General features: G+C 46.8%; 1 protein-coding gene across 1 annotated transcript; it reads left to right on the forward strand.

Annotated features, from left to right (window-relative positions):
* The first annotated feature begins 13,334 nt into the window (after positions 1-13,334).
* Positions 13,335-57,929, forward strand: LOC126233554 (uncharacterized). The gene is made up of 2 exons (XM_049942871.1): positions 13,335-13,628; positions 57,444-57,929. The coding sequence occupies exons 1-2, from the start codon at positions 13,335-13,337 to the stop codon at positions 57,927-57,929; spliced, it is 780 nt and encodes a 259-aa protein (XP_049798828.1).
* Positions 57,930-72,089: the final 14,160 nt, after the last annotated feature.

The following is a 72,089-nucleotide window of genomic DNA, read 5'->3' on the forward strand; positions in this document are numbered from 1 at the left end:
GAATGCTTATGCTGATTTTTGGTTTAGATGTAATGTTAGGTTCTTCTACTTTTAGAAGAGGAGCTACGTTTTAAATGGATTGTATTGTGTAATTGTCGTAAGCGGCGCAAGATAGATGGTATATAATTAAAAGCAGGATATATGCTCTACTGCAAAGGAACAGAACAGGTAGGTAACTCACGTGTCAACTTCATAAACAGCGAGTGGGCGCGATATGCAGCGGTGTACATGGAGGGTGGACAGACCTAAGAAGCTTTTGGTGTGATTTCAGGTAATAATAAAATACCGTGACGGCGACATTTCGAAATTCGCCTGTACGGCATTGGAAAACAAGTTGCAGCACATGGATGTGTATAGCTGAATACTATAAAGCATAGAAACTGTGGAGTCACCGCCTGACACCACACTTGCTAGGTGGTAGCTTAAATCGGCCGCGGTCCATTAGTACATGTCGGACCCGCGTGTCGCCACTGTCAGGATCGCAGACCGAGCGCCACCACAAGGCAGGTCTCGAGAGACGTACTAGCATTCGGCCCAGTTGTACGGACGACATTGCTAGCGACTACACGTACGAAGCCTTTCTCTCATTTGCCGAAAGACAGTTAGAATAGCCTTCAGCTAAGTCCATGGCTACGACCTAGCAAGGCGCCATTTGTAACATTGCATGTATCTCAAGATAGTCTCACTTGTATCATCAAGATTGCTGTATACCAAAGGACGATATAAAAGTTAAGTGTTCTAGTAGCTACGTTCTTTTCTTTATCACATTCATTACGAATCCTGTTCCAGACTTCGCGCCAGTCGGCGTGTGTGTACGTGTGCCTATCGGCTACCCGTCACTGTGGACTGGCTGCCTTGTGAGTCCACTACAGAAACTTCTTAATTGGGATTCAGTCTAGCTGTGAACGGTGGTTGATCGACGGTCATTTCTACACGGACCAAAGACACAAATCTAAACGGTATCTGCAAAGTCTATCGGCTCGCATTCGAGACGGTCGTTGACTAATTGTCGTTTCTCCATGGACCGAAGACAGCCGGCACGGTAGCTCAGCGTGTTCGGTCGGAGAGCTGGCTGGTCTCTGTAATAAAAAAATGGAGTGAACGTCCGCTACGACCAAATGCAACGACAAGAAAGATACAACTGTAGACGATATTTGGTAAGACTATGGGCTACCAGTTGAGTGAAATCTCGGAACAAGGACACAATTGGTTTCCTTCTCAAGTTCGAACCAGGCACCATCGCAAATGAGAACATCGGCGAATGAACGTTAAACGCTAAACCTCCTTCATTTCTAAACGATGTTGCGTATTTGTTCTTGTCAGTGCCTTGTAACAAGCGCACACTACACTGTTGATTCAATCATTTACATTTCCACGCATTCCAGAATGAAAGTCTATTTCTAATAGTTTGTAGATCTCTGTCAGGAACTTCCCACAGCGATTACTGAGCGTCGTGCTTACCTGACTTTTCCGACTGACAACACTTTGCTAACGGTGCTTCTGTATGTACATCTAAATTGACAACCATGCTAGGCAAACCACTGTGACGTGCATGGCAGAAAATGGCCCCCATTGCACACGGCTCGAACAAAACCATGGAATCACAGCGAGAAATGCATGCTAGAACATAAATTCAAACGCTAGCAAAGCCTACAGGTTGCACTGTTGTATTTGACTGCGAGCGGCACCTGTGCAATGTCTTCAGCGCGTTACAAGTGTCACTCGTGGTCGAATAGTGGTCGTGAGAGCATAGTGTTGAAACTGTGTGAATTCAAAAGTGGGTGCCGGTATGGTGGGTGCTTCAGTAACCAATGTAGCCCAAGTGTTTGGTGTTTTAAGAGGCACTGTGTGGATGGCTTATCTCACATGCAGAGAAAACGGAAAAACATAATCCGCTAAGTCACAACGCCGACGAAAGTGTGTAGTGAGAGATCGTGACGGACGATTATTGAAGAGGACTGTTACGAAAAATGAGGGGACGACGGCTGCGAAAGTCGCTCCAGGACGGAATGTCGCACTCCCGAACACTGTCAGCACCAAAACAACAGGAAAGGAGCTCCATAAGCTGAGAATTTCAGGGTGGGCTGGAATACCAAGATCACTCGTCAGTGATGAAAATGCTCGCAACATGAAAACGCGGTGCCGAAGTCATCAAACCTGGACTATGGAGCAATGAAAGAACGTCGTTTTGTCGGAAGAGTCTTGGAAAAATAGGAAGATTAGAGTTTAACGTCCCGTCGACAACGCGATCCTTAGGGGCGGAGAACAATCTCGGATTACGAAAGTATGGAGAAGGAATTCAGCTGTGCCTTTTTCAAAGGAACCTGTGGTGTCACCGCCAGACACCACACTTGCTAGGTGGTAGCCTTTAAATCGGCCGCGGTCCGTTAGTATACATCGGACCCGCGTGTCGCCACTGTCAGTGATTGCAGACCGAGCGCCGCCACACGGCAGGTCTAGAGTGACGTCCTAGCACTCGCCCCAGTTGTACAGCCGACTTTGCTAGCGATGATATACTGACAAACTACGCTCTCATTTGCCGAGACGATAGTTAGCATAGCCTTCAGCTACGTCATTTGCTACGACCTAGCAAGGCGCCATTACCAGTTTATATTGAGATTATAATTCATGTATCAACAAGAGCGATGTTCTCCAGTTATGGATTAAAGTTAAGTATTCCAGCAACTACGTTCTTTTCTTACTAGACTCAACTACTTTACCTTGTTCCAGACCTCACGCCAGCCTGCGTGAGCTTAAACGCGTGCATTTCGGCCTCCTCTAACAACACGGTGTTGGCTCTTCTGCCTACACATCAGAACCATCCCGACATCTCCCTGGAACGATTTAGGAAAATCACGGAAAATCTAAATATGGATGGCTGGACGGATATTTGAAATGGATCTTGTTTCACACTGTTTCCAACTACTGGTCAAGTTTAAATCCCAAGGGTGAAATATAGCTGTGGTTTGGGGACGATTTGGGCATCGAGCTAATCCACGAGCTCAGTGATTACTCATCGAGGTCCAATAACTGCCAGTGATTCTGTGATCTTTTTTGCTGATCAAGGCCACCTCACGGTATAATGTTGGCACCCCAGTGGTGATGCTGTGTTTCAAGGTGACGGGACCCCTTTTCACCCAACCCACATCGTCCAGAACTCGTCCTGAGGGCACCTGGGTGAATTGTCACATCCCACCTGCTCACCACAGTCATCTCATCTCAATTTTATTGAGCCTTTTTGGAGTGAGAGGTGTGTAATTGCTATCCGCCTCCGTCGTCATTACCTGAACGTTTGACTGTTTTTCAGGAAAAATGATATAAGATTCCCTGAAAACCAGGTAGGACATGCATTTATCCTTTCCGAGACGACTGAAAGCTATTCTGAATGCCATCGGTTTATCCACACCAATTAGGCACGATAACGTGTTGTGTTTTTTGTTTTTCCATAAATTTATCCACCCCTTGTATCAGCTGTTAGAGCTTTTTCCAACATTTGCGTTCCATTCACATACTGAGCGCGGAGAGAATCATTGTTTGACCACCTCTGTGCGCGCTGTAATTAATCTTGTCTTCGCAATCCGTGAGGGAGCGATTCGTAGAAGACTTAGTAAGTTTCAGAAACTAGTATGAAGCTATTTATCTTGCAATGTGACTGATAACTTAATCAGTAGGCTTTCGCAGCACAGTCTACGTCTATCTTCAAGCGTCCGCCAGTTCACTTTATTCTGCATCTCCGCATCTCCGCCACACTCTCCCATGGATCAAACAAACCTATAACAATTCTTTTTTATACTATCAAAAACAGTCTTGATCACAAATTATTTATTCTGGTCACCTGTTTGATCACAACTGTGGTAAACTTCAGACCAGTGAGTAAAAACCTCCTTCTGGTGGTAAAACACTACTGATTTACCACCTGATTTACCACCAGAAGGAGATTCTTACTCATTGGTCTTAAGATGACCGCAGTTGTGGTCGAAACCGGTCACCAGAATAAATAATTTGTGACCAAGACCATTGTGATATTAAATATTTTTAACAACATTGACCACTGTTCACTCCCACAATGTATTCAAAAGTAATTACTATAACCATTCGTTTTTGTGTAAGTTCCGCGTCCCCAGTTAGTTTGGTGCGACTCCCACAAACTTGAACAGTATTCCAGGTGGATTGCATGAGTGTTTTCTTAGCCATTTTCTTTGTAGACTGATTTCATTTCGTTAGTATTCTATCAATGTACCGAACTCTGAAGCTATGTAATCGTTTCATTTCATATTCCTACAGACTGTTACACGCTGTGACTCAGCGGTATTACTACTTTGCAATTTTTGAAGACGAGCCTGAACATTTGTGCATCTTTTACTGAGAGAGTACTCATTATAAATAACATCACCGTCTGCGAAATGACTGAGATTATTATCAATTTCATTACATTTTAATTAATTAATTAATTAATTTCAGAAATTTTGTTTAAGAAAATTCTCTGCTTATTTATTTTGGGTATTTTTTGATGTGTCGGCAGCTGGGCCAACACCTTGTAGATAGAGGTGGCTTAAAAGGCACGCGAGACTAACGCAGACGGGCGTGAAGTACTGGAACAGGATACGTAATTAATGCTATGAAGAAAAGAACGGAGCTTCTCATATACTTATCTTTAATTTCTTCTTGTACATCTCTATGGTGAACACAAGTGAGACTCTAATTACAATCACTGTAAGGCTAATGGCGCCTTGCTAGTTCGTAGCCATTAGCTGAAGGCTATTCTGTCTCTCGGCTAATGAGAGAGAAAGGCTTCGTACGTCTAGTCGCTAGCTCTGTCGTCCGTACAACTGGGGTGAGTTCGAGTCAGTCTCTCGAGACCTGCCTTGTGGTGGCGCTAGGTTTGCGATCACACAGTGGCGACACGCGGGTCCGACATGTACTACAGGACCGCGGCCGATTTAAGCTACCACCTAACACGTGTGGTGTCTGGCTGTGACACCACATTTTTAGTTGAGATTTCCAGTGGTTTTATTTAGGTTTTAGCTTCAGTGTTTTAAAAGCTAAAGAATATAAATCTTTGGTTTTAAATACCAAAGGAGAGCTAGATTATGTCCCGTAGCGTCGATCTCGCTGGTACTCCTCGTCGGAACTGCTACACCTGAAATCTCTAAAATGTTTATTTCGCTACGAAGATCGTTCGGATTGATGTGTCTAACTTTTTATCAACGAAAAGTTTATTACTCCTGAGATACTCTCTCGCAGAATATTGACCGTGAAAAGATGCAGGCTCGCACTATCATTCCACACTGCACCTCCGATCGATCTACGTCGCGTGATAACTGAACAACGTTTGTCAAATCTTTTATAAATTGACAAATACACACTTTGAATGCGTATCATTTTCTTGAATTTCTTTATTGTGCCATCGACTAACTATACATTCACAATGGAGCTTAATAGCGTCGTACAACAACAGAAAAATCTCTCCAACATAAAACACGTCCGATCAACACGTCCGATCTCTGTAATCGCTTCACACAGAGTCCTCAAATATACATCTTTGGTTACATATTGCAGAGGGATGCGTCCGTAGCACGGAACGTCCAATTCTCGCAGGCAGTATACTACTCTCGGCTTTAATAATTCGCCGCACCTAATTAAAAGTTTAATCAATTCACCACAAATCAGATCCACCCCTTTACCATGAAGGAGATATTATAACAGATGATAAACAAAAAGCTAATATACACTCCTGGAAATGGAAAAAAGAACACATTGACACCGGTGTGTCAGACCCACCATACTTGCTACGGACACTGCGAGAGGGCTGTACAAGTAATGATCACACGCACAGCACAGCGGACACACCAGGAACCGCGGTGTTGGCCGTCGAATGGCGCTAGCTGCGCAGCATTTGTGCGCCGCCGCCGTCAGTGTCAGCCAGTTTGCCGTGGCATACGGAGCTCCATCGCAGTCTTTAACACTGGTAGCATGCCGCGACAGCGTGGACGTGAACCGTATGTGCAGTTGACGGACTTTGAGCGAGGGCGTATAGTGGGCATGCGGGAGGCCGGGTGGACGTACCACCGAATTGCTCAACACGTGGGGCGTGAGGTCTCCACAGTACATCGATGTTGTCGCCAGTGGTCGGCGGAAGGTGCACGTGCCCGTCGACCTGGGACGGGACCGCAGCGACGCACGGATGCACGCCAAGACCGTAGGATCCTACGCAGTGCCGTAGGGGACCGCACCGCCACTTCCCAGCAAATTAGGGACACTGTTGCTCCTGGGGTATCGGCGAGGACCATTCGCAACCGTCTCCATGAAGCTGGGCTACGGTCCCGCACACCGTTAGGCCGTCTTCCGCTCACGCCCCAACATCGTGCAGCCCGCCTCCAGTGGTGTCGCGACAGGCGTGAATGAAGGGACGAATGGAGACGTGTCGTCTTCAGCGATGAGAGTCGCTTCTGCCTTGGTGCCAATGATGGTCGTATGCGTGTTTGGCGCCGTGCAGGTGAGCGCCACAATCAGGACTGCATACGACCGAGGCACACAGGGCCAACACCCGGCATCATGGTGTGGGGAGCGATCTCCTACACTGGCCGTACACCACTGGTGATCGTCGAGGGGACACTGAATAGTGCACGGTACATCCAAACCGTCATCGAACCCATCGTTCTACCATTCCTAGACCGGCAAGGGAACTTGCTGTTCCAACAGGACAATGCACGTCCGCATGTATCCCGTGCCACCCAACGTGCTCTAGAAGGTGTAAGTCAACTACCCTGGCAGCAAGATCTCCGGATCTGTCCCCCATTGAGCATGTTTGGGACTGGATGAAGCGTCGTCTCACGCGGTCTGCACGTCCAGCACGAACGCTGGTCCAACTGAGGCGCCAGGTGAAAATGGCATGGCAAGCCGTTCCACAGGACTACATCCAGCATCTCTACGATCGTCTCCATGGGAGAATAGCAGCCTGCATTGCTGCGAAAGGTGGATATACACTGTACTAGTGCCGACATTGTGCATGCTCTGTTGCCTGTGTCTATGTTCCTGTGGTTCTGTCAGTGTGATCATGTGATGTATCTGACCCCAGGAATGTGTCAATAAAGTTTCCCCTTCCTGGGACAATGAATTCACGGTGTTCTTATTTCAATTTCCAGGAGTGTATTAAGAGAAGTTCTAGACGAAGTACACAGCTTCCCAACTGACCCAAAATTCGACTTAAGACACGAAAGGGAGATCACCCTCCAATTATATAAATTACAACAAAACCGTCATTATATCGACAGAAGCCGAAGCAGCGCTAACGGCGGAAATTACAGAGTCAGAAGTGGCGGAAGCAATCCTAAAAGGAAAAAACAGCGCTCCGGGAAAATATGGCATCAAAAGATTGGCCCCTAGAGAAAAGATAGTCACCAGTCTAAAGACCTTATACAATGCGACCTTGCAAATAGGCAATATTCAAGTACACTGGAAACAAGCGAAAATAGTAATGCTTCCCAAACCAGGGGAAACCACCCAATGACCTAACATCTTATCGGCTCATCACCCTACTTCCGATAATAGGAAAAGTTTTCGAGACAATAATCAAGAACAGATTAATCACCTTTGCGGATACAAACCACCTAATACCTGGCTGCCAATCAGGTTTCAGAAAGAATCACGCCACCATAGACCCAATAGTACAGCTATGTAGCGGCGTCACAAGAGGCCTAAACCTCCTGGACTGCGCCGCTGCCATATTTCTAGACACTGAAAGGGCGTTCGACAAAGTGTGGCACAATGGCCTATATTACAAGCTCCTAAAAATGGGAGTACCAGCGAAGATCACCACACTCTTGTCGAACACCCTCGAAAATCGCCCAGCCAAGGTCGTCGTCAACAATGCAGAATCAGACCCTTTTACGCCAAAAGCGGGAGTCCCTCAGGGAGCCATCATATCTCCCCTGCTATATACGTTGTACACGGCAGACATCCCACTACCCAACAAGTTGGTTGGTTCAAATGGCTCTGAGCACTATGGGACTTAACATCTTTGGTCATCAGTCCCCTAGAACTTAGAACTAATTAAACCTAACTAACCTAAGGACATCACACACATCCATGCCGGAGGCAGGATTGGAACCTGCGACCGTAGCGGTCTCGCGGTTCCAGACTGACCCAACAAGTGGAACGAGGGTCTGTACGCTGACGACACAGCGTACTGGTGCCATACACCAACAACACAAGATGCCAACAGACAAACCCAAGGCTACCTATCCCTCCTAGAAAGCTGGCTCAGCCAATGGAAAATCAAGCCTACCGCTACCAAGACAAAACTTATTCTGTTCAAACACAAACGAACCCGCACGCGCAAACAGAACCAAGAAGACTGCAGGTTACAACTATGGGGACAAACCATAAAAGCGAAAGACACGGCAAGATACCTGGGCATTACACTCGACAAATATATGTGATGGGAGGCACACTCAAGAGACATCACGATAAAAGCCAAAACAAGACTAAACCTACTCCGCCTACTCACAAGGGGAGGCCGCCAATTGTGAAATTTAGATTCGATTCATACTGCGCATAATAAAAGCTCATGGCCAGAGGTGTAATGTGGCAAAGCACCAAGATGCACTTCTCAGCCGTTGTCGAGAAAATCGTTGCGGTGAAATGCTCTTTACGAGTAACGGTATCTCTACAGCGTCGTGGCGCAACGGTAAGCTCTCCAATTGTACCGCCTCCATTTTTCCGTTTTTTTAACAGGGTGTACCAAAGCTCTACCGTCCGCACTGATTTTCGACGATGTTCTAAGTTGCGCTAGGGACCTCATCTACCTTCTTTCGAAGTTAGCAGGCAACTACGCTGTTATGCGGCGGCTCGTTTCGGCCCAATCAACATCTGTCCTTCAAGTGTAACGAGCGAGTAACGGAGTTTATATTTCATACCTGCCACAGCGAATTTGTGTTCGTGGGGTCTCTATTCTAATTCGAACGTTTGACTTACGCTATACGTATTCGTTTCGGAATATCGTTTCTACGTCTTCCGTTAACTATACGTGGTTAACATTATGAAGACAATTAATAACATTTGTGATATACAACTTTGTTTGCGGAAAACATAATGATGTTCGAAGTCGCCAGTTTTTCCACGACAAACGACTTTCAACAACTTATTATATGCATAATTGTTGCAACTGATTGCCGGGAATTATATATATATATATATATATATATATATATATATATATATATATATGAATTACAAAAAACAAATACTAAAAAAAAAAGGTTGCATGGCGCGAAATTCGATCCGGCAACTTTCGGATTACGAACCCGAGTGCTTACCGCTGCGCCACAACGCTGTAGAAAGTTAGTAATCGTAGAATTTCACCGCAACGGTTTCTTTTAACTGTCGATTTTCTCGACAACGGCTGAGAAGTGCATCTTGGTGCTTTGCCACATTACACCTCTGGCCATGAGCTTTTATTATGCACAGTATGAATCGAATCTGAATTTCACAATTGGCAGCCTCCCCTTGTCAGAGGCAGGACAAATTGAGCCAAAAGGTATACAATGATATACACCTACAAAGCTTTTGTCCGACCCATACTGGAATATGCCGCTCCGGTATGGAGGGCGAACAAAACAGTGACTCGGAGGATAATGGCAACAGAAAGGAAAATATTAAGGATAACAGGCCAGGTGAACCCCAGGACACGAAATGAAGTAGTATACAGGAACGCACAAGTGCACCCCCTAAGGAGAAGATGGCTAGAATTAACCGCTAAAATCGGCACCAACAGATTACGCAATAGAACAGCCACAACAGACATTCTACTAAGAAATTACACCGTACTGAGATACCCACGAACAAAATACCCCTATCCGCCAATAGTAATCAAAACAAGCATAAAGGCAATAGATGCGAATTCAGCAACAAACTTCACTGACGATGACGTACAACAGGACATGATAAAACATCTACAGGACCAAGAATCAGAAGAGGAGGACGACACATAAAACAAGAATGAAAATCACGACCACACACTAACAAGACAACAAAGAAGAGAAAACAACAAAACACAAGAAAGAGAAGCTTCAACAGATCCTTGATGAGGTTTTAGCGAGGTTTCCCTCAGCTCTCGGGAAAATTCCAGGATCTCTATACCCTCCCACGCGACAGAAAGCGATAACTTATGAGACGAGAGTCAGAACAAGATTAGGAAACCCAAACCACACTTCTCAAAATAAAAAGTGCCACCACAGCATACCTTAAGTTAATATAAGGCACCAAAGAGCAATACGCTCTCCATGTGCCCGCCTCACTCCCTCAGGGTGAGAAAAAAAAAAAACTCACCATTTACAATCCATTAGACAAAGTTGTCTGGGTTCCGTCACACATCCCTAGGACACACCTAATACTACTGCCACGTCTGACGATGACACTCCATTCAAGATCTGTTGCGCCCTCCCTACGAAGAACTCCCCGATCCAGGCACACCTTTCGGTCATGAGTATAAGTGTGTCAGGGCAGAGTTATCTCTTGTGACGACTCTGCGATGGAATATGCAGACTTGAAAGTCCCGGTAACCGTGTTCCTTTCTAAACCATCACATCCCTCCTTTAACTCCTCCGCAGAGTTCGTTAAGCCTGTGATCTTGCTATAGTCACCCAACTCATACAATCTGGAATATACACTGCCGGAAAAAATCGCTACACCGAGAAGAAGTTGTGAATGATACACGAAAGTTGGTAGGCGTATTTCCAGATCTGAAAAATGACTATTCAAATTTCATGCCAATAGGTTAAGAGTGGCCAGTAGCACCACTATGTCGATGCAAACCAGATTTGCTTTAAATACGTGCTGCAACGATCGTAGCATGAGTTATCTTGGAGATTGGACGTAGTGCGTCGATGTTAGTGAAGAATGCCTTTAAGACGATGCACACACTTTTATGAACAGCTCAATGAGTTTGAAAGAGGTCGTGTAATGGGGCTACGAAAAGCTGGATGTTCCTTACGTTATATTGCAAAAGACTTTGCACGAATGTAGCCACTGTGCATGACTGCTAGGTGTGGTGGTCACGGGAAAGTATGGACGCAAAAAGACCAGACTGCGGACGACCATATGGCCGTACCGAGAGCAACGACCGTTATTTCTGACGTATCGCTGTGGTCCATCCCCCTGCGTCTGCAACAGCATTTCAAACAGCAGTTGCTACCACAGTGAAACAACGGCCTGTTACAAATCGGTTACTTCAAAGACAGCTCCCAGCCAGACGCCCTGGCTGCTGCTACGATCGCAGGTTCGAATCCTGCCTCGGGCAAGAATGTGTGTAATGTCCTTAGGTTAGTTAGGTTTAAGTAGTTCTAAGTTCTAGGGGACTGATGACCTCAGCTGTTAACTCCCATAGTGCTCAGAGCCATTTGAACCAGATGCCCTGCAGTGGGCATTTCACTGACGGCAAACCACCGCCGTTTGCAAATTCAGATGTGTCAAGTTAGGTGTCATTGGAGGGCTGAGTGGAGGTTTGTTGTATGTTCTGATGAAACCTGGTCCTGCCTCCGTGCCAGTGGTGATCGTGTGTAGGTTGGAAAGAGACCAGGGTAGCGCCTGCAACCAACCTGTCTGCGTGTTAGACACACTGGACCTACACCTAAAGTTATTGTCGAGTGCGACTTCATATGACGCACCCTGATCCAAATCAGAACCTCATCACGCTGATTCGACCTGTTGTCCTGCCATTTATGACGATATCCCAGGGAGTGTTTCCCAAGAGCATAACGTTCGCCAACATACCGCTATTCAAAACCAACATGGTCTCCAGTCGAGCATGTATGGGGAATCATCGGATGACATCTCCAGTGTAATCCACGGCCAGCATTAACTATCCATGGACTGACCCACCAAGTGTAACAGCTTGGAACAGCGTCTCACGAACTGTCATCCGACACCTATAGAACAGAATGCATGCACGTTTGCATGCTTGCTTTCAACACTGTGGCGGTTATATCGGTCATTAAGGTACCAACATTTCAAATCTGCAATGACATTTCTCGCGCTTACCTTAACCAGCGTTCTTGAACCGTTACTCGTTTGAATATGTTACCTAGAAAAATATATTCCCGAAATTTTATCACTTTACATCGATTATTCTTGGTGTTGCATTTTCTTTCGTCAGCGTATATCATGAATTGAATTAGAGAAATTTCAATAGAGTATTCTTGGAAATATTTTGCTACGTTTTGTATACTGTAACACAAACAAGTTGTTGTGGACTGGCCAGACAGCCGATCCACTTTGACGGGAAGCCGAAAGGCACGAGTTTAAGCTCACGCAGGCTGGCGTGAGGTCTGGAACAAGGCCAAGGTATTTAGACTAGCAAAAAATGTACGTAGCTTCTGGAATACTTAACTTTAATCCATAATTGGTGAACATCGGTCTGACGGTACATGCATCACAAGATAAATAGCAAATGATAATGGCGCCTTGCTAGGTCGTAGCAAATGACGTAGCTGAAGGCTATGCTAACTATCGTCTCGGCTAATGAGAGCGTAATTTGTCAGTGAACCATCGCTAGCAAAGTCGGCTGTACAACTGGGGCGAGTGCTAGGACGTCTCTCTAGACCTGCCGTGTGGCGGCGCTCGGTCTGCAATCACTGATAGTGGCGACACGCGGGTCCGACGTATACTAGCGGACCGCGACCGATTTAAAGGCTATCACCTAGCAAGTGTGGTGTCTGGCGGTGACATCACACAAGTAGTTCAGAATTTTTCAATTGTTTCATTTTTTAATTCTCGTCTTAAAATATTGTCTTTAAGTTAGGTGTCGATGAAAGCTAGTTTGGTTCAAATGGTTCAAATGGCTCTGAGCACTATGGGACTCAACTGCTGAGGTCATTAGTCCCCTAGAACTTAGAACTAGTTAAACCTAACTAACCTAAGGACATCACAAACATCCATGCCCGAGGCAGGATTCGAACCTGCGACCGTAGCGGTCTTGCGGTTCCAGACTGCAGCGCCTTTAACCGCACGGCCACTTCGGTCGGCGGCTAGTTTGGTTATGTGAAGTTTCAAATGATTTGCCGAACGGAATAGACCACATAAAATATGGATGGTTTTTCACGCCTTGTTCTCGGTAGCCTTCTAATACAAAAAGAGATGTAACTGCCGTAGCGAAGCGGAGAGCAGGGCCAGGAAGCCAATCTCAGCTAAAGATAGAATCTCGGTGGCGGCGAGCAGTGAGGAGGAAACCGAAGCTGTTATCTCGGACCGGAGCGGAGAGCCGGCGTCTATCCGTCGTGACTGCGGCCGGCGATGGCACAGCTGTAGTAACGCCGGCGGTACAAGCCGGCTAACAGATGCGTGTCGTGACGTCATTTGTAACGAGAGGCTGCCGAGGCGCCGTGCCGTGCACAGCAGAGGGTTCCACGCGCGAGGTGCGCGGCATCTGCTCCCCGAGGGAAGATGAATTGCAGACAATGCGGCGTGATTTGGAAGACACGAACTGGAGAAAAATGGCGCCGCTATTCATGAGGCCAGAGGATCAGGAGCGAACACGGCGGCGGCCAGCGCGCTGGGTAGCCCCCACTGATCACACGCCGCCCTTGTCAGCCCCCACCTCCATCATCGACGTGGAGCTCAGCCGCGCCAAAGTGAACCCTTAAACACTTACTGTTAGCATGCGAGACTAAAGAAAAATCAAGACACGTGCACAGGATTTGTGGACAGGGAAAATGTTTTCGACAGTGTAACATACTGTAAGATGCTCGAAGTTCTGCGAAGAATAGGGGTAAGCTATAGGATGAGACGGGTGATACACAATATGAAAAAGAGCCAAGAGCGAATCATAAGAGTGGACGATGAAGAACGAGGTGCTCGGATTAAATGTGGTGTAAGACAGCGATGTAGTCTTTCGCCCCTACTGTTCAATCTGTACATCGAAGAAACAGTGATGCAAATAGAAGAAAGGTTTAGGAGTGGAATTACAATTCAAAGTGAAAGAATGTCAGGCATACGATTCGCTGATGACATTGCTATCCTGAGTGAAAGTGAAGAATAATTACAGGCTCAAAAAAATGGCTCTGAGCACTATGGGACTCAACTGCTGAGGTCATTAGTCCCCTAGAACTTAGAACTAGTTAAACCTAACCAACCTAAGGACATCACAAACATCCATGCCCGAGGCAGGATTCGAACCTGCGACCGTAGCGGTCTTGCGGTTCCAGACTGCAGCGCCTTTAACCGCCCGGCCACTTCGGCCGGCTAATAATTACAGGATATGCTGAATGGAAGGAACAGTTCAATGAATACAGAGTATGGATTGAGAGTAAATCGAAGAAAGACAAAAGTAATAAGAAGTAGCAGAAATGACAACAGCGAGAAAGTTAACATCAGGATTGATGGTCACGAAGTAGATGATGTGAATTCTACTACCTAGGCAGCAAAATGGTTCAAATGGCTCTGAGCACTATGCGACTTAACTTCTGAGGTTAGCAGTCGCCTAGAACTTAGAACTAACTAAACCTAACTAACATAAGGACATCAGGATTCGAACCTGCGACCCTAGCGGTCGCTCGGTTCCAGACTGTAGCGCCTTGAACCGCACGGTCACTCAGGCCGGCCCTAGGCAGCAAAATAACCAGTGACGGACAGAGCAAGGAGGACATCAAAAGCAGACTACCAATGGCAAAAAGGCAATTTCTGGTCAAGAGAAATCCACTAGTATCAAACATAGGCCTTAATCATACACTGAAGGCTTTCACGACGGGATGTTTCAGCTGCCGAGAATTCTTCCCTGTTGCATGGCCGTGGTCCGTGGAACTCTTCTATCCCTGACGTTTCGTCCAAAGCTACGTTGGACATCTTCGGAGGTGCACAGCCAGGAGCACCTCCGAAGATGTCCAACGAAGCTTTGGACGGGACGTCAGGGATAGAAGAGTTCCATGGACCACGGCCATACCACCCGGAAGAATTCTCGGTATAGGCCTTAATTTCAGGAAAAAATTAATGAGTTTGTACGTTTGGAGCACACCATTGTATGGCAGTGAAACACGGACTCTGGGAAAGCCGGAGTAAAAGAGAATCGAAGCATTTGAGATGTGGTGCTACAGACGAATGTAGGCTCATAAGGTACGGAATGAGGAGGTTCTGCGCAGAATCGGAGAGCAAAGGAATGTGTGGAGAAAAGTGAGAGGAATACGAAACAGGCTGTTAGGACCTCTGATAAAACATTTGGGACTAACTTCCACGGTACTAGACGGAGCTGTAGAGTGCCATAATTGTAGAGGAAGACAGAATCTGGAATACATGCAGCAAATAATTGAGGACGAAGGTTGCAAGTGAAACTCTGAAATGAAGAGATTGGAACAGGAGAAGGATTCGTGGCGGGCAGCATCAAACCAGTCAGCAGACCGACGACTCAAAAAAAAAAAATTAAAAAAACCACCCTACAGTATACAGGGCCGTAGAGGGCCATATGGGTTTTATGTGGAGTTTGACAGTGGCCTAAGAATATATTCTACAACATTCCCCCTCACAGTTAACGTGTGCTCCAAACCTTATCACCATTTCAAAGAGCATTTGTTGTCATATATTTCTTTATGCAGGGTGCCAGAAAAAAACTAAAAATTATTTGTGCATAAATTTCCTAATTTCAAAAATAATAATAAGCAGATTAAGGAGAGGCGGAAGGCAATTTCATTCCTGTTCTGCCAATGGTATTTCACCCTTTGAATAGGTACGCTTTTTAAAAGAACTGTTAAGTGTGAAACAATGAAATTTTCACTGAATGCATGTAACATATATGCCTGCATTTACAAGTAAAGTGAACAAAATACCTACTATGGATTTGAAGAATTTTGTTTTATTCTTTCAGTCATGAAATTTCACTTTTTTAATTCTTTAGTTATTATCAAACAGTTTCTCTTTGGTTGGTGGTCCTTGTTACCATCCTGAGTAAAAATTGACGAAATTTTATATTTGTAAACCATTTAGTTTAGTAATTAACAGTACGTGAAAGTCAAAAAATGTAATTTTGAGAAAAATCAATGTAACGTTTAGTATTGAAATTTTAGTATAGTTATTCCTGAGAATTACTGAGCATCATATAAAGTCTGCTGATCTTTTCTTCTCTTGGACCCTCTTCTTTTCTGTCTAACTTCTTTTGTGCATTTTAAATTAGCAATTTCTGCTTTGCGGATTCCCTCTCTTTACCTATTACCACTGTATTTTATGCCTAATACTTTCAAGACATCCAGTTGTCGTATTGTACTATCATTGAAGCATCATAAACACCAAATTTGAGGGTTGTAATCTGAACAAATACAGTTTTCGGTAGCCGGATCCTAACGACAGAATTCACACATTCATTTAAGTTTGGCGTTTTCACGTGAACACATTTCTTCAATAAGGTATCTCTACAAAGATCTCTAAATGTAGATTTAATTTCGATCATTACAGCTGCAGGAAAAAAATGTTCGTGTCATCTGTTGCACTCCTGTAGTTGCAGCAAGTGTCAGGATCATTCGGGCAAAGACGGTTCTGGAGATATCATTTGTGGAAAGCTTATCGAAAAAGAAAGCATATACATCTTTTTTCGTGTTTTCTAAATTCCCCACATTCATTCTTATGGCGAAGCCATAATAATTCTGTAATCTATCTAGTCAGGCGGCCTTTACCACTTATTGTCATACCCTCTTCCAGCATAATTTTTTTAAATTTTCTCTTCATAATCTTCTCATTCTGGACTCCATTCTCTTCTGGACATGCCCAACACATTCTAATTTACAAATAGAAGCGGGAAATAAGATACAAGGAATAAAAGAAGCCAGTGCAATATCTCTGCATGGTGTAAAAAAGAAGGAGTGGCACTTCAATGCCAGAACGCACAGTGTATTGGGAAAACCATCATAACTCACTAAAACAATGTCGTATACATATGAAACAAAAACTGTTTGACGCACGAAACAGCGGGAATTTCAAATACGCAAAAAATATATAATTCAGTTTCTTGAGCCCGTTTGCCTTCCATCTCCACTTAAACCGACACAAAAAATAAGCATTTCTGTTCTTTGGCTAGGACATTTTTCAGTTGTTTCGTATGTCGGTTGGAAATAGTTTTAGTATAAATAAAATCAGAAATAAATTTTAACTTTATTTTTTAAAGGCTTCCAGGTCACGTTAGTTCACAGTGATACAGTCATTGACGAACATTATTTCATGAGATCGTCTTTGCTCCGTCCGTCATTGGATTGCTTACTGCCTAGGTAGTAGAATTCCTTAACGGCTACGGCCAGTCACACACAAGTTTTCGTTAAATTTTCCAGAAGGCATCGCCCCTACCAACGCCTTAAGGAACTGCGGGAATGCCGTACGCCCGATTCAAAATTTCGAGGAACCAAGTCTGGTAAAAGCGCCGAAATTGCAATCCGCCACATTATCGGTTGAAAGAATTTGCGTCGGTGACTACACGGCGCCGGTCAGACTGCACCAGTCATTGTGAAATAGGTACTCCGTATCAGCGACCTCAGTAGTCATTAGACGTCGTGAGAAAGCAGAATGGGGCGCTCCGCGGAACTCACAGACTTCGAGCGTGATCAGGTGATTGGGTGTCACTTATGTCATACGTATGTAGTGAGGTTTCAACACTCCTAAACATCCCCAGGTCCACGATTTGATAGTGAAGTGGAAACGTGAAGGGACACGTAAAGCACAAAAGCGTACTAGCCGGCCTCGTCTGTTGACTGACAGAGACTGTCTACAGTTGACCAGGGTCGTAATGTGTAACAGGCAGACATGTGTCTAGACCATCACACAGGAATACCAAACTTCATACAGTGAGCCTTTCAGAGGTGGTGGTCCAGATTGCTGTACATACAGGTACCTCTAATATCCAGTAGCACGTTCTGTTGCATTGATGCATTACTGTATTCGTCGTGGCATACTATACACAAATTCTTCAAAGCACTTTTGGTCCAGATTGTCCCACTCCTCAACGGCGATTCGGCGTAGATCCCTCAGGGTGGTTGGTGGGTCACGTCCATAAACAGCCCTTTTCAATCTATCCCAGGCAAGTTCGATAGGGTTCATGTCTGGAGAACATGCTGGCCACTCTAGTCGAGCGATGTCGTTATCCTGAAGGAAGTCATTCACAAGACATGCACGATAGGGGACGCGAATTGTTGTCCATGAAGACGAATGTCTCGCCAATATGATGCCGATATGATTGCACTATCGGTCGGAGGTTGGCATTCACGTATCGTACAGCCGTTACCGCGGCTTCCATGACCACCAGCGGAGTACGTCGGCCAAACAAAATACAAACGTTCAAAAAATGTCCGACAAATGGCGCTTCATCTGATCAGAATAGCAATAATTAGCATAACAAAGTAAGACAAAGCGAAGATGATGTTCTTTACAGGAAATAATCAATATGTCCACCATCATTCCTCAACAATAGCTGTAGTCGAGGAATAGTGTCGTGATCAGCACTGTAAAGCATGTCCGGAGTTATGGTGAGGCATTGGCGTCGGATGTTATCTTTCAGCATCCCTAGAGATGTCGGTCGATCACGATACGCTTGCGACTTCAGGTAACCCCAAAGCCAATAATCGCGCGAACTGAGTGAGGTCTGGGGACCTGGGAGGCCAAGCATGACGAAAGTGGCGGCTGAGCACACGATCATCACCAAACGACGCGCGCAAGAGATCTTTCACGCGTCTGGCAATATGAGGTGTTTCTTTTTTTTTTGTTCTAATAAAACCCCATGTCATTCCAACCATGTGTGTCAGTTTTTACCTCTCTATCTACATTATTACGTGGTTTATTAAGTTTTCAAATTTATACTCACTTTTTGGTCACCAGGTACTTCCACAATAAGGAGACCACACCGTAACATTGGACAGAGGCGGAGGAGATATGGTAATCTGTGGGAATAGACGTGTGGTGGTTCGGAAAACATTCGAGAGAAATGGCATGTTTTTTTCAATTCAATAAACTTTATACTTGAGGTTATTTTATTTTCAAAAATGTTCAAATGTGTATGAAATCTTATGGGACTTAACTGCTAAGGTCATCACTCCCTAAGCTTACACACTACTTAACCTAAATTATCTTAAGGGCAAACACACACACCCATGCCCGAGGGAGGACTCGAACCTCCGCCGGGATCAGCCGCACAGTCCATGACTGCAGCGCTTGAGACCGCTCGGCTAATCCCGCGCGGCTATTTTATTTTATTTCGTACAGAACCAGTTTCGGCATTTCACTTCGCTATCTTCAGGCCCCATACGTTTTTTTTTTAATCAACGAGCTTATTGTATAGCGCCATAAAACTGGATATCGTTGTGCAACAATGATTGGGATTCACGAATGGCACTATATAATAAGCGCCTTGATTCGAAAAAAAAGCGTATGGGGCCTGAAGATGGCAAAATGAATTGCCGAAACTGGTTGTGTTCGAAAAAAAAATGGCATAAAGTATACGGCTTTTGGTAAAGTTTATTGAATTGAAAAGTACGTACCAACCCATGTCCCCTGGCCATAACGGATCGACAGAGATGGACTGGCATGTTGTTTCCAGCGAAAAGCCCACGGCTTAACAATAGATAAAGTAGTAGTTACCGGTATGAAACATCTTAATTTCGTATGTGGACACCGCGTAGAGAGAAAAAAGAGGACCATTAGAGGTTCCACGATGACCGATATGGCTTTAAGATGGATTGACTGGAATATTCTCGGGTGTGCCAGTCATACGAAATACGTTGATTTGCAGCATGCTGTTGCAGGAATCGACGGATGTGTTGCACCCTGTGCTCAGTCGCAACATACACTGCCTGATCAAAATCAGCCGGACAACAATTGATTTTATGACGGCTTGAACACTGCTGGAGACACATTCCATAAGGTGTCAGTATATCGGTGGAGAAATGGCAGTATGTTCTTCCTCAAGATCCGAAACTAGAGAAGGTACTGATGCTTGACGCTGAGTTCTGAAACGAAGCAGACTTTCTAACACGTCCAAAAGGCGTGCCATCGGGTTCAGATGGGGACTCTTGGAAGGCCAGTCCAGTTCTGGAACGTTGCTGTCCAGAAACTGTTGATACACTGACGCAGCTTTATGAAGGGGTGTGCCATCCTAGAGCAAACTAGACGCTCTAGCTCGTCCCAAAGGTGTTCCATTGGGTTGAGATCGGGACTCTGGGCAAGCAAATCGAGTTCAGGGATGTTGTTCACAAATCGTTGTCTCCCTGATGCTGATTCATGACGGGGTGTATTGTCGTGGAGATGCAAACTGTGATCGTCTTTCAACTGTTCGTTACTGTACGCAGTTACCTGCAAAATCAGTTCATATCCTTCCACCTCAGGTGTTTTGTTAAGCGCAGTACAAGGACGGAAAACACCCCATACCGTGACACCACCCCCTTCATACTTCACTGTTTGTACTAGAAGTGATGGCAGGTAACGTTTTCCAGGCAGTCACCAAACCAAACCCTCCCATCGGACTGTCACAGGGTATAGCGAGATTCATGCGTCCAAATCTCTCATTCTCAGTCATCCACTGCCCAGTGACTTCGCTTTTTACATAACCTGAAGCATAGTCTAGCATTTACTATAGAATTATGAGAAGCTGCTCGACCACTGACCCCATTCTTTTTAACTTCTTACTCGCAATCATTGTGTTAGCTGGACTGCTGGCAGCACTTTTGAACTCACGAGTGATTTCTTCCACTGACTTCATGCAACTTTTTTTTACAACAACCCTCCGTAATGATCGATGGTCCCTGTAAGCCAGTACACGAAGCCTGACTGGTTTAGTATAGCTGTGGTTGTTCTTTTGCGTTTCCACTTTACAGTCATACCACCAACAGTCGAATTGGGCACATTTAGAAAGGTTGAAATATGCCTGATGGACTTGTTATTCAGGTGATATCCACGTTGGAAGTCAACTGGTTCTGCTGTTAATGCTTCACTGCTGACAACACACTACTCCGTGTATCCTTTTCCAGCGGCGGACCTGCCTCTATTGACATCTAGCAGTCAATTCCTCATTCCTTAGTGGTATCTGGATACTTTTGATTACATAGTGTATTCTACAACTAAACAAGCATGTATTATCTGTTGTGTTTTTCTTGTCACATCACTGGTTGAACGATATTCTTTTTATTGCGCGTAAGACACCATCTGTAGTAACCTTCTCGACCGCTGTCAGTGGCTCTACTCTGAATAAATTTCTTAGAGCGTGACGACTTGTTTCAAGATCGTTACGTAGCCGCACTCTAATACACCACGGCGGATATTTCCTTATTAATGCGAGCAGTTCCAGTACTTCTTCTGAGATCTGTTTACCAGACTAAGACGCAAAAACGTAAAATCAGTTCCAGTATCTAGCTAGCTGGTTTTCAACCCTAGTTGGCTTTCAACCTCAACGATTAATGGCCAGGTAGCCACTTCGTCCTGGCAAGGAGAGGCAGTATATATTGCCTCGCATGTACTGTCAAAGAAATACGATCCCATGATTTATCAATTTCATAGATACAGCACGGCTACAATTGAATGTGAATATATTATCTGAGGATACGATACCTAGGAACATAACTTCGGCTTGCAGTGAAAACTATAACTTGCTTTACGTCCCTCGTTGGATTCACTTCTTAAATACTGGTACAGAGTTGCTGTTAAACTTACAAAGCTTTCGTCATATAATATTACCATAATTCTGTTAAATATCAATCCAACTCGGATATTTCGTACCTTATAACCTCATATCGCCGTAAAAACATAAATTTTAAAATTCCTTTATACCGCTACAGTGTGTTTGGATGTTTCTATTAAAGATGTGAGCTCACGAACTCACGCCTTGTTAACGCAGGACATAAGCTTGAGACTGAGCGTTCGGAATTTTCAGCAGCAAAAAATGAGAGTAAACTTTGTGGGGAAAATATAATCTTCTAAGTAGGTCAAACTTCAGTTTTCGTCAAGCTGACATTTATTAACACCAACGACAATAGGTTCCGCAGTTTCTATTACAACAGCAAACCCAAATGCGTAGTGTAGCCGTAAGTATCTATAGCTTCCAATTGGTCATCTCTACTCCTTAGAAACAGAAAACAAGGAACTAACATTAGGTTGTAAAACATGGTTCACCACAAGGAAAATTCCAAGCTGCAGGCTATACACCGTAATTCTGAAATAGTTTCCGTCACTTGTTAGAATAAACCTTAAAAATAGCTAACATGCCATCTTAATTCCTTAAGATTTCATTTCGCTTATGTTTCACGTATGACTACGTTTTACACTCATATTGTATGGGTGGCTGTTGTACCTAGAAGATAAGTTACATATTAACAGACGAAGATTTTTTGGTCTGTACTTCGGTGTAGTGACTGGTGACATGAAGGAATGCGCACTAGAACCGCCATAAACAGTTTCTCCCATTATTTGCAATTTTTGTTGTTGTTACAGTGAGGCTGTATTTTGTGTAGAATTTGTAAATCTTCCACTTTCTAAACATAAGTGCTTTACAATGAATTAATATTGTTGGGAATATATTGTTAATTCTTCACGTACAGAATTTTATGGTGAGTAAGTAACATGCTGCGTAATCTTAGAACTGTTGATATACACTCCTGGAAATTGAAATAAGAACACCGTGAATTCATTGTCCCAGGAAGGGGAAACTTTATTGACACATTCCTGGGGTCAGATACATCACATGATCACACTGACAGAACCACAGGCACATAGACACAGGCAACAGAGCATGCACAATGTCGGCACTAGTACAGTGTATATCCACCTTTCGCAGCAATGTAGGCTGCTATTCTCCCATGGAGACGATCGTAGAGATGCTGGATGTAGTCCTGTGGAACGGCTTGCCATGCCATTTCCACCTGGCGCCTCAGTTGGACCAGCGTTCGTGCTGGACGTGCAGACCGCGTGAGACGACGCTTCATCCAGTCCCAAACATGCTCAATGGGGGACAGATCCGGAGATCTGGCTGGCCAGGGTAGTTGACTTACACCTTCTGGAGCACGTTGGGTGGCACGGGATACATGCGGACGTGCATTGTCCTGTTGGAACAGCAAGTTCCCTTGCCGGTCTAGGAATGGTAGAACGATGGGTTCGATGACGGTTTCGATGTACCGTGCACTATTCAGTGTCCCCTCGACGATCACCAGTGGTGTACGGCCAGTGTAGGAGATCGCTCCCCACACCATGATGCCGGGTGTTGGCCCTGTGTGCCTCGGTCGTATGCAGTCCTAATTGTGGCGCTCACCTGCACGGCGCCAAACACGTATACGACCATCATTGGCACCAAGGCAGAAGCGACTCTCATCGCTGAAGACGACACGTCTCCATTCGTCCCTCCATTCACGCCTGTCGCGACACCACTGGAGGCGGGCTGCACGATGTTGGGGCGTGAGCGGAAGACGGCCTAACGGTGTGCGGGACCGTAGCCCAGCTTCATGGAGACGGTTGCGAATGGTCCTCGCCGATACCCCAGGAGCAACAGTGTCCCTAATTTGCTGGGAAGTGGCGGTGCGGTCCCCTACGGCAGTGCGTAGGATCCTACGGTCTTGGCGTGCATCCGTGCGTCGCTGCGGTCCGGTCCCAGGTCGACGGGCACGTGCACCTTCCGCCGACCACTCGCGACAACATCGATGTACTGTGGAGACCTCACGCCCCACGTGTTGAGCAATTCGGCGGTACGTCCACCCGGCCTCCCGCATGCCCACTATACGCCCTCGCTCAAAGTCCGTCAACTGCACATACGGTTCACGTCCACGCTGTCGCGGCATGCTACCAGTGTTAAAGACTGCGATGGAGCTCCGTATGCCACGGCAAACTGGCTGACACTGACGGCGGCGGTGCACAAATGCTGCGCAGCTAGCGCCATTCGACGGCCAACACCTCGGTTCCTGGTGTGTCCGCTGTGCCGTGCGTGTGATCATTGCTTGTACAGCACTCTCGCAGTGTCCGGAGCAAGTATGGTGGGTCTGACACACCGGTGTCAATGTGTTCTTTTTTCCATTTCCAGGAGTGTAACAGGTGGACCGTTGAGCCATACTTCGTTGGTCACGCAACATCGTGAACCTCGATTTGTACCATAGAGCATTTGATACTGGCAAATAAATTGAGTTTCTTGAATATTTTACCAATTTTACCTCTCTTCAAAATGGAAGTTCGTATTAATTTCTATTGTATTATCTTCTGTTTCAAAATGTACTTAAATGGAAACTGGTTTTTGACAATATATGTACTTCATTTTATTCCAGTTACCGGTAACCGGTGTGTATCAGAGAAATAATGTAACATATAGACAATTAAGTACAGTATTGACAAGATTTTCTCGATAGACATGCATTTAAATTTTAGTAGAATGTTTGTTCCTAAGCCTATGACCGTGTTCTACCTTGAAACATTTTTTCACATTTGGAAAAATCTTAACTTTCCGTAGTAAATTTTGTAATTTTGGAAACGACTGTAGCATCTAAAAAGTGAATACCACCACTTAAAAATATAATAAGAAAATATGTTTAATTTCGAATAAAGAAGTATATATTCGCTAGAGACGAATGTGTGAAATGTGCACTAAGCTAGAACTGCCTACACACCTAATACTTGCGTTTGGGATTTTTACCGCAGTATAGAAAAAGCTATCCAATACAAGGAAATGAAAAAAAGCGGCTATACTATTCCCAAGACTTTTGTGTGTCTCCTATACGGTTATTGAGACGTTGGCAACCCAGTTCTAAGCAAAGAAGGGAAGGCAGAAAGGTGGAAGGAGTATATAGAGGGTTTATACAAGGGCGATGTACTTGAAGACAGTATTATGGAAATGGAAGAGGATGTAGATGAAGATGAAATAGGAGATAAGATACTGCGTGAAGAGTTTGACAGAGCACTGAAAGACCTGAGTCGAAACAAGGCCCCGGGAGTAGACAACATTCCATTAGAACTACTGATGGCCTTGGGAGAGCCAGTCATGACAAAACTCTACCATCTGGTGAGCAAGATGTATGAGACAGGCGAAATACCCACAGATTTCAAGAAGAATATAATAATTCCAATACCAAAGAAAGCAGGTGTTGACAGATGTGAAAATTACCGAACTATCAGTTTAATAAGTCACAGCTGCAAAATACTAACGCGAATTCTTTACAGACGAATGGAAAAACTGGTAGAAGCGGACCTCGGGGAAGATCAGTTTGGATTCCGTAGAAATGTTGGAACACGTGAGGCAATACTAACCGTACGACTTATCTTAGAAGAAAGATTAACAAAAGGCAAACCTACGTTTCTAGCATTTGTAGACTTAGAGAAAGCTTTTGACAACGTTAACTGGGATACTCTCTTTCAAATTCTGAAGGTGGCAGGGGTAAAATACAGGGAGCGAAAGGCTATTTACAATTTGTACAGAAACCAGATGGCAGTTATAAGAATCGAGGGGCATGAAAGGAAAGCAGTGGTTGGGAAAGGAGTGAGACAGGGTTGTAGCCTCTCCCCGATGTTATTCAATCTGTATATTGAGCAAGCAGTAAAGGAAACAAAAGAAAAATTCGGAGTAGGTATTAAAATTCATGGAGAAGAAGTAAAAACTTTGAGGTTCGCCGATGACATTGTAATTCTGTCAGAGACAGCAAAGGACTTGGAAGAGCAGTTGAACGGAATGGACAGTGTCTTGAAAGGAGGATATAAGATGAACATCAACAAAAGCAAAACGAGGATAATGGAATGTAGTCAAATTAAATCGGGTGATGCTGAGGGGATTAGATTAGGAAATGAGACACATAAAGTAGTAAAGGAGTTTTGCTATTTAGGGAGTAAAATAACTGATGATGGTCGAAGTAGAGAGGATATAAAATGTAGACTGGCAATGGCAAGGAAATCGTGTCTGAAGAAGAGAAATTTGTTAACATCGAGTATATATTTAAGTGTCAGGAAGTCGTTTCTGAAAGTATTTGTATGGAGTGTAGCCATGTATGGAAGTGAAACATGGACGGTAAATAGTTTGGACAAGAAGAGAATAGAAGCTTTCGAAATGTGGTGCTACAGAAGAATGCTGAAGATAAGGTGGGTAGATCACGTAACTAATGAGGAGGTATTTAATAGGATTGGGGAGAAGTTTGTGGCACAACTTGACTAGAAGAAGGGATCGGTTGGTAGGACATGTTTTGAGGCATCAAGGGATCACAAATTTAGCATTGGAGGCCAGCGTGTAGGGTAAAAATCGTAGAGGGAGACCAAGAGATGAATACACTAAGCAGATTCAGAAGGATGTAGGTTGCAGTAGGTACTGGGAGATGAAGAAGCTTGCACAGGATATAGCATGGAGAGCTGCATCAAACCAGTCTCAGGACTGAAGACCACAACAACAACAACTATACGGTTATTGTGTTGTTTCATTTTTTGTCTTATACAATGTTTCCCTAAATGCAAGTAAAAGAATAAGAAAATCCGTTTTGTGGATTGATTTATGTCATAGTGTTCGTGAGTTTCAAACCACTCTATGCAAATAGAAACAACGATACGTCAAGAATTTAACACCACGACAATATGCAGCAATTTTAATCACAAATTTGTTCAAGTTAAATTACTTCAGGCCTTTGCTACGTGATATAATCGTCGGTGAATTGTAAACACTTGAAAATTTTATTACTGCTCACAATCAAAATTCTCTTGCAGGGTATCTGCTGATTTAAATCAGTCAAACTCTTCTCCTTACTGCATCTCTTCTTTCAGGAGAAAACCTATGAAGTTTGCCTCCCTTCTGAGCTTGGAAAGCAACAGCCGAAAGAACAGAACTATGGCACTATTGACACAAAACTGTTGTATGTTACACAAGCGTCCAATATGCGGAAAACACTATGTGACTCGATTTCAGCCTGTCACGAACTGAAAAAGGCTGCGAGCGTACGATTGGCCTTACTTTCCATACACACAGATTGTCCTACTGAGCATGCTTCGGACCAGCTGAAACTTGCACATCAACTTCAATGACACACTGAATGAGTTCTGAAAGGCTGCTGTCGAAGAGCAGAGCAGATGAAGCAGCGATATCTCGACCACTTTGTGACTGCAATCCAAGGAGAACCAACCCCTGCGGGTCTGGTGATTAGAATAAGCCGAAGGTATTTCTGCCTGTCGTAAGAGACGACTAAAAGGAGTCTACAACCTTTCGGTTTAATACGTTATGGTCCTCTTTCCGGGTTTAACTTCCATCTCTCGAAATTTTCCGAAACGGTGCATCAGATATCCATATTGCAATTAGATCTTCTACACCTCTTATTGTCATGTCTCTGTCACTCCACCCGAAATTCATCTACACTCCTGGAAATGGAAAAAAGAACACATTGACACCGGTGTGTCAGACCCACCATACTTGCTCCGGACACTGCGAGAGGGCTGTACAAGCAATGATCACACGCACGGCACAGCGGACACACCAGGAACCGCGGTGTTGGCCGTCGAATGGCGCTAGCTGCGCAGCATTTGTGCACCGCCGCCGTCAGTGTCAGCCAGTTTGCCGTGGCATATGGAGCTCCATCGCAGTCTTTAACACTGGTAGCATGCCGCGACAGCGTGGACGTGAACCGTATGTGCAGTTGACGGACTTTGAGCGAGGGCGTATAGTGGGCATGCGGGAGGCCGGGTGGACGTACCGCCGAACTGCTCAACACGTGGGGCGTGAGGTCTCCACAGTACATCGATGTTGTCGCCAGTGGGCGGCGGAAGGTGCACGTGCCCGTCGACCTGGGACCGGACCGCAGCGACGCACGGATGCACGCCAAGACCGTAGGATCCTACGCAGTGCCGTAAGGGACCGCACCGCCACTTCCCAGCAAATTAGGGACACTGTTGCTCCTGGGGTATCGGCGAGGACCATTCGCAACCGTCTCCATGAAGCTGGGCTACGGTCCCGCACACCGTTAGGCCGTCTTCCGCTCACGCCCCAACATCGTGCAGCCCGCCTCCAGTGGTGTCGCGACAGGCGTGAATGGAGGGACGAATGGAGACGTGTCGTCTTCAGCGATGAGAGTCGCTTCTGCCTTGGTGCCAATGATGGTCGTATACGTGTTTGGCGCCGTGCAGGTGAGCGCCACAATCAGGACTGCATACGACCGAGGCACACAGGGCCAACACCCGGCATCATGGTGTGGGGAGCGATCTCCTACACTGGCCGTACACCACTGGTGATCGTCGAGGGGACACTGAATAGTGCACGGTACATCCAAACCGTCATCGAACCCATCGTTCTACCATTCCTAGACCGGCAAGGGAACTTGCTGTTCCAACAGGACAATGCACGTCCGCATGTATCCCGTGCCACCCAACGTGCTCTAGAAGGTGTAAGTCAACTACCCTGGCCAGCAAGATCTCCGGATCTGTCCCCCATTGAGCATGTTTGGGACTGGATGAAGCGTCGTCTCACGCGGTCTGCACGTCCAGCACGAACGCTGGTCCAACTGAGGCGCCGGGTGGAAATGGCATGGCAAGCTGTTCCACAGGACTACATCCAGCATATCTACGATCGTCTCCATGGGAGAATAGCAGCCTGCATTGCTGCGAAAGGTGGATATACACTGTATTAGTGCAGACATTGTGCATGCTCTGTTGCCTGTGTCTATGTGCCTGTGGTTCTGTCAGTGTGATCATGTGATGTATCTGACCCCAGGAATGTGTCAATAAAGTTTCCCCTTCCTGGGACAATGAATTCACGGTGTTCTTATTTCAATTTCCAGGAGTGTACAGAGGCCAGGACACCTTCCGGGGTACGTCATCTTCTTTCTTCGTCCATTGTCGCCTTTCGCCCCCATGATAATACTGGATTTCCCTGCACTCAATATCCAGCACTGTAGCCAGTCCGTCGTGGAGTGGTCGTCATGTACCTCCTTGGTTGTAGCCCCCTGATTACACAGGGATTGCGCTACTGATGTCTGAGCTGCAACATCCCCACGTTTGCCGAGAAGCCCATGGTCTTGGGGTATCGGGAATCCCGGCAACGGCCAGGCACCAGGTGGCCTTTGCTGTGGCTGGGTGCCCCTGAACAAAGTGGATGGTATCAGGGCGGATGACCTGCAATGAAGAGGACAGTCCTCTTTTGCTGGGGACTGAATGGCCCCAGCAATCTCTAAGAAAGGCAAGGTTGAATTCAGTGCTACAGAGTATGACCCTAAATCGTTCCCCTCCCTAGCTACACCATGGGAGGAACGAAGGGCTTCAGAAAGAAGAGAGGTATTTTGGCCTTGTTATTTAGCGTGCAGCAGAACTGATGGGTACTCCTTTCTGGCTACAAAGCCTCTACTTTTTAGTTGAACACCTGGAGGATAAGTCTGGGGAAGCGACAGCACTATCAAAACTGTGCAGTGGGTCAGTCCTGAATCAGTCGGCATCCCCTTCCCAGTCCTGGGAGTTACTCGCCTATGACAAGTGGCGTGATATTCCAATTCGGTCACTTTCCAGAAAAGCGTCAACATGGTCCAGGAAATTATTTTTCATTGGGACCTCCTGTTGCAGTCCGACAACTGGAGGGCACCAACTTAGAACATAGGGATGTTTACTTTGTCTGGCATGTTTATAGGGGACCTTAAGGCAACAGGGCTGCTACTAGTTCCTTCATCTTGGTCATTGAGGATGATTTGTTACCCTAGAGGGTCACGTTGATGGTCTACTGATGTGATGTCAAACAATTCGTCCCCCTTCCAATGTGGTGATTTAAGTGCTTTAAATTTGGTCACATCTTTTCCCAATGCCATTCCAGTGTAACATGTCGAGACTGAGGACGTCTACCGCATCCAAGTACTCCATGTGCACCTCCTCCCACCTGTGTCAACTGTGGAGAGCACCACTCCCCAGGCTCGCTGGACCTCCTCCAGCTATACTCACGTGAAAGGGATCCCTTGGGACTCTCCCTTCCAAGAAGCCAAGTACAGCTGGTCAGAGGGCTCCATGCTTTTCCTCTGCCCCTGACATTACCTCAGGGAAGCCCTCGCAGCAGGTTCCTAAAGGGCAGTGAGAGGCAAACCGATGAAGAAGAAATCGGTTGAGGAACATGAGACTGGTGGCTGCCACACCACCTCTCCCCACCAGTTTTGTGTCTGAGGATTAGATAGAGATTTTAACGTCCCCCAAGGACCTGGATCTCGCTGACGCTTCAGACGCAATGGTCCTGGCTACCAGCACCAAACTGATGGTGTCAGGTGACCCTGAGGTGTAACATTACTCATTAGTCCCTTCGTGCCTTCTGAGACGACTGGCAATGTCATCCTCCATTGAAACTGCAGCGATTTTTTCTACCACCTGGCTGAGTTATGACAACTCTTACACATTACATCTGCATTCTGTAATGCCCTTCGCTGCAGCCATTAGAGACTGTAGGTGAGCCCTCCAACATCATAAGCGCCACCTGAACCTAGAACACCTCACTGCCTTCAAATGGATGTGTGCCTGCATCTCTCACCTCATTAAACAACAGAAGAAGGAGTGTTGAGAACGATACGTCGCCACCATTGAATCACGAATCTCTGCTTTCCATGTTTGAACCAAGCCTCACACGCCTTTCCATATATCAGACACATGCAGGTATACCTGGAATTTCCACACATGGAGCTGTATCTGCCGATCCAGATGTAATTGCAGAGAATTATGCTTGCACCTCTGCATCTGAGAATTACCGTCCCACCTTTCGTCTCCCAAAACAGTGGGTAGAACGACAACACCTCTCTCTTTTTCCCACCACACTGAGCCACAAACTGCTCCCTTCAAAGAGTGGAAATTTCTCAGTGCCCTCGCCGATTGTCCTGACACAACCCTTCGACCAGACCACATCCCAAATCATTGAACATCGGTGAGCCGATCATCAGCGCCATCTCCTTGCCACCTTCAGACGCATCTGGAGAGGTGGCGAATTCCCGTCACAACGGCGGGAAAATATCATCGTGCCAGTGCTAAAGCCTGGTAAGAACTCGCTAGGTATGGGTATTTATCGTCCTATCAGCCTCACCAACGTTTTGTGAAAGCTGCTCGACGTATGGTGAGCCAGTGGCTGTGTTAGCTCCTCGAGTCTCGAGACTGTCTGGCTCTGCCCCAGGGAAGTTTTTGGCGGGGTCGCTCCACCACTGACACTTTGGTCTACCTGGACTCTGTCATCCAAACGGCCCTTTTCCGGCGTCAACACATCATTGCCGTCTTTTTAGACCTGAAAAAATCCTATGATACCATTTGGCGACACCACATCATCGCTGCTCTGCATAAGTGGGGTCTTCAAGGTCCGCTCCCAATTTTTATACGGAACTTTTTGTCGCTCCGCACATTCTGAGTTCGAGTCAGTGCTTCATACAGTTCACCCAACATCAAGATAATAGGGTCCTGCAGGGCTCTTTCCTAAGCTTCCTGATGTTTTTAATTGCCGTTAATGGTCTCGCACTAGCAGTGGGGTCCTCACTGTCTCCCCTCCTATATGCTGGCTGGCTCTGAGCACTATGGGACTTAACTGCTGAGGTCATCAGTCCCCTAGAACTTAGAACTACTTAAACCTAACTAACCTAAAGACATCACACACATCCATGCCCGAGGCAGGATTCGAACCTGCGACCGTAGCGGTCGCGCGGTTCAAGACTGTAGCGCCTAGAATCGCTTGGCCACTCCGGCCGGCTTCTATATGCTGATGATTTTTGTATTTCCTACTGCTTCTATTCGCGTGGCTGAACGTCGACTACAGGGAGCCATATGAAAGGTGCAGTTGTGGGCCCTTATTCACTGCTTTCAGTTTTCAGCCTCCAAGACTTGCATCATGCACTTTTGTCGTTATTGTACTGTCCACCTGCCTCTGGAACTTTACCTCATTGGCCAACTTCTTAATGTAGTGGGCGATTTACTGCTTTTTGGGACTGGTCTTCGATGCCTGCTTAGCTTGGTTCCCCCATCTTCATCAGCTTAAGGTAAACTGCAGGCGGCATCTTAATATCTCAATTCCTGAGCTGCACTGACTGGGGTGCCGATCGCCCTACACTGTTGCAGCTGCACAAGGCTCTTCTGCAGTCCCATCTCGACTATGGGAGCCTGGTGTATGATTCAGCATCACCCTCAGTGTTGTGGCTGCCAGACCCTACACACCAAGTGTTCGGCTTGTGACAGGAGCTTTCTGCACCACCTCAGTGAACAGCCCTTTTATAGAAGCTGGCGTCCCTCCATTGAGGATTAGACGACAGAAACTGCTTGCAAATTGTTCACCTCACCATTCATATTACCATATTCTCTTCCTAACATGGTGATCCCTCTCCCATAATGGCGGCCCAGATCAGGGTTTCCAATTGCAGTCCTGGTGTGGTCACTTCTTACTGCACTCGACACTTTCACACTACCACCTTTCCTATGGGTCCACTCACGCACGGCTCAATGGTCCATGCCTCCGCTATGGCTTCCTCTGGGCCTATCACAAGGCCCAAAAGACTCAGGTCCACCTGAGATCCTCTGTTGGCGTTTTTTCTCTATTCTCAGTGAATTCCTGAGCTCAGAAATAGTCTACGCCGATGGCTCGATGGTCGATGGTCACCTTGGCTTCACTTACTTTCGCCCTGCCATACTGAATAGCGCTCTTTCCCAGATGACTGGAGTGTTCTCACAGCTGAGTGGGTAGCCATCTATCACGCTCTTGAGCATATAGGCTTCTGCGCGGGTGAGTCCTTCCTCATGTGTAGTGACTCCTTAAGCAGCCTACAAGCTCTCGATCAGTCTTTACCTTGCCAACGACTGGTAATGACTACCCAGGAATCTTTTGATGCCTTCAGAAACACTGGACGTCCAGTGTCCTTCACTTGGATCCCAGGACACGTCGGGATTCGCGGCAATGAACTCGCTGACACTGGCCAAACAAGCTACTGGTAAATCAACTCTGGAGATCGGACTGTCGGACGCTGATGATTGGTCTTACGCAGTAAAGTTTTTGGGATCTGGGATACCGAATGGTGCACCGTCAGTACACCAACTAAACTAGGTGTTGTCAAGAAGACAATTAATGTGCGGCAGTCATTCATGTGAGCCACTTGCAGGGAATCAGTTGCCCTTTTGCCGGAAGTGCATAGGCCATACTTGGCTGACTCATAGTCACCTCCTCCGTAGTGAGGACCTGCCTCAGGGTCGCTGCGGTTCCCCCTTGATGGTCCAATTTTAGTCATTCTGCAGTGGTCTTCTAACCTTCCCAGCACCCTGCGTACGGTGTTGGGTGACAGTACCTCAACAGCTGCTTTAGTGTTACGTTTTATTCGTGACGACGGTTTTTATTACACAATCTAAGGGTGGGCGTCTGGGCTTCTCTCACAAGCCTTCGCCCTCCCTCCATTTTCACCATCTTTTTTGCTGTTTGTTCGCATTGGTGTTCGTCTTGTCTCTATCTGTGTTCCTCTAGCTTTGTCTATTAGGTTGAAGATTTTAGTGTGTTCAGGGTGGCTGGTTTACCCTTTTTAATTTTGCTATCAACCAGCCCAGATCTCTGCTATATTATTTGAAGAACTTCACTACTTTTTTCTTTTTACTGTACGTTTTCCCGTTTTGTTAGCTTCTTTCGTTTCCTTCTTCAATGCGGTTCCGTGTTAGTTTTACGCCTTTTGCTTTCCTCACCTGGCTTTGGGAATGTTTCTAACCCGAGACCTGTTTGAATGTGGAAAAAAGGACATGACTCAGTAGCCTGATCCCAACCAAGGAGAACTGATTTATGTTATAATACTAGGTTTGTTGTAACACGACGTTAAATGTTACCCAGCAGCGGATTTTAATCTCACAGACGTGCGTTTTCGAACAGAATCCTGTCACTTAGGTTGGTATTTTGTTTTTGCATCACCGTTAAGTCAGTTTTTCAGATGCATGCGCCTTATTCCTTAGTCCTCGCTCCCCTTGAATTAACCTCACACAATGCAACATAGCAATCTAAATTACGGCTGTCGTGTGGCGTTCACCTATGCACGCGATATGATTTCATATTTAAATTTTCTCATTGATGCTTATATTTGTCTAATCTTATTAGGACGTATTTATTTGTTAAAAGTTTTGCAGGAGTCTGACACTCTGAAAAGAAGATAATTTTCCATGGATTCTGTTACTGAAACTCTCTGGGGTGTATTTAGTTAGTGGGCAAAAACGTATTTTCCTCTTTCTCCTTCTAACGGAATATATACAGAAAAAGGTCAAAATGTGTAGTAGTGTTTAATTTGACTAAATATGTACCACTGAACATAGTAATGATACTTGCTTTCAGTAATCTTACGTAGGTTTTAATAAACTAAATCACTGGTATTACATATTTCGTTATACGGAGCGAAGTATAGAGATGGCTGTTAGCTTGCAGTGCGATGCATTCGTCCTGCAAACAATTCAGAAATACTGATTTGTATGTTGGTGGAGATTTTGGAGGTTAAATATTAATAACATTGCGTGCACGATATCGCAGGGGAAGAAACACGGCGCGAGTATTGACTGTCATCCATATTCACGGGAGCGCGGACCGATAGGAAGGGAGCTGCGAGTTCCGAGGCTAATACCGTGGGTCTGAGTATACATAAAAAACCTTGCTATACATACAAGGCCTTCGACAGAAATTAAAACACAAAGAAGGCGCGAGATGGTCAGAAGACGTGATCCATGGCAGTCACTAATATTTCAAAGTTAACTGCATAGTCTGGATAGAAAGAGGAAACAGAATAAAAAGAAAATGAAAGAGGAAACAGAATAAAAAAGATGAGAAGTAGAATTGTTGGGTATGGTTGCGCCAGAGCTGCTAGAGGTAGGGGTGTAAATGTGGAAACGAAGTTTGTTTTTGCTGTATAAAAGAAATGTTTACCTCTCTTCCAGCTTCAAAAATTAGCCAAAGCTAATTCATAATGTTTTAGCACTGAATGTAATATTATGAAACACAAAAACTAAATATGTTAAAAATTAAAAAAAAAAACATTTTCTGCTTGCACAACAACTCATTAATTTTCGAGAAGTGCGAGTAATGTGGAAAGTCCTTAAATTTGTGGGAAACTGACTACTTCAAACGAAAACTATTAAAAATTTGAGGAACTGTTTTATTTTATATTAAATTTAAATTACACAAAAATATTTTTAAACGCAACTGTGGTAGAAAAATGCTTCATAAGCGAAGTTCACTTGCAAAAATCGCATATGTAAATACACTCCTGGATATTGAAATAAGAACGCCGTGAATTCATTGTCCCAGGAAGGGGAAACTTTATTGACACATTCCTGGGGTCAGATACATCACATGATCACACTGACAGAACCACAGGCACATAGACACAGGCAACAGAGCATGCACAATGTCGGCACTAGTACAGTGTATATCCACCTTTCGCAGCAATGCAGGCTGCTATTCTCCCATGGAGACGATCGTAGAGATGCTGGATGTAGACCTGTGGAACGGCTTGCCATGCCATTTCCACCTGGTGCCTCAGTTGGACCAGCGTTCGTGCTGGACGTGCAGACCGCGTGAGACGACGCTTCATCCAGTCCCAAACATGCTCAATGGGGGACAGATCCGGAGATCTTGCTGGCCAGGGTAGTTGACTTACACCTTCTAGAGCACATTGGGTGGCACGGGATACATGCGGACGTGCATTGTCCTGTTGGAACAGCAAGTTCCTTTGCCGGTCTAGGAATGGTAGAACGATGGGTTCGATGACGGTTTGGATGTACCGTGCACTATTCAGTGTCCCCTCGACGATCACCAGTGGTGTACGGCCAGTGTAGCTGATCGCTCCCCACACCATGATGCCGGGTGTTGGCCCTGTGTGCCTCGGTCGTATGCAGTCCTGATTGTGGCGCTCACCTGCACGGCGCCAAACACGCATACGACCATCATTGGCACCAAGGCAGAAACGACTCTCATCGCTGAAGACGACACGTCTCCATTCGTCCCTCCATTCACGCCTGTCGCGACACCACTGGAGGCGGGCTGCACGATGTTGGGGCGTGAGCGGAAGACGGCCTAACGGTGTGCGGGACCGTAGCCCAGCTTCATGGAGACGGTTGCGAATGGTCCTCGCCGATACCCCAAGAGCAACAGTGTCCCTAATTTGCTGGGAAGTGGCGGTGCGGTCCCCTACGGCACTGCGTAGGATCCTACGGTCTTGGCGTGCATCCGTGCGTCGCTGCGGTCTGGTCCCAGGTCGACGGGCACGTGTACCTTCCGCCGACCACTGGCGACAACATCGATGAACTGTGGAGACACCACGCCCCACGTGTTGAGCAATTCGGCGGTACGTCCACCCGGCTTCCCGCATGCCCACTATACGCCCTCGCTCAAAGTCCGTCAACTGCACATACGGTTCACGTCCACGCTGTCGCGGCATGCTACCAGTGTTAAAGACTGCGATGGAGCTCCGTATGCCACGGCAAACTGGCTGACACTGACGGCGGCGGTGCACAAATGCTGCGCAGCTAGCGCCATTCGACGGCCAACACCGCGGTTCCTGGTGTGTCCGCTGTGCCGTGCGTGTGATCATTGGTTGTACAGCCCTCTCGCAGTGTCCGGAGCAAGTATGGTGGGTCTGACACACCGGTGTCAATGTGTTCTTTTTTCCATTTCCAGGAGTGTATCTCCTTCATTTCTGGCACACAAAGAGTGACTGCACTTCTCACACACTACACACTTAATCCACAATTCTCCCTGAACGTCATTGGAAAATCCGACTCCACAAAAAATACAAATGGCACTTCTTCAGTGGGGTTTTCATTCCCAACTGGGAGATCCAAATCTGACTCGCCTGAAGAGACAGTTGGTGCAGTGGGCTCCTCATCTGAATCCTGAGGTAACTAGTGTTTACTGTACTCAGCTTCCAAACTATCAAAAAACTTGTCTACAGCTTCTTGTTGAACCCGTTTGCTCTCGAGAATGAGGTCCCCGTAGGTTTGTGCATTGTGAGTTTATTTCTGTGTCGTCTAAGAAAAAGGTCAAACAAAGCTCTACCTGCAGCATTTGAAGTAAAAGGGTGATTCTTTCCGCTAGCTGATATGCCTTTTGTCTTGACATCTAATCTGGTAAGGCCATAGAAGCGATTATCCATTTCAATGAGATACTGTACCAACTGTTTCTCAACAGCATCAGGTAGTATAGGCGTCCAAGTCTCAAAGAAACACATTCTTCAGGTGACATATCACTATGCAGAAACCTCTGAAGTGTCGTCTGAGGTACACTGAAAGATTTTACTGCTCTTCTTAACCCCCATCTGCTTTTCCCTTAAGGCTATTATAGCTTTAATCATGTTTCCAGCATCCCACGTCTTCACAATAGCTCTTGATTTCCGATCAGTTAGCTTTCGTGGCACCTAGAAACAGACGCAAAACGTATTGGAAGTAATGTATTTGATATTGGTATTGTGGAAACGTTTCTACAATGCCATCGTATGTATGCTTCCACATTACCTACACAATTTCGATAGATTACATTAAGCAACTATCCATTTAAGGTTGACAAACGACTGCTAAAACCTTCTATGCACCTCCCTTTATAAGCTATCAGATGTAAAGAAAAGATAACTACAAAATACGTAGATAAATGTAATACCAAAACTTACCTCGAAAAAGGTTTAGAAAATGCGCTAACATAAACTGCATCATTGTCACAGCGTCTGTTGCTCAACTGACTGCTAACCCTCCACCGTGACAAATAGGAAATATTGCAACAATTTCTGGCTGCCCCGCTACAGTGCAGCACCCTGCAGTCCAGATACTAGACGTTTCCGCATTACCCACACGCTTCCACATTTACACCCCTACCTCTATATCCTTACGTAGTGGAGTGAAGCCAAATGTAACGGATGAGCGTGTTGTCAGACCGTATTTGAGACGAAACCAGAACTTCGCGTCTTGGATATGGGCAAAGACCTCAGCAAGATGACGCGGGAGTGGAGAGTGTAATAGGGCTTGTCTGAAACATGTGTTGTAGGCTTCTGCGCGGTGCTGCGGCAAAATGTGGCGCGCATTATTAGAATGACATTTTAGTCTTAGAACTGAAATGTGAAAAGGAACCGAAAGCCGTCTTTGATAAGAAATTAAAGCTGAAATGAACATTAATATAAAGGAAGAGATTAAAGTTAAATGGAAATAACCAGATAATAACCAGAAACGAGTCATGAGTGGGTATTACTGAGATTGTGATAATAAAATATCTGTTAGAATTTTGAAAAATTATTAGAGATCTTTTGCCATAATGTTGTTACAAAAGAGACATTGTTTATCAAAGGGCGCCTAGATGGGCGGGGTTGGGGAGTGTTCATATGGGGTTTGGAGACCGCAGATGTGTCAGTGACAGAAGAAAAATTTTTGTGTAAGAAGCAAAAACAAACCATTTTTAGTGGATCCTTGAGAGGCGCCAGGTGTGAACAGCATAAACGTAGTGTGAAATCTTTCACATAGTCGCCGATATGATGAAGCCATAATTCTAGGGCTGGAAAATAAATTGTAAGTATACGCAAGGCAATTACTGGTTGCTGCACGCGTAGGTAGCGTAGGAAAGTTCATAACATTCTTAGGAAAAGTGCAGCGTACCGGTAATTAAGGAGAGTGTAGTGGTGAGTTTGGACAGGGGAACAACACTCACAGTCGATCTGAGGCAGCTCTAACGCAGGTATTTGCATGGGGCACACGGGGCATCGCGAGCTGACTGCAGACATTGTTCTGTACATCTACAACGACTCTGCAGAAGCATCTCTAACGCAGGCCACGATACGGTGGGCCTTGCTACAGCGAGCTCTTTTAGACTGCTTCTATGTCTGGTGTCCGCGATCGCCAATGCTATTATAATTTCTTGTAGACCTTTTCATGATCTATGAGTGAAATGGGCCTACACTGCTGACACAGTAGCTTTTGGCGTTATGAAGAACTCATTCCTAAATACTAGAGATTACCTTGCTATGACCAAACCAGGACGGACACTAGTGGGTGGTGACGGGGGTGGTGGGAGGAGGGAAGAAGACCACAGGTGAGTTACTTGACAGTAAGCAAAACCTCACTCCTAGTTTACTGTATCCCAGGCACCCCCACATTGACTAGTTAACACAGAAAAATAGTTCAAATGCCTCTGAGCACTATGGGAGTTAACATCTTAGGTCATCAGCCCCCTAGAACGTAGAACTACTTAAACCTAACTAACCTAAGGACATCCATGCCCGAGGCAGGATTCGAACCTGCGACCGTAGCAGTCCCGCGGTTCCGGACTGAAGCGCCTAGAACCGCACGGCCACCGCGGCTGGCAGTTCACACAGAAATTGCGTCACTATTAAATACTAAAGGATTCGTGCTGACTTTTCCCCAAGCGAGTAAAGTGGCTACGGTCAACGTATGATCTTCTCCGGGTAGTCAAGTATCTTTTTCCCGATGCACCACTGCCAGTTTACTGTATCCCTCGCACCTTCACATTGACAATTTAACATAGCAATACTACAATGCTTGAAGCCTAATGTCAACCATGCTTTAGCGAATGAAGAGCGTATGAGATCTCAAAACTGCACTCTTTGGAGGGCAGCAATAGAAAACTACTGACTTGACCATCCTCAGAATAGCTGGAATCTAAGAATAAACTCGTTTCTGGTGGTCTGTCTGTAGTTTTGAAATCTTTTTTCTGTACCTGATAGTGTACAACAATGCACTACAATATAAATTGAAAGTTTGAACGAGCAGCCAAGAAAGTGTTGAGCATAATATAAGGTATAATTCATTTTTCTATTCTATCAAGGAAGCTGAGTTAGTCACGTTAACGTGACCACTGTAAAAAGCCTGGGTAACCGCCTTCTGCAGCGCGAGACGTGTAGCCAGATAGGCAGTGAGATTCTGACAAGTACCGACAAGGATGTGGAACCATGCCGACTCCAGTTTTGTGGCCAGCTGCGTTGGGTTTCCCAGCTCAGGATCTGTGGTGTAAACAGCCGGATCGAGATCATGTGACAGAGCCTCGATTAGTTTTAAATCCTGGGAGTCTGGTGGCAAGTGACTACGAATGTGTAAATTCCTAAAGGACCAACTGCTGAGGTCATCGGTCCCTAAGGGAGTATGGTAAACTCATGCTGGTGCTCTTCGAACCATGCACGTACACTGCGAGCTACGTGACACTTTGCGATGTACTGCTATGTTGCGGGGTGAGTGGGGGTCGAACCCGAGACTCCAGGTGGCTGAGTTGAAGCCGGGACCCACCGGGCCGTATTTTGTCAGGAGACCGAGCAAGTTCAAGAGCGTCCAGGGGTAGTGCAGAGTGATACAGCGGTATTTGGTAGCATTTCTTTATTTGGCTAATTTACAGTATTCGATGGGTACAGCATGGTAGTGTTGGCGTGCTGCCCGCAGCTGTGCCGCGAGTCCAGCCGGCTCAGCAGACTCCCGGTATGCTGGCGCTGCTGCTCCGTCATCAAGGCTGCTCAGCTGGAAGTCGGACGCGCTCTCCCTGGTCGCCACCCGCCAATGCATCACATTTTGCACCACGCCGCTCGCCATTCTGGAGACTGCTGCAGTCCTTTGTGCTCGCCGCCCTCTGCCCCGTTTGGTCTGCTCTGTCTGACCATGGGACGAAGGTGGATGTACTGGTCACCCGTGGCCCTCAGGCCGCCGCTGCTCCCAGGACAGGACGGGACTCGAACCCCTCGCCCTCCTCGACCATGTGCCGCAGCTTGTCGCTAGTGGTGCTTGCCGGACACCCGCCGCCGTCTCTGGCGCTGTTGCAGCGTACGCCTCGCCTGGATCCCGGTACGCCAGGTGGGAAGCGGAACGAACCCCTCCTGGACAAGCTGCAGACCGCTGTCACTGCCCTCTATCAGGCAGACCGTGCGATCTCCAAGTTCCAGGCTGCCGTTCCGTCCTGCGACGGTTTTGTGTCCCCGGAGGCGGAATATAGCCCGAACAAGTACATAGAAACAAAGTACAAGTTTATACAGAATACTTACAACATTGCTGCCAGACTGGACCCTATAAGCAAAGACCTGCACAGGTCCGTCCTGACGCTCGACTGACTTTTCACACTCGTTTTCCTAGATAAATTTGCCCATCTATTTATATTGGTTTTCCCCTCGCTTCTGGTCTTCAAGCTCCAAACCTTCGCCCTTCCAATTAACTACGCCCGTCTGATCGGCTCCTTTCTCTCCCGCCGTCCTTCCTATGTCACCATCCATAACACAGATTCCTACACCTTTTTCCCCTCCGCCGGTGTGCCCCAAGGCTCCGTCCTCTCCCCCCTTCTGTACCTTTTGTACACGGCGGACATGACGCCGCCGTCACCCCCCGTCCACCTTCTCCAGTTTGCCGATGACACCGCCTTCCTTGCCCTTGCCCCCACCCTGCAGCGCTCCCAACACCTTCTCCATCTTGACCGGTTCACCGCTTGGTGTAACAAGTGGTTGCTCAAGGTCAATCCCTCCAAAACCCAGGCGATCATTGTAGGCAAAACCACCCCTTCCTTCCACCTCCTTTATTTCTATCTCACCATCTATGGCCGTCCTATCGCCCTCACTCCCACCCTTAAGTACCTTGGCGTCACCCTCGACCATCGCCTCTCCTGGACTCCCCACCTCCGGACCATCCAAGCCAAGGCACGCTCCCGACTCAGTCTCCTCAAGCTCCTCTCTGGCCGTACGTGGGGTCTGGACCCCTCCACCACCCTCCACACCTATAAATCCCTCATCCGCCCTATCCTTTGTTATGCCCATCCGGCTTGGATCTCAGCCCCCCTACCTTTTATAAATCCCTCCAAATCCTTGAACGCTATGCTCTCTGCCTCGCCTATCACATCCGTCTCCCCTCCCCCACACGGATCCTGTACGATTTCATCCCCTTCCCCCACCTCCTCCTTTTCCTTGAAAGGATACGGATCCTGTACACCTCCCGTAAACTCGATCCTCCTCATCCGCTCATCTCCCCGATCCTCTCCCACCCCCGCCCGCTGCCGCACCTGTATTCCCACGTCTTGCCCGGTCTCCATCTCTCAACCCTCCTTACCCTCTCCCAAGGTGGCTTCCACCAGCTCCCCCTCCCTGATGATGTCCTCCTCCCCTCCATCTACCCCTCCTATCAACTTTGACCCTGCCCCCCCCCCCCAACTTCAGGTGTCCTTTCCTTTAGGCACCCTCCCTCCCTTCTTTTCCCTTCCCTTCCCTTCTCTTTCCTTTTCCCCCACCCTCCCTCCACCCCTCCTCCCACGGGCTTCCCCTCCCCCTTCCTCCCTCCCCCTATCTCCCCTGCCTGTGGCATCTCTGCTCTCCCCTCTCGCTCTCCCACTCCCCTTCCTCCTCCTCCTCTCTTGGCAGGTCCCCGGACTCGCACACGCACAGTGAACATTCGCTCGCCGGAGGTCATCGCCATTAGTGTCTCGTGTGTGTGTGCCTTCTTTTGTGTTTAGTGTTTGTTCTCCGTCACGCCGCCACTGTTCACGTGTACCATCGCCATCATCCGTGTTTTGTGCGCCGTGTCAACTAGTGTCAGTGATGTTTTCTCGTCAGGAGTGAACGGCTCCGTGTTTTTTGTTTTTTAGTGTCTACATTGTTTTGCCCGCCATTTTGATTGTATTCTCTGTGCCCTCTCTATTTATTACTTATTGTAAATCTCAAGGCTGAAGAGCGGCATACTCAGCTGCTGACAGCCCGCCTTGTGTAAGGTGATAAAAATCACAGTAAAGAAAAAAAAATCGCTTCTGGATGGGGGTTGCACCCCTCTACCATCCTCCACACCTACAAATCCTTAATCTGTCCCATCCTCTGTTATGCCAGTCCTGCCTGGATATCTTCCCCCCCCCCCCCCAAATTCTATAAGTCCCTCCAGATCCTTGAGCATCATGCACTCCACCTCGCCTTCCGTATACGCCTCCCGTCCCCCACGCGGATCCCCTATGATCTCATTCCTTTCCCCCATCTGCTCCTCTTCCTCGAACATATCCGCATCCTCTACACCTCCCACCGACTTGAACCCCCTCACACCCTGGTTGCTCCTCTCCTCTCCCATCCCTGCCCCCTGCCATGTCTTCACTGTTGTATCCCCCTACCCTCCATCTCTACACCCTACATATCCTTTCCCAAGGTGGCTTCCATCAACTCCCCCTCCCGGATGGTGCCCTGTCTCCCTCCATTTATCCCTCCTATCAACTCTGATCTTCACTCCCCTCCTTTCCTCCGTCCTTTCCCTGGGCTCCCTCTTCCTCCCCCCTTCCATCCTGTGTTTTCTCCCCGCCTACCCTCTCCCTCCCCCCCCGAGTCCTTTTGTACTCCCCTCCTCTGCCTTCCCCACTCCCTGGCACGTCTGCTCAGCACCCCCCCACCCTTCTAATGGATCCTCATCTTCCATTGGCTCCTTTCCCCCTCCCCCTTCACTTTTCCTCTCCTTCCCCCCTTTTTTTCCCGTCATCTGACCAGTTTCCCCCCACCTGCTTTCGGGTGTGGTATGTCATATTTGTGCCAACTTTTTAGTGCAGTGTTTAAGTGAGTTTTCAGTGTTGTGCGTCATTCCACAGTGTTGCAAACAGAAATCATGCTGTCGCTGGGTGTGCATTTTATATCTCTTGCGAACAGAACCCAGACTGTCGCCGTGTTTTTTTAATTGTCTGTCTGTTATTTTTCTGCTTCCTGTGTATTTTTATTAGCATCATCAACCCTGTGTTTTATGTTTTAAGCTCCAGAATTTTCTGCCATTTTACCTTTAAGTCACCGATTTTATCGCCAACTGTTATTATTTTTTATTATCTTCATCTATTTAAAACAAATTCTGTAGGCTGAAGAGCGGCGTAATAAGCTGCTGCCAGCCCGCCCCCCTTTAGGGGGAATCGAAACTCAATAAAGGAAAAAAAAGGGTCCCTTCTGGTGTAGTTCAGAGAGAGACAGAAACTATGGCAGAGATGAATTCCCACACGTCAGCCACTTTTAAATCGCCCTCCTGGCTCTGGCCTAGTGACCCGCCTCATATATGGAAATAACTTCAAGCAATGCTGCGATTTCCTGCCTCGTTGTTGCACCACTCAAAACAAATCATGCGTGAAATACTGCCATCGCAGCTCCGCGCCAGAGAGTGCCATGTTTACTTTTCCTGGCCTGCCGGCTGTCGTCTGTTACCACACTCTGCCAGTGGCCCTAGATTTCATCTCCCAACCGCGCCCTCATTGAATTTTGATAAAATGTCCCTTTCCCTCGACTAGGACTGACACTAGCACAGCAGCTAGTAGATGCTACCTTGCCAAAGAACAACGAACTGCATGTAGGGGAGGACATGGTACCCAAGGATAAAAGCATGGTTGTACTGATTCACTGTGTGGTCCAGAGTTTGACATTCCACAGATCATAATGCTTTCCCCTCCAGCTTGGACTGTTGCAACGACTGTTGCGGAGCATTTGCCTTCAGACTTTACACGCCAATATTTCTCAGCTGAAAATGTAAAATGCCACCTTATGACACTCAGTATCTCCAGTTGCGGAACTGGCGTGAAAAATTCAACGTTCGTCGCCGATGAGCAGCAGACAGCATCGGTGCATTAACCAAGCGGAGGTCCATAGACAGCAACGTTCGCTGAACGGTCCGTGACGAGACATTGTTGGTAGGCTCCTGGTTCATCTGAGCGATCAGTTGCTCAACAATTAGGCATCTGTTTGCCGATACATATCTCCATAGCCGTCGTTCACCACTGTCATCTAAGGCCGGAGGTGCACCACAGCTGCCTCTGCGCCGGTTTTCCAAGCACGGTATATTTTAACCATGACGGCAAGTGAACATTACAAACATAGCCGTTTCGGAAATGCTCTTATCCTTGACCCGGAAGCCAACGATTATGCTCTCTTGGACTTCACATAAATCGCTCCGTGTGCACATTACGACACGACTGCACAGATTTCCACATTCCTCGAACCCCCCCCCCCCCACACACACACACCAACCCACATAGTTTGCATACCGTCCACTGTTGGTACTGGCAACTGCTGTATGTGAGTGGCGAAGGCAAGTTGATGTCGAACATAGGTGGTGAACGCATTAATGTGATTGGATCGTGCCGGAGGTTGTAGGCGAGCGGTTCTAGGCCCTTCAATCCGGAACCGCGCTGTTGCTACGGTCGAAGGTTCGAATCCTTCCTCGGGCATGGAGGTGTGTGATGTCCTTAGATTAGTTAGGTTTAAGTAGTTCTAAGTCTAGGGGACTGATGACCTCAGATGTTAAGTCCCATAGTGCTTAAAGCCATTTGAACCATTTATTTGATTGGATGTTGTGTAAAACTAATACTTTGAATGTTTTGTAGGACGAACGTTTAGTGACTTTAAAAGCAATATTTTAATTTGATCTAAAATATTAATAACTTAAACAGTATACAATTTTCTCTCTGATATGGAAAAGCAGATAGGTTTCAGTAACATTAAATGAAGTACGCGAACCATTTAAAACGATTTGTGTAGCATGACGATAAAGAATAAACTCTCAAACGCAAGATGATACGCTGATGACAAGACAAAGATGGGTTCAGATTTATAGATAAGTACGCGACCGTTACACTGCAATGGTATTTTTTACGGCGTAGTTCACTTTCAAGAACGTGTTTACGAGACGGACGGACACGCGCCTATCTGCAGCAGCAATCTGCAGAGCGAGCTTTCTTTCTTTCTTTCTTTCTTTCTTCGCTGTCACGAGATATTTCCATCAGCGCCGAGCACACCACACGCTGTCATGCGCAGCCAGAGATCAGCCGAGCTGTGGCCGGGACGCAGGAACGCAGCAGGAGGCACGCGCGTTCTTAATTAGCCCATACACGGCCGGACCCGCGGCTCCCCCAGTGCCGGCACGTTGTCCACGTCTGTCGCGACTTAATTAACTGAGACTGGCCGAGGTGAAGGCGCCCAAACAGCTTTCCATGAGCGAACAAACCCCAGGAGAATAAGAGGGGCGTTTGAAAAGTGCGTGCACAAATAAAAACCACTTACGTGTTTGGGGCAAATCTTTTTTTATTTTTCGACATAGTCTCCTTTTAGATTTATACACTTCGTCCAACGCTGTTCTAATTTGTTGATCCCTTCCGGATAATAGGAATTGTCCAAGTCTGCAAAATAGCTATTAGTTGCTGCAATCACCTCCTCGTCTGAATAAAATCTTTGTCCCACCAGCAATATCTTCAAATTGGGGTACAATTAGTAGTCCGAGGGTGAATAGGGGGGATGTGAAACGAGTTGGAACCATATTTCCAATAATTTTGCGACCACAACTGCTGAGGTGTGTGCTGGTACATTGTCGTGATGGAAAAGGACTTTTTTGCTGTCCAATCGCCGGCGTTTTTTTTGCTGCTTGGTTTTCAAATGCTCCAGTAACGATGAATAATATGCACCAGTAATAGTTTTACCCGTTTCCAGAAAGTCGATGAGGATTATCTCTTGCGAATCCCAAAAGTCACTCGCCACAACCTTTCCGGCCGATGGAATGGTCTTTGCCTTTTTTTGGTGCAGATTCTCCCTTGGTAACCCATTGTTCAGACTCTTGTTTGGTCTCAGGAGTATAGTAATGTATCCATGTTTCATCAACAGTGAGGAAACGACGCTTAAAGTCCTGCGGATTCTTCCTGAACAGCTGCAACTCGTCCTTGCAACACTTCACACGATTCCGTTTTCGGTCAAGCGTGAGCAATCGTGGAACCCTTCTTGCGGATAGCTTTCTCATGTCCAAATGTTTATGCAAAATATTATGTTCCCGTTCATTCGAGATGTCCATCCATCACAATATCATGGATTTTATCAATGATTTCTGGAGTTGTAACCTCCACAGGGCGTCCAGAACGTTCAGCATCACTTGTACCCATGTGGCCATTCCGAAAATTTTGAAACCACTTATTAACTGTTGTAATCGAAGGTAAAGAGTCACCGTAATGTTTTTCAAGCTTCTCTTTAGTCTCCTCAGGCGTTTTGCCTTTCATAAAGTAATGTTTATTCACCACACGTAATAATTTTTCGTCCATTTTTTGACAATCACTCAACCTCCTTGAGTCACACGAATGCCAAACACAAAGAAATAGACCAATATGGCAGAAACTTGGTGTGTGTTCTTTCCAAAGATGCTACTAACTAAACATGATCTCGATACGCGCCGGTGGTGCCATCTCTCGGACTTTGGACGGACTTTTCAAACGCCTCTCGTAGTCTTGTGACAGCCAGAGCGAGAGCACCAGCAGCAGCGAGTACTGTTTGTATAAAGCGTTTATTTTGCATTTTGTTTACGACCTTCCACTAAGGAAGGGATTCTATTTGTGTTTATCTGCTCTGCATAGAAACTAACAGTTCTTGATCGTTAGGAGAGAAATTTATTTTGTACTTATTTGCTGCGCTTAGCTTTTAAATAGTTTTTCTGGGAAAACCTAGCGTAGTTTTCGCGTCTCGTATTTCAGTGAGTGTCTCTTGATTATCAGAGTAGCTCATCAGAAGATTATCTTGGGAATTTGTCACCGTATAGAGTAGGGTAAACATAGTCATGTGTAGGGACTGTGGTTGTTGTGAGCGGACGCAAGGAGAATTGGCCACTCTTCGGGGGCAGGTGGAGGCTTTGTCTGTTAGGCTCATCGAGCTCGAGGCGCAGGCGTCGGCTCGTAGTGGCGTTGGGGCAACTGTGGTGAGACCTATGCCTACTTCGGTGGCCTTGGAATCACATGGAACCCCTGATGTCGCTGCATCTTCCGGCAGTGAGCATCTTACCGGTCAGCCATCACTCCAGGGTGAATGGCGGACAGTGGTGGGCTCGCGCGTGACTGGCCGAAAGGCGAAGGTGGGATCTGGCCGCGTGGCAGCTGCCTTACCCCTTTCCAACAGGTACGGGGTGCTTCCTAGTGGTGATGACATCGTTTCCGAGCCACCACAGGATGCCTCGCCTGTTGGGCCAGTGGCCGATTCTCCGGCAAGGTCCCGACAGTCACAGAGGGCGGGCCTATTAGTTATAGGGAGCTCCAACGTTAGGCGGGTTATGGAGCCCCTCAGGAAAATAGCGGGTAGGTCGGGGAAGAATGCCAGTGTGCACTCGGTGTGCTTGCCGGGGGGTCTCGTCCGTAATGTGGAGGAGGCCCTTCCGGCAGCTATTGAACGCACTGGGTGTGACCGGCTGCAGATAGTAGCACATGTCGGAACGAATGACGCCTGCCGCTTGGGTTCTGAGGCCATCCTTGGTTCCTTCCGGCGGCTGGCTGATTTGGTGAAGACAACCAGCATCGCACGCGGAGTGCAAGCTGAGCTTAATATCTGCAGCATAGTGCCCAGAGTCGATCGCGGTCCTCTGGTTTGGAGCCGTGTGGAGGGTCTAAACCAGAGGCTCAGACGACTCTGCGACCATAATGGTTGCAAATTCATCGACCTCCGTTATTGGGTGGAGAACTGTAGGGCCCCCCTAGACAGGTCAGGCGTGCACTACACACCGGAAGCAGCTACTAGGGTAGCAGAGTACGTGTGGCGTGCACACGGGGGTTTTTTAGGTTAGAGGGACCCCCCCTTGGGCGAAACGATAAAATACCTGACGGCTTACCAGAGAGAACATCATCATCGTTGATAAAGAACGTCCGTCCTCAGAGACCAAAAACAGGAAAAGTTAACGTAATATTGGTAAACTGCAGGAGTATCCAGGGCAAGGTTCCTGAATTAGTATCTCTTATTGAAGGAAATAGTGCGCATATAGTATTAGGAACGGAAAGTTGGTTAAAACCGGAAGTGAACAGTAACGAAATCCTAGACACAGAATGGAATATATACCGCAAGGATAGGATAAACGCCAATGGTGGAGGAGTATTTATAGCAGTAAAGAATTCAATGATATCCAGTGAAGTTATTAGCGAATGCGAATGTGAAATAATCTGGGTTAAGTTAAGTATCAAAGGTGGGTCAGATCAGATATGATAGTCGGATGCTTCTATAGACCACCTGCATCAGCAACCGTAGTAGTTGAGCGCCTCAGAGAGAACCTGCAGAACGTCGTGAAGAAGTTTCGTGATCATACTATTGTAATAGGGGGAGACTTCAATCTACCAGGTATAGAATGGGATAGTCACACAATCAGAACTGGAGCCAGGGACAGAGACTCTTGTGACATTATCCTGACTGCCTTGTCCGAGAATTACTTCGAGCAGATAGTTAGAGAACCAACTCGTGAAGCTAACGTTTTAGACCTCATAGCAACAAATAGACCGGAACTTTTCGACTCCGTGAATGTAGAAGAGGGTATCAGTGATCATAAGTCAGTGGTTGCATCAATGACTACAAGTGTAATAAGAAATGCCAAGAAAGGAAGGAAAATATATTTGCTTAACAAGAGTGATAGGGCACAAATCGCAGAATATCTGAGTGACCACCACCAAACGTTCATTTCTGAGGAAGAGGATGTGGAACAAAAATGGAAAAAATTCAGAAACATCGTTCAGTACGCCTTGGATAAGTTCGTGCCGACTAAGGTCCAAAGCGAGAGGAAAGATCCACCGTGGTATAACAATCATGTACGAAAGGTGCTACGGAAACAAAGAAAGCTTCATCATAGGTTTAAGAGTAGTCGAATCATAGCTGATAAGGAAAAGCTGAACGAAGCGAAAAAGAGCGTAAAGAGAGCAATGAGAGAAGCATTCAACGAATTCGAACATAAAACATTGGCAAACAATCTAAACAAGAACCCTAAAAAGTTTTGGTCATATGTAAAATCGGTAAGCGGATCTAAATCCCCTATTCAGTCACTCGTTGACCACGATGGCACCGAAACAGAGGACGACCGAAGAAAGGCAGAAATACTGAATTCAGTGTTCCGAAACTGTTTCACTGCAGAAAATCGTAACACGGTCCCTGACTTCAGCCGTCGCACGGACGCCAAAATGGAAAATATTGAAATAAACGATATCGGAATTGAAAAACAACTGCTATCACTTAGTAGCGGAAAAGCATCCAGACCAGACGAGATACCCTTAAGATTCTACAGTGATTATGCTAAAGAACTTGCCCCCTTTCTATCAGCAATTTATCGTAGATCTCTGGAAGAACGCAAAGTACCTAGCGACTGGAAGAAAGCGCAGGTCGTTCCCATTTTCAAGAAGGGTCATAAATCAGATGCGAATAATTATAGGCCTATTTCGCTTACGTCAATCTGTTGTAGAATAATGGAACATGTTTTATGTTCCCGTATTATGACGTTCTTAGATAATACAAATCTCCTTCATCATAACCAACATGGATTCCGCAAACAGAGATCATGTGAAACTCAGCTCGCCCTATTTGTCCAAGAAATTCACAGTGCCGTAGACACTGGAGAGCAGATTGATGCCGTATTCCTGGACTTCAGGAAGGCATTTGATACGGTTCCGCACTTACGTTTAGTGAAAAAAATACGAGCTTACGGAATATCGGACCAGGTTTGTGATTGGATTCAGGATTTCCTAGAAGAAAGAACACAACATGTCATTCTTAACGGTTCAAAATCTGCAGATGTAGAGGTAATTTCGGGAGTACCGCAAGGAAGCGTGATAGGACCTTTATTGTTTACAATATACATAAATGACTTAGTTGACAACGTCGGTAGCTCCGTGAGGCTATTTGCAGATGACACGGTTGTCTACAAGAAAGTAGCAACATCAGAAGACTCGTACGTACTCCAGGAAGACCTGCAGAGGATTAATGAATGGTGCGACAGCTGGCAGCTTTCCCTAAACGTAGATAAATGTAATATAATGCGCATACATAGGGGCAGAAATCCATTCCAGTACGATTATGCCATAGGTGGTAAATCATTGGAAGCGGTAACGACCGTAAAATACTTAGGAGTTACTATCCGGAGCGATCTGAAGTGGAATGATCACATAAAACAAATAGTGGGAAAAGCAGGCGCCAGGTTGAGATTCATAGGAAGAATTCTAAGAAAATGTGACTCATCGACGAAAGAAGTAGCTTACAAAACGCTTGTTCGTCCGATTCTTGAGTATTGCTCATCAGTATGGGACCCTTACCAGGTTGGATTAATAGAAGAGATAGACATGATCCAGCGAAAAGCAGCGCGATTCGTCATGGGGACATTTAGTCAGCGCGAGAGCGTTACGGAGATGCTGAACCAGCTCCAGTGGCGGACACTTCAAGAAAGGCGTTACGCAATACGGAGAGGTTTATTATCGAAATTACGAGAGTGCACATTCCGGGAAGAGATGGGCAACATATTACTACCGCCCACATATATCTCGCGTAATGATCACAACGAAAAGATCCGAGAAATTAGAGCAAATACGGAGACTTACAAGCAGTCGTTCTTCCCACGCACAATTCGTGAATGGAACAGGGAAGGGGGGATCAGATAGTGGTACAATAAGTACCCTCCGCCACACACCGTAAGGTGGCTCGCGGAGTATAGATGTAGATGTAGATGTTATGTTATATGCGAAAGGAGAACAGAGCAAAAATAATGCAGTCTCGCATAAAATCTCCGTTATTTCCTTAAAAAAAAAGGAAAAACGTCTGTGAGACGTAGGTAATTGCTGCTTGCGGCATCATGTAAAATATCTCAAATGATTTTGTACAAAACGTTAACACACTTCTACATGGGCTTCTTTCGTAACCCTTAAAATACCTATACAAGAGATCACCAAAGTCTTTTCACAAAGGGCCGCATCATTATTCCGTATAGCACTTGTAAGCTGGCAAAAAGATCCGGGAAGAAAACTAAGTTTGGCATTCCATGTTAATTACGGCTGAGCGACGTGCAAATCACAAATAAAACAAGGATAACCAGCAGAGTTATATACTAAAAAATGTACGGTGGCAAAAAGATACTTACATCAGACGTAGTGTGCACATATCGGAATCTCAAGAGCTTAGAAGCAAAAGTCGGTAGTGAAATTTTTGAAACTGACATTTGGCTTTCAAGGTATCATCAACGTTTGGTTTCGTATTGCAGCAGCCAGTCACGAAAATTGTTTCCAAATGTCCACCAGTCAATATCGTTGGATATGCTGACTTAGCACACTCCATTTTCGAAAATGTTTGCTCAAAGACATAAGTTGTTCCAAGCACTGATGACACAGAACCGGCAAATTTATTCGGTTTCGGAAACTCAGCATCAGGTAAACGTCTGTAAAATTCAGCAAATTTTCCTTCTCTGTGCTTCCTTTTCATCAAGGTGTTTTTTTACAAATGAGAGCGCTCCAACATTAGTTCAACTGGCACATCAAAGGCTGCAATCAAACGGAATTTGGAACAGAAGAATATCACTCTCACCTCTGTCAAGACCTGAACATCTCTCCAAGACACTGTTTCACAGGGTTTTGTGGTACAATCGTTGAAGATGTCACCCTTGAATTCCGAAAAAAAGAAAAAATAACTTCGGCGGCCAGGTAGGATGTGACAGCTGTATTACAGCTCTATCTTTTTCAGTGGAAAAAACGATTATTTTGTTTCGGACCCTGTAAAAACGAAAAAGGACTTAACCACAGCCGCGCTACTTCACTGGTGTGTGATAAGGCAAGTCGCAGACTCAATGTGTTCAAGGAAAGCCTGCAACTCATGGTGACTGAGCACATGTCCCCGAATGCAATTCACAGCAGAAATGACTGGATTCAGTTCACAGGAGAGACTTAAGTCTTTCAGACAGAGTGCTTGCTGATGATGCAGTGTATGAACAGATCAAAACTTCCTATGAGTCCCGATTATAGAACATGGTAAATTTGAGGCACATAGCACCGGGGAGGTGTGCAGCCCCGTGAACATCTCTTTGTGTACCGAACACTTAAATTTTTACTGTAATCACAAAGCCTCGTGCTTCGCACCTTTCTACGAAACAAAGTTCAGATGCCGTAGGCTGGCCGGATGAAATGATGTGCCGGGACGGGACTGTAGTTTGTTGACCCCTGGTCTACACGATACTCAATCTCTCCCACGTGCACACTTGCCGGGGCTATAGAGGCTACTGCATGCACAGTTCCTCTGTGGAGATCACCGATGTCACATACCGGCGAGGTATACACATTGTCTTTCGCATAACACGGAGGGAGAAATCCAACGGGGTTATTATCTGTGCATCGCTATGGGCACTTGGCTGCTGCATCTCGTCCTATCTATCGCTGTCGAAATGTTCGGCCCGCAATAAACTCCATTGCGGTTGTGCACCATTCTGCTGGAAGATCACATTTACCTGAAGGAGAAGAAGCTAAAGGACAGCGAATTGATCAAGCATGTCTAGATAAACAGTTCCTGCTACTGTTTGTTGGATGAAGAAAAATGGTCCGACTATACTTTCATCAGCGCACAGCACACATTATCGTTTCGCTGTCGCTGATAAGTTCCAGAAAACTGTTGAGGTATTCACATCCCCAGATGCAAATATTGTGCCGATTCACCTTCCCACATGTGTGCAATACTCCATCAGAGAAAATGACTAGATAGTACGGGTTTTGCCCAGTCCGGTCCAGCATCTCAACAGCTGTTGTAGCTGCAAGACCTTTCGCTACAGTTCTTGTATATTTTGAACTTTGTGCCAGCGTGCAAGGAAGGCGTTTACGGAGCACCTTGTGAACTGTTGAGCGACAGATGCTTAGTTCTCGTAATGGTCGACGAATGACTTCGATGGCTTTCTTTGGAAGGTCTCACTGATCTCCTCTACTATTTTATAAGTCGTGCATTTTCTGCCGTAATCTAGCTGTCTGTCTCACAGTGGCTAGGAACCTGTCGTACATAGCTTTAATTGACCTAACCTTTTGTAGCTCCCTTTGAAATTCAAGCCGGAAATTTCTTTGTGCAGCAGTGAGTAATTTCGTTTACGCATAACACGTCACACATTTTCTTTTTTTTTCTCGAGGTGTAATCATTCCTGGTAATAAGTAAATACCTAAAGAACAACAAAAGGAACCATTCAGAAGAATCTACACAAAATGAGTTGCTTTGCAGGAAGCCACAAAGACAAGAATCTAAGTTTCCTAGTTTCTTTTTAATTACATTCGGAACTCAGGGATGTTTCATTCTGACTTACTGTATTAGAAGACATTTTGCAAACGTGCAATGGACAGAGATTTTGATTTTAGCCTCATGCTTCTTAGTTTTCCACGGATAGCAGCGTAACTGTGTTTGCTATACTATCTGTTCAAGGAAGACGCTTGAAAATTTAAGGGGGTATTGATTCAATTATTCGTGCATTACAAAGAATTTTTTCCCTAGAAGCTAAAATTACAGACAATGCAGCCAGATATTGTTGAGAAGCTAAAATTACAAGCAATGCAGCCAGATATTGTTGCATAACTTTCCATGGAATGATGCAGGTCTGTGAAATATGTTCAGCATTTAGAGGTTATCATGTAATCTATTACATTATCGTACGATCTCTTTATATAGGCTACTACTTCTCATGTCTATTTACCAACTCAGGATGGAGAATTACTCACGGTGAGTGTCATCTCCCTGATTATGAAACGGTAATAACTAACTTTAAACTACCTTTCCCGGCTACACCTATGTTGGGCTAGTTAAAATGGTTTCCACAAACCTGAACAAGTTTAAAACGCACTGATGAAAGCAAGACTACTTCCTACTGTAACTGAATAAGATAACCAAACGCAGTACTTTCACGTGACGGTCTATAATGCACCAACTGTAAGTGTTCAACGGACCGTCACAAATAATTAATGCACCAGTACACCTCAGACTACATGTCATGACTGTACTTCATAATAAACAGACTGTTAAAACATATGTCGTCTATGAAAGTGCAAAGTTTAACATGAAATTGACTGTAGTAGTATAAAATTATACTTCCGGTAAAAATTTATGAACTCACGTCTGTTTAAATTCTGGGACTCAAGATTAAGAAGTAAATGATATAGTCAGCTATTTTAGCGATATACAGGGTGATTATGATTAAAGTTAAACTTTCAAACCGCTGTAGAAAGAACACCCCTGGTCAGAAGTCAAATTGCAACGGAATATTATCGGAGAAGGGGTAAAACGTACGGCAGAAGAAAAATAAATAGTTACAAAATGTAGCAATAGATGGCGCTGTAAGCATAATAATTTAATAGTGGTCGACTACAAGCGACAAATGAATCATACAACAATGCCTAAGGTGTACGTTTGACACTAAAAAACTTAACTACTCAGTGTGCATGGGTGTACAAGTTTGATACTGTTAGTTGCGTAAGCCCATCCACCACGGCAAGGTCATATCACATCGTATGGGAAAAATCGGTTTTTAATTGTCCTGAGGCCAAAAATCGCAATGTGCGGAGGTGCGCCATCTTGCATAAAAATGATCCCATCCACACATCCACGCTGTTGGAGTGGTGGAATGTCGGCGTTGCGCAAAAGACACACATAGCTCTTACCAGTGACGGTACAGGTAACAGGATCGGAAGCACCTGTCTCTTCAAAAAAATATGGCCGTATGAAAAATGATGCCGTAAACCCACACCACACACTGACCTTTTCAGAATGAAATTGTATTGGTTGATTTGCGTGTGGATTTTCCGTTGCACATATTCGACAATTCTGTGGCTCAAATGGCTCTGAGCACTATGGGTCATAAGTTCCCTAGAACTTAGAACTACTTAAACCTAACTAACCTAAGGACATCACACACATCCATGCCCGAGGCAGGATTCGAACCTGCGAACGTAGCAGTCACGCGGTTCCGGACTGAAGTGCCTTGAACCGCACGGCCACCGTGGCCGGCGACAATTCTGTGTATTGACCTGTTAGATGGAGGTGGGCTTCGTCTGTCCACAAAATCTTCCACGGCCAATCATTGTCCACTTCCATGCGAGCAAGAAATTCTAGAGCAAAGGTCTCTCTTGCTGGCAGGTCAACAGGAAGCAACTCGTGTACACGGGTAATTTTGAATGGAATGCAAAGAAGGATGTTTCGTAGGATTTTACGCACCGTGCTCACGGGTACGTCCAATGTTCGGGCAGTTCTCCGTGCACTTCACGTTTGTACACCACCACTCGTCTCCTCCTGCACTGTTGTAGCCGTTGTTACCATTGACGTCTAATCAATTCGTTTCCTGCCTCTACCAGGTTGCACACCAAGAGAACCCGTCTTTTCGAATTTCCTTATCATTTTCTCCAGACCCACGGCAGTCATCGGACCAACGCCTTTTTCAAACCTTTCAGTGTCCGGAACTTCTGCAGAGCGACGTGTGCACAGTCATCATTCCTGTAATTCAGCTCTACAAGCACAGCGCGATCCTGCATTGAGACAGTCATGGGGAACGTCGCAGACGCGGAAGGAGGAAAAGCCGTGTACCCGGCGAGTTTACACAAACTTCAATGGATCGGGCGCATGTTTTCATTTACGTATTCTGACTCATACAGCGCCATCTATTGATCAAGTTTTAAACTATTTTTTTTTCTTCTACCATACGTGTTCTCCCTTATCAGATAACATTCCGTTGCAATTTGACGTCATTCAGACCAGTGGCGTTGTTTATACAGCGTTTAGGAAGTTTACTTATAATTAAAGTTAAACCTGCATGTAAAGCTCTGTCTTCAATCTTGCTAATCAAGATTGTATCGGTATTTTCATCTATTATACATAAACATGTCCGAAATAATCACTTCAGTAGTGGCAAGCTTATTCGTTTCAGTAAGATGTTATTTTATATTGAAGTTCTAATGTTTTCTCAGTTCCCAGTATGCGGTAAGATTACAGATGCTGACTACGGTGTGGTTTCATACTCATAATAAAATAATAGGCAATAAAACTGCAGTTGTTTCTGTTATTAAGTAATGGTAAATACAGTTCTTCTTGACGTATCAGCGCCTGTCTGTTTTGTGACGGCCTTCGTAGCGACAACGCTTCGCTGTAGAAACGGCCTACGAAGTCACCGCCACACTTTTAATAGCGGGCCGACCGGTCCGCTGGAACAGTGAACAGAAAAATGAAAACCCAAACACTCGGATTAAATGAAAGTCGGTACTTATCTTTATTAACGACGATGCAGAACACAGTGGTGAACATGGTCTACAGAAATCTGTCTAGTTCGAGTCGGAGCGGCTTGGTCAGCGTCGGCTGACGACAAACAACAACTCTGCTGCGATGAACACACAACTGACTAGCAGGTACACAATTCGGTGGCGAGTATACAACTGAGCGGCGAATCCAGAACTGCCCTAGCGCTCGCGACTCCAGCGCTTAAGAAGCCAGAAGCCAGCAGTGGCGCGCGCAGACTTGCGGCGATTTCCTGTATCGCTGGCGCTGCTTATGCGGACGGCGTCCGGACTTTGGTGCTGCCAAACTTTTTGGCAGCGGGCTCGATTGGCATTACTGGCTAGGATATAACACTCCTCCCCCCAAATCGCCGCACCGTCGTGGAATAATGACGTGGCGAGCGTCGACGGCGGGGGAGGGGTCTGGCCGCAGACGTAGCAGAAGAGACCGGGGCGGAGACTGTTGTCGGTGGCAGTCCCCGGTCCGCACCCCAGCATTGGCTGCGCGGGGCCTCGGGAAACACCGACTGAAAACCGAGGTCAGGGTGCACGCCTGTGACCACGGGCGCAGCTTCTGGTACTGGACGCGACGGGGCGTCGGGACCCACGAAGAGAGGCAGCGTCTCCTGACGCTGCGTCGACGGCTGCTGAGTGGGCGCCGGACAAGGCGCTGCAGTGTCAGACTCCTCGGGGGTGCCCAAGGAAAGCGGCTGCAGGACAGGCTGCACAGCCACCGCTTGGGAAGGCGGCCCGGCTGAGGGGTCGACGTCCATCAGCTCCGAAGGCGGTGGCGACTGAAGAGGGACCGCAGGCGCCGGAGCGACCACCTGGGGCGCTCCCGGACGAAGCTGCGCGGGAGGCATCAACGGGACGGGCTGTCGGCGTGGTAGCGGCGACGGCTGCTGCTGCTGCTGCTGCTGCCCTGGGGGCGGCAGCGAAGTCTGAAGGCGCGGCTGGAACCCACCGCGGACCAAATCTGTGGACAAAGAACGAGCGGCAGAATCCGGGCGGCCAGCGCGGCGCAACTGGTTCTGATGCCTCCTGTGCAACCCAGTAGCACCTTGAACAGTATAAAAACCGCGACCCTGGACACTTATCACGGTACCACGTTCCCAACGACGGCGACCGTGATAAACTCTGAAAAAAACGGCGTCGTTGCGCTGAAAACGCGTGCGATGCTCAGAAGCGGCGGGTCGATCCGGGGGGTGCAACAACCGTAGTAGGGTGCGATGACGACGGCCGTGGAGAAGCTCCGCAGGCGAAGGGCCGTCGCGTGGCGTGGTCCGGTACGACGACAGGAACGTGATGAGGGCCTGCTGACGAGAGTGCGTAGCACGAAGGCGGTCCATATGATCCTTGAATGTGCGTACAAAACGTTCCGCTGCACCATTCGATTGAGGGTGGAACGGCGGAGTAAGAACATGGCGAATGCCATTGGCAGAACAAAAACTTTCAAATTCAGCAGAGGTAAATTGTGGACCATTGTCAGACACTAAAACTTCTGGAAGACCCTCAATACAAAAAATTGAAGTCAACGCCTGTATAGTTTGTGCAGACGTTGTAGACTGCATGGGCTCAACAAACGGAAAATTACTAAATGCATCTATCACGATGAGCCAACGAGAATGCCAATATGGACCAGCGAAATCAATATGTACTCGCTGCCAGGGACCGGCAGGGTGTGCCCACTCAAAATAGCGTTGAGGCGGAGCAGCTTGGTGTTCGGCACACGTCGAACAATCTGTAGACATCTGCGTAATCTGCTTATCAATGCCGATCCATGTACAATGACTGCGGGCAAGCTGCTTGGTGCGGACCACTCCCCAATGACCTTGATGCAACAAGTCGAGGACCTTGGATTGGAGCACGTCGGGAACCACTACACGAAGCTGGTCATTCTCGGTGCGTAACAGCAAAACTCCGTGCGAAACGGACAACAGATGACGTTGCGGATAATAGCGACGAACCACAGGATCCGATATGTCCTTTGCCTTGGACGGCCAACCACGTTGAACAAAACGTAATAGTAAACTCAGATGAGGATCCGTAGCTGTCTCACGTGCCACCTGACGATAATCAATCGGAAAATCCCGGAGGGATTGATGCTCATCGTCGTCAATCTGATGGCAAGAGTCGTCAGAGGAATCGAAGACATCCGCAGCAATCGGCAATCGAGAAAGCGCGTCAGCGTTTGCATGCTGAGCTGTAGGGCGATACAGTATCTCATACTGGTATTGTTATAACAAAAGAGCCCAACGTTGTAGTCTCTGAGCTGTCCGCTGAGGAACTGGTTTAGACGGATGAAACAGTGACGTCAGGGGCTTGTGATCTGTTACTAAATAGAATGGTCTACCATAGAGGTAGTGATGGAATTTTGTGACACCGAACACAATAGCCAACGCTTCCTTGTCCAATTGGCTACAATTACACTGAGCTTTGTTTAGCAATTTAGATGCGAACGCAATAGGACGTTCGGTGTTACCGACTCGGTGAGACAACACAGCACCGAGGCCGAAAGAAGAGGCATCACAAGCTAACACCAGAGGCTTGTTAGGGTCGTAATGGACCAGACAACGATCATTCAATAAAGCCTCTTTAAGCTGCTGAAAGGCTGATTGGCAATCAGCTGACCACACAAACGGAACATTCTTACGGCGGAGACGATGCAACGGTGCAGCAATCTGTGATGCATTAGGTATAAACCTAATATAATATGTCGATTTGCCAAGAACTGCTTGCAATTCATGCAGATTGCGAGGGGCGGGCAAATCACGAATAGCTGCTAAATGTGACTGGGAGGGATGAATGCCTTGAGCATTAATAACATGTCCCAGATACTCCAACTGTGGTGTCACCGCTAGACACCACACTTGCTAGGTGGTAACTTAAATCGGCCGCGGTCCTGTAGTACATGTCGGACCCGCGTGTCGCCACTGTGTAATCGCTAACCTAGCGCCACCACATGGCAGGTCACAAGACACGGACATGACCTCGCCCCAGTTGTACGGACGACATTGCTTGCGACCAGACGTACGAAGCTTTCCTCTCATTTGCCGAGAGACAGATAGAATAGCCTTCAGCTTAGTCCATAGCTACGACCTAGCAAGGCGCCATTTGTATCAGTGCTTATAGCTTCCTAATATTCAAGAGAGATGTATTCCAACAAGAGAATAAAGTTAAGTATTATAACACTACGTACTTTTCTTTAGTGCATTAATAAGTCTCCTGTTCCAGTACTTCAAGCCCGTCTGCGTTAGTTTAGCGTGCACCTAGCTACCTCATTGTGTCTAGACTGTCTGAACTAGACACAACATTATTTGGCGACGAGTAAAAGAGTTTGTATTGATTCGTTTGTGTCATGGCTTCGCCACAATCTCCAGATGTACTGTCCGAATTTTTTCGCTTGCAGAATCAGCAGACGCAGGCGTTATTGGAAGCCCTAGGACAGCTCGTCCAGGGTCAACGTGCGCTGCAAACCGATGCGGCAGCCGCCGCTTCATCGCTACCGCAGTCACACAACGCTGTCGCACCGCCATTTAGGCCCTTTGAGGCCGAGTGCGAAACCTGGACTGAGTGGGCCAGCCAGTTCAACTTTCATCTCGCAGCCTACAGAATTCAAGGTAAAGAGCGGCAGCCGTTTTTGCTTTCTTGTGTCGGTGTGTCTACCTACCGTGTGATTGTGAAATTGTTTCCCCGACGCGACGTAGCAACTCTGTCCTACGAAGAAATTTTGTCTGCTTTAGATGCCTATTCCAAAGAAACAGTCAATGTAGTTGCAAAACGGTATACATTCTTTCGTACAAAACGTACGGCCGGTCAGACTAATAGGGAGTGGGTTGCAACTTTGCAAGGACTTACTAGGGACTGTGCATTTGAATGTGACTGTGGACTTCCTTATTCAGATACAATGGTGCGTGATGCAATAGCACAGAACATGTCTGATGTTCGCATAAGGGAACAGATTTTGAAACTAGTAAATCCCTCCCTTCAACAAGTGATAGACATATTGGATAGGCAAGACACACTTGACTTTGCTCAGGAATCATTTGAAACTTCGCCAGCAGTGTGTCGCATTCACCGGCCCGCCGGGCCCGCTGCACGGGACGCTACACGGCCCTCGCGCCCGTCCGCACAGCAGCGGCAGCCTAGCTCGCAAACACGTGCGCCGCGTACGCAAGCAACTGCAGTGAAATCATGCCCGAGGTGTGCAACTAGACATTCGCGTGGAAATTGCCCGTCACGCCAAGCTATTTGCTTTTACTGTCAAAAGAAAGGACATGTTCAAAGTGTTTGCCAGAAAAAGCTTCGATCAGACAATCACGCAAATTCCAGGCCTTTTGCTTCGCGCCGGAATCGAACCCAGGACAATCGGGCTCGTGGACCTTCACCCATGGACATTCATGCAGTTCATTCCCACCCGTCCAGTGACACTTTAGCTAACAGTGACTGTGTTCGTCCCACCCAAAGTGTGCGTCGACGTCGCCGGAATTCCCGTAAAGTCGCAAGTGCTTCTGTACCTGTATCAGTTCAAATTGCACGTGACAGTCGCTCTTGTCGTCAACAGGACAATAAACTTTTTGTGTACTTAGACTTTGAAGGCAAAGTGATCCCCTTCCAGCTCGATACCGGAGCTGCAGTTTCATTGCTCAATCACGACACGTACAAACAACTGGGCGCCCCGCCGTTGCGTGCCGCAAATGTTAAGTTAACTAGTTACTCAGGACAGCCGATCCCTGTGTTAGGACAGTGCAGCCTTATTGCAACATACAGGGGACAAACAAAACTTGTGTCATTTTATGTTCTTCGTTCTTCTACTGCAGTGAACTTGTTTGGTTTAGATTTGTTTCAATTGTTTAATTTGTCTATAGTAAATCAGGTCCTATCAGTGAATCAGACTGTGCCTTCCGCCAGTGTTTCTAGTCTTTGTGCAGAATTTGCAGACATTTTTGCACCGGGCCTTGGTTGCGCTAAGAACTATGAAGCACATTTGGAATTGAAAGACAACGCGCAACCGAAATTTTTCAGAGCGCGCAATGTTCCCCACGCATTGCGTGATGAGGTCGCAAGAACATTGCACGATTTAGAATCTCAAGGTGTAATTGAACGTGTGCAGGCTTCTCTCTGGGCCTCACCCTTAGTAATTTTGCCAAAACCTTCCGGAAAACTGAGACTTTGTGTGGACTTCAAGGCAACTGTGAATCCTCAACTTGTGACTGCTACTTTTCCTTTGCCCCGCCCGGAAGATCTTTTTGACCAACTGTGCCCGGGAAAATATTTTTCAAAATTGGACCTCGCAGATGCGTACTTGCAAATACCTGTGGACGAAGAATCCCAGCGCGTCTTGGTGGTAAACACGCATCTTGGCTTGTATCGCTTCAAAAGACTGCCATTCGGGTGTGCCTCCGCACCTGCTTTGTTTCAGCAATATTTACAAACTATTTGTGCGTCGGTCCCTACTGCTGCGAACTATCTGGACGATATTGTGATCTCAGGACAGACAGAAGCAGAACATTTGCAAAATCTCCGCACATTATTTCAGGTCTTGCGTCAGCATGGTCTTCGCTTGAGGAAGGACAAATGTGTGTTTTTTGCTCGGGACTTACCCTACCTGGGGCATGTCATAAATGCCCAAGGTATACATCCGAGTCCAGAGCACCTCCGTGCCATACAGGACTTACCTGCTCCGCAAGATTTGAAACAGCTACAGAGTGTGCTGGGTAAAATTAATTATTATGCTAAGTTTGTGCGCAATGCTTCTTCCATTTCAGCTCCGCTTCATCGCTTACGCCGTAAAGGTGTTCCGTTCGTCTGGACGACGGAATGCGAACGCGCCTTTCGCCAGTTGAAATCGGCGTTACTTTCAAATACTTGCCTTACGCCATTCGATCCCCGAAAACCCCTGTTGTTGATGGTAGATGCGTCGGATTTCGGGATCGGTGCTGTGCTTGCGCACAAAGATGGCTCGCATGATCGCCCTATTGCCTTTGCGTCCAAATTGCTCTCATCTGCGCAAAGAAATTATTCACAAATAGAGAAAGAAGCTTTAGCTCTCGTGTTTGGTGTTACCAAGTTCCATGACTTCTTGTATGGTCGTCACTTTACCATCATCACCGACCACAAACCTTTGACATCGCTTTTTCATCCGAACAAGCCTGTACCTCCGCGTACAGCGCAGAAATTCATTCGCTGGTCACTTTTTCTCTCGCAGTACCGCTACGATATCTTGTATCGGTCCACTGCTCAGCACGGCAACGCTGATGCGTTGTCCCGTTTGCCTGTTGCTGAGGATAAAGCATTCGATTCTTCCGAACTTGCTTGCATGTTCATTGATTCGGAAGCCGATGGCGTGGTCGCATCGTTTCCGATTGATTTTCGTCGTGTAGCTACAGCCACAGCTGCTGACCCTGTCCTTGCTACTGTTTTGCGTTTTGTTGCTACGCAATGGCCCTTGTCAAAGTCACGGATCGAAGATCCTTTGGTTCGCCGTTTTTTTGCTCACAAGGAGAGACTTTTTGTCCGACGTGGTGTTTTGTTGTTGCGTTCCCATAATGATCAATCCCGAGTCGTAGTCCCACGTTCGTTACAGTCCTCTGTCTTAAAGCTTCTCCACCAAGGACATTGGGGTATAGTGCGTACGAAACAACTTGCTCGTCAGCACTGTACTTGGTTCGGCATCGATGCTGCGATTACGAATATGTGCTCCTCTTGTGTGGCGTGTGCCGAACAACACTCCGCACCGCCGCGGAAGTTCTTTGCATGGCCGAAAGCCACTTCCCCTTGGCAACGCTTGCACATCGATTTTGCTGGTCCATTCGGGAATGCTCGATGGTTGGTTGTGGTCGATGCTTTCAGTAATTTTCCTTTTGTTGTCCGGATGTCTTCCACGACGTCTTCTGCCACAATCCAAGCCTTGTCTGCTATCTTTTGCATTGAAGGTCTTCCGCAGACTATTGTTTCCGACAATGGCCCACAATTCATGTCCGCAGAATTTCAGTCATTCTGCAACGCCAATGGTATTCACCATCTGACATCCGCGCCGTTTTCGCCTCAGTCAAACGGTGCCGCTGAACGATTGGTCCGGACTTTCAAGTCACAGATGTTGAAGTTTAAAGAGTCGCATTCTCGGGAGGACGCTTTGTTGCTCTTTTTGTCTTCATATCGCTCTCAGCCTCGCGATGGTCGCTCGCCGGCTGAATTGCTCCATGGTCGATCTCATCGCACCCTGATGTCTTTGCTGCATCCGCCACATCGGGTTCCTGTGCAGCGGCAGACTCCTGCTTTTGCTCCTGGCGACGTTGTCTATTATCGCAACTATCGCGGTTCACAGCGTTGGCTCGCAGGGCGCCTTCTTCGCTGCCTCGGCCGCGCGATGTATTTGGTTTTGGGGACCTCTGGTGAGGTGCGTCGGCATCTCAATCAGCTGCGCCTCTGTCGTCGCCTGGGTTCTGCCGCTCCCCGTCTGCTTTCAGCGACGGAGCCGTCAGGTCAGCGCCCTGGGGACCCATCTACTGGCTCGCCTCATCCCCAGGTGTTACCGACGCTGCCTTCCATTTTGCCTCATGGCGTCGCGCCGCCGCCGCCGCAGCCGCCGCCGGCGCCGCCCGCAGCGGACGCTTCGCTGCAGCCGCCTGGCGCCTCCCTGGGTCACGCGCCGCCGCTCGCTTCCCGTGACCAGCCGTCCTCCGCCATGGACCTCTTGCCCGCTCCGGACCAGATGCGTCTTCGCCCGTCGGGTGCTCCGACCACATGGAGGTCGACCCTTCGGCCCCTCCTGTCTCATTACGTGCGCATACACCTCATGTTGACGTGCACCCTGGACTAGGTTTGCAGGCGTTTCCTAGCTCCCCTCGGACCGAATGGCCGGGTGCGGGTGGCACAGCCTCGCCTGTTGTTAGGCTCCCCACCTCATCGCATACGTCAACATGGGGTCCTCCCCACGGCGGGCGGAAGCCTTATCTCCCGACCGTTCGCCGATTTGCGGGGGAGGAATGTGGTGTCACCGCTAGACACCACACTTGCTAGGTGGTAACTTAAATCGGCCGCGGTCCTGTAGTACATGTCGGACCCGCGTGTCGCCACTGTGTAATCGCTAACCTAGCGCCACCACATGGCAGGTCACAAGACACGGACATGACCTCGCCCCAGTTGTACGGACGACATTGCTTGCGACCAGACGTACGAAGCTTTCCTCTCATTTGCCGAGAGACAGATAGAATAGCCTTCAGCTTAGTCCATAGCTACGACCTAGCAAGGCGCCATTTGTATCAGTGCTTATAGCTTCCTAATATTCAAGAGAGATGTATTCCAACAAGAGAATAAAGTTAAGTATTATAACACTACGTACTTTTCTTTAGTGCATTAATAAGTCTCCTGTTCCAGTACTTCAAGCCCGTCTGCGTTAGTTTAGCGTGCACCTAGCTACCTCATTGTGTCTAGACTGTATGAACTAGACACAACACCAACTCCGTAAGGAAAAATGAACATTTATCGATGTTGCAACGTAGGCCTGCCTGAGACAACACTGTAAACAAACACTCCAAATTACGGAAATGTTCAGCAGGCGTCCGACCGGACACAACAATATCGTCTAAATAGTTGCAACACGCCTGCACATTAGCCAAAAGTTGGGACAAAAAACGCTGAAAAATAGCTGGAGCTGACGCACAACCAAATGGCAAACGCAGAAAACGGAACAACCCCAACGACGTGTTTATGACAAAATACTGTTGTGATTGCTCGTCGAGGGGCAATTGCAAATATGCTTCACGGAGATCAATTTTGGAAAAGAAACGAGCTTCCCCTAACTTATCCATCAGCTCGTCCGGTCTAGGTAAAGGAAAAGAATCAATGACAGTCTGAGGATTAACTGTCGACTTAAAATCAGCACACAAACGTAACTTGCCAGACGGTTTCTTTATAATAACTAAGGGAGAAGCCCACTGGCTCGCTGAAACGGGTTGAATAACACCGTTGTTTTGCCAACGACGAAGTTCATCTTCTACAGGTGCCCGGAGGGCGTGAGGCACTGGACGAGCACGAAAAAATCGAGGCTGAGCATTATCTTTTAACGTAATATGAGCGGCAAAGTTCGCAGCACAACCGAGTTCGTCTTTAAATATGTCACTGTATCGGTTACACAAATCGGTTATGCTGTCTTGAGGAACAACAACAGAATTAAGTTGCAACACATTGTCTTGGATAGACAGGCCAAACAAGTCAAAACAGTCTAATCCGAAAATGTTTACACTGTCTGTAGCGCGGAGCACTGTGAAGGAAACTGTTTTTGTATTGCCACGGAATGTGGCTGGCACGCTACATACACCTAACACAGGAATTTGTTCTCCACTATAAGTAGCCAAAGAATGGTTTGCCGCTGACAGTTTAGGGCGGCCGATAGCCGCATACGTAGCACTATTTATGAGAGTCACCGACGCACCAGTGTCTAATTGAAAATTGAAGGTCTTATCCTGGATGCGTAGCTTCACAAATAGTTTATTACACTGTCTCTGGATCGGTGCAGCGGGGGCGGAAGACACAAAATCAGCGCGTTTAGCGCGTGTTCGCTGCTTACGACAACTCGTGGGTTGGGCGGGTGGAACAACAACTCCCGCTTCACTTGCAGTCTGTACATTACTTTTTACAGCGTTTGAATTACGCTTGGGTCGCATAGCAGAGGGCCGGGTGGGTGGCTTATTGCGAACAAGTTTATTACCCACACGAACCGTGGAAGAGTCTTTAAACGCGACCTTCTGGGCGGGCTGGCTTTGAAGAACATGAATATCCATGGGCTGGGCAGCACTAGAATTGTTCTTGCGTTTACGCAAACAGTCTGGATGTGTCCTTTCCATTGACAAAAGTGACAAACCGCGTTTCGTAACGGGCAACGTTCACGAGGATGAGCAAGAACACACTTAGGGCAAGACTTAAGTCTATCATTTTGCACACGCGGCTGACGAATGTGTTTAACATGACGCGGCCGGCTAGTGTTTACAATCTGACTCTGCCAGTGGGGCCGCGGGCGTGACGTAACTTGCTTAGCACAGGCAATTTGAGAAATACATGGCTGATCTAACTCACACTCAGCATAGTCAAAAGTATCTTGGGCTTCAATAATGTTCATCACAGTCTCTAATGACGGGTCAGGCAACTTTAAGATAGCAGCACGAATACGAGAATCTGCAATGTTTTGAGTAATAGCGTCTCGTAACATGACATCACTGTAGGAAGCTCCACACACACAATTAAAGCGGCACTGACGGGTGAGGCCCCGTAAATCTGTTAACCACTGTTTATTAGATTGATGTGGCAGTTTCTTTAATCTGAAGAACTTGAATCTGGCTGCTGCCACATGAACTCGCGACTCGAAATACTCAGCAAGCTTGTTAACAACAACGTCATAGTCTAAAGCTTCTGGCTTGGATTCCGGGAACAACTTACAAAGTAGTCTATAGACTTCCACGCCTGCAGTGGAAATTAAATAAAGCTGCCGCTCATTACCTGTGATTTTGTAGACTGTCATGTGCGCCTGCAACTGCGCGAAATATTCTTGCCATTCTTCTCGTGATGCCTCAAAAGCACGAAAAGGCGGTGCTGCCTGTGCTTGTTCCTTGTGTGGTTGTGGATTAGCCGCTTGTTTGGCGATTGCTTCCACCAGACTTTGTATTTGCTGACTCTGTAACAAGATCAACTGTTGTAATTCGGCAGACATAGTGAACACAAATTAAACCAGCCCCCAAAATTCTATCTCAAGAAACAAGTTGAACCAGCCCTGCACACGAGTTCGGAAGTCCTCGTCGCCAGTTTTGTGACGGCCTTCGTAGCGACAACACTTCGCTGTAGAAACGGCCTACGAAGTCACCGCCACACTTTTAATAGCGGGCCGACCGGTCCGCTGGAACAGTGAACAGAAAAATGAAAACCCAAACACTCGGATTAAATGAAAGTCGGTACTTATCTTTATTAACGACGATGCAGAACACAGTGGTGAACATGGTCTACAGAAATCTGTCTAGTTCGAGTCGGAGCGGCTTGGTCAGCGTCGGCTGACGACAAACAACAACTCTGCTGCGATGAACACACAACTGACTAGCAGGTACACAATTCGGTGGCGAGTATACAACTGAGCGGCGAATCCAGAACTGCCCTAGCGCTCGCGACTCCAGCGCTTAAGAAGCCAGAAGCCAGCGGTGGCCCGCGCAGACTTGTGGCGATTTCCTGTATCGCTGGCGCTGCTTATGCGGACGGCGTCCGGACTTTGGTGCTGCCAACCTTTTTGGCAGCGGGCTCGGTTGGCATTACTGGCTAGGATATAACAGTCTGATAGTCTGTTATGGGGCTCTCTTCACACAGTGCCAAAGTTAGTCTCTGGGTAGAAACCACTGGAACACTTGTTTTGCCCGGATATTCTTTGTTGTCGTTACACTGCAGCAGTTTTGACAGTCGCTAGACCATGGCAAGATTGCGGTTGCTAAATTGTCAATAGGAAATTGACACAACGGAAACTAAAATATCCGCTGGCAATCCGACGCATTACCTTGTGGTAGAATGCACACTGTGACATTTTAAAACTGTTTAACGAAAAGGTTGAGGGATCGGTTGTGCAGTGTCTCTACACTCCTGGAAATGGAAAAAAGAACACATTGACACCGGTGTGTCAGACCCACCATACTTGCTCCGGACACTGCGAGAGGGCTGTACAAGCAATGATCACACGCACGGCACAGCGGACACACCAGGAACCGCGGTGTTGGCCGTCGAATGGCGCTAGCTGCGCAGCATTTGTGCACCGCCGCCGTCAGTGTCAGCCAGTTTGCCGTGGCATACGGAGCTCCATCGCAGTCTTTAACACTGGTAGCATGCCGCGACAGCGTGGACGTGAACCGTATGTGCAGTTGACGGACTTTGAGCGAGGGCGTATAGTGGGCATGCGGGAGGCCGGGTGGACGTACCGCCGAATTGCTCAACACGTGGGGCGTGAGGTCTCCACAGTACATCGATGTTGTCGCCAGTGGTCGGCGGAAGGTGCACGTGCCCGTCGACCTGGGACCGGACCGCAGCGACGCACGGATGCACGCCAAGACCGTAGGATCCTACGCAGCGCCGTAGGGGACCGCACCGCCACTTCCCAGCAAATTAGGGACACTGTTGCTCCTGGGGTATCGGCGAGGACCATTCGCAACCGTCTCCATGAAGCTGGGCTACGGTCTCGCACACCGTTAGGCCGTCTTCCGCTCACGCCCCAACATCGTGCAGCCCGCCTCCAGTGGTGTCGCGACAGGCGTGAATGGAGGGACGAATGGAGACGTGTCGTCTTCAGCGATGAGAGTCGCTTCTGCCTTGGTGCCAATGATGGTCGTATGCGTGTTTGGCGCCGTGCAGGTGAGCGCCACAATCAGGACTGCATACGACCGAGGCACACAGGGCCAACACCCGGCATCATGGTGTGGGGAGCGATCTCCTACACTGGCCGTACACCACTGGTGATCGTCGAGGGGACACTGAATAGTGCACGGTACATCCAAACCGTCATCGAACCCATCGTTCTACCATTCCTAGACCGGCAAGGGAACTTGCTGTTCCAACAGGACAATGCACGTCCGCATGTATCCCGTGCCACCCAACGTGCTCTAGAAGGTGTAAGTCAACTACCCTGGCCAGCAAGATCTCCGGATCTGTCCCCCATTGAGCATGTTTGGGACTGGATGAAGCGTCGTCTCACGCGGTCTGCACGTCCAGCACGAACGCTGGTCCAACTGAGGCGCCAGGTGGAAATGGCATGGCAAGCCGTTCCACAGGACTACATCCAGCATCTCTACGATCGTCTCCATGGGAGAATAGCAGCCTGCATTGCTGCGAAAGGTGGATATACACTGTACTAGTGCCGACATTGTGCATGCTCTGTTGCCTGTGTCTATGTGCCTGTGGTTCTGTCAGTGTGATCATGTGATGTATCTGACCCTAGGAATGTGTCAACAAAGTTTCCCCTTCCTGGGACAATGAATTCACGGTGTTCTTATTTCAATTTCCAGGAGTGTATAATATACATCGTTTTTGCCTTCTCCACAGTGTATGACTAAGAGACTATACGTTGAAATGGTGAGTCGTCACTTTTATTGGTTTTACTGTTATCTTTAGCTTTTGTCCTTACACTGATTAAGCAAATTTTAGTAAAAAGGTTCACAGGTAATACACGAAACAGTAGCTATCCGTCTTCACTCATAACACAGTCCACAGAATGGGCAAAGTTCACAGTCTCTCTTTTGTCCGAAATAACGCAGAATGTATCTGGGTTTATCTCCAGGAGAAATCACGATAAGTTTGAGTTCTGTTATGAGACTGTTTCTGGTTTTATGCTGCTCGAGGTATTAATGGCTTGTGCCGATCGACGTCTTCAATGTTGGATCTCGAAAATTTTTTTTTGTATTCGTTGACTCTAGTTTTCTTCTTTCTTCAAAATTTTCTTGCTGTATCCTATTCTGCCTCGCATTTCAGATTTACTTTGCTTCTCGTAACTTCGATATGCTATTACCACAATGGGGAAGCAACCTTTTCTATAATGTTCTAAGTTCATCGCATCTCCGTACTTTATTTCAGCATTCTCTTTGTCAACACAATGTCTCTATGATCTTCTTAAACATTTTCGCTTTCATTTGTAACGAAAATGTTCTTACTTCCGCAAATTAATCTACTTTTCACTAAACTCCGCATATACTCCCATCCACCCATGTCGATCCGAGACTCAACCAAACGAAATAACACATGTCGCCAGACAATGATGATCGAATGACCTTTCGTAGTGCTACTGTAATCGCGAGAGAGATCTCACTGTCATTGATCAACAAGTCACATCAGTGCATGGTCGAGCCAAAGCGCTGACAGAGAGAGATATCGAAAATTAAACATTACACTGGAATGTTTTTAGGGGAACACTGTTTGGGCAAGTTGTAAGATCCCTCGTTAGGATGTTGTTGTTGCAACGTCCAGTTGCGAGTGTTATGTTGGTAATACAAATGATGTTGTCTTTGCTGAAACGAACCTGCCAGCTTTACTGATGTTGCAATAAATAACATTGACCACGGAAATGTTAGCCTACGTGAAGGGTGTTTGTTTTAACTTGAGACATCTCGAAAACGACCCATCGTACAAAAAAAAAAAAAAAAAATCCAAGTGAGAAGATAATGTTATTAAAGGGGATATCTGTCTGCTACAGCTGGCCACCTCTTAACCACCCCTGATGCTTGGGCGGGTCAACTCTGTGTTTTCGGATTGGAGCTCCCATTTCTTCGCGTATTCGGATTCTACGCCAAACAAATACGTTCATTTTACTCGAACCATTGTTTTCCATTCATGATAGATGGCACTGTAATCAGCCAATATCAAGTTAGCCTGGTTTTGAAACTAGGAACCGATGCATTTGGTTCTGTATGACAGTTACCATGTGAATGTCAACCTTTTGCTCTTATGATTGATTTTCATTTTAAAATTTACTTTATTGTCGCAGACTTGATTGCACAATACAGTTGGGTTAGTAATGCTCGTACCATCCTCTCCATTATGTCCCATAAATGTTCGATTGTCCCATAAATATTCGATGGTATTCATATCGGGAGATTTGAGTTGCCAAATCATTTGTTCATACTGTCCAGAATGTTCTTCAAACCAGTCGCGAACAATTGTGGTCCGATGACACGCCACATTGTCATCCATAAAACTTCAAATCCATGAATGGCTTTAGATGGCCACCAAGTAGCCAGATAAAACCATTTCCTGTAAATGATCGGTTTCGTTGGACCAAAGGATTTAGTCTATTCCATGTTAACACAGCCCACACCATTACGGTGCTACAGCAGCTTGCATAGTGCCTTATTGACAATTTGGATCTACGGCTTCGTGGGGTCTGCGCAACGCTACCAACTTTTACCAACTGAAAAATATGGGATTTGTCTCACCAGGCCGTGGTTTTCCAGTCGTTTAGGATCCAACCGATACGCTCACGATCCCAGGAGAGGCACTTCAGGCGCTGTCGTGCTGTTAGCACAGGAACTTGTGTCCGTTATCTGCTGCCATAGCCCATTAACGCGAAATGTTACGGCACTGTCCAACAGATCGTTCGTCGTACGTCCCACGTCGATTCCTGCGTATATTTAACGCAATGTTGCTTGTAGGTGGAAGCATAAGCGGCCAAAGACACTACTAGCTAGGGCATAGCCACCTATCG

The sequence above is a fragment of the Schistocerca nitens genome, chromosome 1 (assembly GCF_023898315.1).
Source record: "Schistocerca nitens isolate TAMUIC-IGC-003100 chromosome 1, iqSchNite1.1, whole genome shotgun sequence".
In the NCBI taxonomy this organism is placed as follows: domain Eukaryota; kingdom Metazoa; phylum Arthropoda; class Insecta; order Orthoptera; family Acrididae; genus Schistocerca; species Schistocerca nitens.

Excerpts from the sequence above, each read along its gene's own strand:
- LOC126233554 (XM_049942871.1), top strand. The coding sequence starts at position 13,335 with ATGCGTGTCGTGACGTCATTTGTAACGAGAGGCTGCCGAGGCGCCGTG. Across the intron at positions 13,629-57,443 it reads TGGAGCTCAGCCGCGCCAAA|CTTCTGGTACTGGACGCGAC; the intron begins GTGAACCCTTAA and ends CCACGGGCGCAG.